This window comes from Malaclemys terrapin, chromosome 3 (assembly GCF_027887155.1).
Source record: "Malaclemys terrapin pileata isolate rMalTer1 chromosome 3, rMalTer1.hap1, whole genome shotgun sequence".
In the NCBI taxonomy this organism is placed as follows: domain Eukaryota; kingdom Metazoa; phylum Chordata; order Testudines; family Emydidae; genus Malaclemys; species Malaclemys terrapin.
Genome location: NC_071507.1, coordinates 93,820,485 through 93,892,573, shown reverse-complemented (window position 1 = coordinate 93,892,573; position 72,089 = coordinate 93,820,485). Strand labels below are relative to the sequence as shown.

Below are 72,089 nucleotides of genomic sequence, written 5' to 3'. Positions count from 1 at the left end.
TAAACAAGAGAGGGTTCATAGGGACTCTCACCTTCTGTGAGAACTAAAGATAATTTCACCCACTGCTCCTCAGCTTAATCCCCTAAACCTAGCCTTGGCCTAGTGTTAAAGTTATACAATAAAAATATATATTCAGTACAGGCATAGTGAATTCTGGTCATAGTTTAGGTGGTAGCTGATCTTGTAGTTGACGTAGCTACTTTTTCTTAGGCAGGGACTCTGTCCATCAACACCATAGGACACTGAAGTTTAGAGGAGACCAGTGTTTTGATTCTCTGGTGCCAACATATCTACAGGGTCTAGCTGAACAGGAAAGTATGGAAAGTTAAAACTGGCAGAGTTTACAACTCTAAAGAAGAAGAGACACTTTTGTTTTCTTGAAAGATAATTTTATTTACCTAAGTGCTGACAATTTTAAACTGTTTCTAGGAGAAGCTTTCTCTGCTTTCTTCCTGCTTCTCACAGGCAGGAGCTTGAGGGCACGGAGAGGGCCGCAGGAAGTAACCCTGGGGGGGGGGGAGTGGCAGAGAAACCGCTCCCCCCCCAGCTCACCTCCACTCCACCTCTGCCTCCTCCCCCGAGCGCGCCTCCACCGCTCTGCTTCTCCCCCCTCCCTCCCAGGCTTGCAGCAAAACAGCTGATTCGCACGGCAAGCCTGGGAGGGAGGGGGGAGAAGCGGAGCGGCGGCGCGCTCGGGGGAGCAGGCGGCAGTGGAGCGGAGGTGAGTTGGGGGGGGATGGTTCCTCTGCCCCCCCCCCCCCCAGGGTTACTTCCTGTGGCCCTCCCCGCACCACTGCAGCTCACCTCCACTCAGGGACGGCTCCCTGCATTTTGCGCCCCAAGCAAAAAAAAAAGGAAAAAAAGGGGATGGAGTGCCGCCCCTTTGAAAGTGCTGCCCCAAGCACATGCTTGGAGCGCTGGTGCCTAGAGCCAGCCCTGGAAGCAGTAGTGAGAGGGATCGGAGCAGCAACAAAGAGACAGAGCTTCTTGGGCACAGAACTCACTAGAGAATTAGGCTTTGGGGATTTCTAAGCAAAGAAACTGGCTGCTATTGTTGATTTCTACCGTGTTCAGGGAAACAGGACTTTGTAAATAAACAGGATTGCACTGAAGAATATACCTGACATTGAGCATCCTGTGTCACATCTAAATAATTAAACTGGAAACCATCAAGAGAACCTGAATTTTAGCACTAGCTATCAGATCCCCTGTACAAGAATGAACTGCTCCATAACCATGACATCCCCATCGCAGACCAGAAGAGCTGTCCCAAGCAGCGGGGAGCACCCCTCTACATTTCTGGGTCCACTGTGCCTGCCTGTTATACCCCCCTAAGCATCAACTAGGGCAGTGAACTTCTACACTGCCTTAGCAAGCATCCCCTATTGCAGGCTATACCTCAGACTGATTTACTCCTTAGACACTAGGATACTGATAGAATCTGCACCTAAAAGTTCAGCTGTTACAGAACAAAACTAATCCATCAAAACTGAAACAGCACTTTAAGAACAAGACAAAACCACATCCCTCAACCTTTATGCCCTCGTTTGATTCAAGCCCACAGACAAAGAAAGATTGAAACAGGAGTGTTGCCCTATTGACTGCAGAGCTCATCTAACACCACTTGGACTACTAGAGGATCAGACTGCTAATATAACAGACTGATAGAAGTAGATTCAAAAGATGTTCCTCCCCTCTCAAAGCTGGATGTCTAGCTCGAGATTTTCTTAGCACTGAAGAATACAGAGGCTGCTACACAGACTGCATCTATGGCCATGACAGTCAGCAGGAGAAAGTGCTTGATGTAATCGTATCCCCCAAAGGAGTTCCTTCCATGCAGTTATTACTTGCTACTTGCAGCTGTCACTTGCAGACAGCTTTTACCCCATATACTTCACCAGAGCTAATATGGACTTTAAGGAATCTGCCATCTAAGACTATGGATCATACATCTGAAACCTAGTTTATGTAGCTATAATATCTATATAGATACATACACATATATCCCACTATGTATCCCTCTGGCTCAACTGCAAACTAAAAGTTACAGATTTCCCAAGCTTCATTTAGCATGATTGTATAGTTTACAAGCTCTGTTGACTTCTCACAGATTTGGATCAATACAAATAATTCCAACATTTACCCACCAAACTTTCACCAAAAAGGGAAACGCATTACTCTTATGAAGACCAACACAACAACACAAATATGGCATTTATAGGATGTAGTGTTGTCACGTTATGAGGTGGCAAAAAAAAATAAGGATTTTTTTCCAAAAGTGAAAATGTATGATTTTGCAAATTGTCTTATATGACTAGTGTTTGGTTTAACCACCCCCACCCCAAGTGCCTACAACTGCCCTCAGATCTCCCCTCCCTTCCCTCTCCCCTCCCCCGCAGTTCTCCTATAAAAAGAGAATGACAGTGGAGCTAATTTCAAGCATATTAAGTTCAGTTTTGGCACAGTAAGAAACAAAATTGGACTTCTGATGGGAAAACTACATGCAACTTTAACTTCCTCTCCAAAGTTATAAATTATGAATGTGAAAATATATCTCCGCCACAAAAACTACTTATTGTGGCATACAGAATAGTATTCTGAAGCAACTGGGATGCTGGGTGTGTTCATTTGTATGTCAGCCAGCATATTCTTCCAGCTAACAGTCCTCTCATTACGGTGCTTGTGTCTGAGTTTTGGGAATAAACCTGAAAGGTTTGAATATGTTTCTAGCTTCTATTCTGTGCATATTTTAATCCTAGACTATACAAAATTATATACATTTATAGTCATAACTTTGTTGTAATTGGATTTTCCATCTGCTGAAAACATTATAATAGATGCTGTTAATCTCACACAAATCAGAGCCAAAATTTTAAAACCAAACCCTGGCTTCTTTCCATGAACATCTATTTAAGTCCAAAGCCGATACTGGAATTAAGAGTGACATTAGATCAATCAGTCATGGGTCAACAAGTAAATATTAAGATTGGTTTTATACAGTGAATGACACCACCGACAAGAAGCCGCAATATTATCTATGGTGAGGGGAAAGAGAGAGGTTTTTGCAAAAGAGCTAAATCTCTGAACACTGTTAAACTCCTGCCTTAATTACACTACCTCCTTATAATAACAGTGTGTGCGAAGAGAAACACTGACTTTGGGAAATACTGTAAGTATAGACAGAGTTTAATGTCTTTCAAACAAGCGATGGCTAAATGCAATATGTACCTGATTAGTTCTACTATCATTTGTGATTGAGGGTGGATTTCTGACAAATCAGAGGAAATAAAATGGGACATGGGTCAAGGCTATTTTCAGACAGGGGAAGAGAGGTTTCACATCCCTAGCTGATTAAAAACCCTACTAAATACAGGATGAAGATGTTGGAAAGAAAAATGAGAAGCACTGGGAAACAGATAAAAGGATACACTTCAATGGCAGCAAGAGCAGATCCATTGTCAGGACTTCATTTCCTATTATAATTTATCATTGCTATTTATTTATTATGCTGTTTTACATGTGAAGCAGCAAGAGTACGCTTGGCTCTCGACAAATCACTATGGCCTTGATCTTTCATAGTGCTGAACTCTCTAGCCCAATCCAGTGCAGCACTTAAGCATGAGCTTAACTTTCAGCTCTTGAATTGTCCCATTGGCTTAGTGGGACTACTTACATGCTCTACTTTAAGCACATGCTTGGATAAGGCTAGCGAAATCAACGCTTTGCAGGCTCCAATTCAGCAGACCGTCCCTACTCAGCAAAGCTCTTAAGAATATATGTGCTTCCCGTGAAGCATGTGCTTAAATACTGTTTCTGAAATGGGGACAAAATGAAGTTATTCTCTGGTCTGAAGGGCTTATGTGCTAAAAGATAGAGGAGACAAGACATTCTGGGAAACCCAAAGGAGGGGGAAACTTGTAATTTTTGTTTATTTGTTTGATTATTGTTGGTTTACTTTTGAGTATAATGGGGAAAGCAATCTTTAAGGTTGGACCTAGATACAGAGAGTGTGGTGAACTGGTATGGAAAAGGCATTCCATGCAGAAGGGCGGTGGGGTAAAAAGCATAATATAGAGTGAGAGAAAGCGACAAACGGGGCATTGAGACAGGTCCCATTGACAGCATGTAACTGGTAAGAGAACATGATTAGATGAGATCAGAGATGTAGGTTGGAGTAGACTCACTTAGAGCCCTAAATCAAAGAAGAGAAATCTAAATTTGATATGGTGGGCTACTAGAAGAGGTAGACAACTCTCACATGCAGAACTGGGGACAGTATATTGAAAGAATAAAGAATTTAGGAAAAGGTTAACAACGTGAGTTCAGGACACGGTGACCAAGACTGATGCAGGTTACTTGAGCTCTAATACAGCCCATAGGGAATCCCCAAACATCATCCCCTAAAACCCACCATCCAATCCCCAACCCCCCTCTAACTCTGCATTTCTCTCAATCTTAAAGCACTGAAAAAATAGAGATCTGCTTCCCTGCCTTCTGCAAACAGAATAGTGCCTGTGCCTGATGGAACACAGCTGCTGGTGGTACTACAACAGGTGTCTGCAGATAGTGTTGAAATTAAATCTACAGTTTCTACCCCACAAATCACCACGACTGAGATTCAGAGTGCACAGTAAGCTCTATCCAGGCAGATGAGTGAAACAGAACTCAGAATTTCTGAAGTAGGAGATAATTTCAAAGAGAACAAATTACAGGTTATGAAGAACTGTAATGATACCATATATTGATGCCTACCTCATTGATATGGCTGACCTTGACTGGCATTCCGTGGAAAGGAATGCCTGAAAAATGCAAAGCAATTTGGGCTGACTTTTTAGAGGTCTAAGATATGTCACTTTCCTTCCCGCCCTTTATTCTAACTCTCTTATTTACTTTATACATTATGATAAATCTGATATATTTGTTGTTTATGGAAAAATTAAGGGAAGGGACCTTGAAAGGTCAAAATATAAATAAACAACAATGAGTTGAATGGTAAACAGTATTAATGTCAGCTACTCATAATTTCATATTGAGGAAATTATGGAAACAGGCAGTATGTCTTTCCAAATGAGAAATAGTTTGCTTTGTTTGTTGGTGTGCTAGGAGAAAAGTACTGATTCTGGCTTGATCCTTCAAAACCTTGCTTGTGCATGTTGTCCCAGGAACTTAAATGTCATGAATGAATCTCAATGGGCTCAATGTCATAATGTAATGAATAACAGCTTGCTTTATCAGGTCCTTTTTTGAGATCTTACAGGGTTAGAAAATTATATTTGAATTTGAATATTAGAAATTATATGTAATGAGGGGAAAAGAGAGAAACTCTGCCTTCAGAAAAATGATTCATTTATATGATCATAGCACCCAGGAGCCCCATCATGGATCAGGACCCCATTATGCAAGGTGCTGTTCAAACAGAACAAAATGAGAGTCACTACCACCAAAGAGTTGCACGTCATTAACAAGAGACCTGGTAGAGAAGGTCCCATGGGATGAAAATCAAAGGGAAAAAGGACTTCAGGAGAGCAGGCATTTTTCCAAAGAGACAATATTAAAGGTTCAACTGCAAACTATCCTGATGAGAAGAAAAGAGAAAAAATAGCAAGAGGCCAATATGACTCCATCAGGAGCTCTTTAATGACCTAAAAATCAGAACATGTTTCTATTTTTGTAGAATTCCTGACAAATTGCTTTGCTAAGGATGTGTGCAAAAGAATAGTACAAACAAGAAGGGACAAAATCAGAAAGGCTAAGCACTAAATAAGTTACACCTAGTGTGGGATATAAAGGCAATAAGAAAAGGTTCTGTAAATACATTAGGAGCAAGAGAAAGATGAAAGAAAGTGTTGGTCCTCTTTCCAGTATCAAATTTAGGGTGACTGGTGTAAAATTCTCTGGGTCCTCTTGGTTCCCCCTTTTAAAGATAGGTACTATGTTGTCCTTCATGAGTTCTCTAGTCCTCTGGGACCTCACCTGTTCTCCATGAGTTATCAAAGATAATTGCTAATGGTTCCAAGATTGCTTCAGCTAGTCGGTTAATTATCATAGGGAGAATTTCATCAGGCCCTACCAACTTGAATACCTCAAAATTATTCAAATATTCTTTAACCTATTCTTTCCTTATTTTGGCTCAAGTTCCTTCTCTCTTGTTGTTAATGTTAATTGTTAAAGTTAACAAAAAGGAGAAAGGAATGTAAGTCAAAATAGGGAAAATCAAGGAAACATAAGGATTTGGGGAATTATAGACCAGTCATTTTTTTTTTTTTAATGGAGATATCCTATCTCCTAGACCTGGAAAGATCATTGAGTCCAGCCCCTTGCCTTCACTAGACAGGACTGAGTGCTGATTTTGCCCCAGATTCTTAAGTGGCCTACTCAAGGATTGAACTCACAACGCTAGGTTTAGCAGGCCAATACTCAAGCCACTGAGCTATCCCTCCCCTGCAACCACTGAATTATCCCTTTCCCTAAATTCTATACCTGGAATGATAATGGAAGAAATTCTTAAGCTATCAATTTGTAAGCACCTAGAGTATAACAGGGTGATAAGTAATGGAAACATGGATTTGTGAAGAACAAATCATGCCAAGCCAGCCTTATTTTCTTCTTTGACAGGGTTACTGGCCTAGTAGATAAAAGGAAAGCTGTCGACATGCTGTATCTTCATTTTAATAAGGATTTTGACATAGTCTCACATGACAGTCTCATAAGCAGACAAAGGAAATGTAGCCTAGATGAAATTACTAGAAGGTGCGTGCAAAACTGGTTGAAAGAACATACCCATAGGAGGACTTATCTAATGGTATCCACAAGAGTCTGTCCTGGGTCTGGTACTATTATGTATTTTCATTAATGACTTGGATAAAGGAGTGGAGAGTATGCTTGTAACATCTTCAGATGATATCAAGCTGGGAGGGGTTGCTACCACTCTGAAGGGCAGGATTAGAATTCAAAATGTCCTTGACAAATTGGAGAATTGGTCTGAATTCAACAAGATGAAATTTAATAAAGTACTACACTTAGAAAGAAAATCATACAAAATGGGGAATAACTGAGTAGGCAGTAGTATGGCTGAAAAAGATCTGGAGGTTATAGTGGATCACAATTTGAATGAGAGTCAATAATGTGATGCAGTTGCGAAAAAGGCTAATGTCATTCTGGTGTGCATTAACAGGAGTGTCATATGTAAGACACTCTATTCAGCATAGGTGAGGCCTCAGCCAGAGTGCCACACTTTAAAAAAGCTGTGGACAAATTGGAGAGAGTCCAGAGGAGGGGAACAAAAATAATATAAGGTTTAGAAAACCTGACCTATAAAAAAAGGTTAAAAAAAAACCTGAGCATGTTTAGTCTTGAGAAAAGATTGAGGGGAACCTGATAAAAGTCTTGAAATATATTAAGGGCTATTATAAAGAAGATGATGATCAATTGTTCTCCATGTCCACTAAAGGGAGGACAAGGAGTAATGGGCTTAATCTGTAGCAAGGGAGATTTAGGTTAAATATTAGGAAAAACTTTCTAACTACACCTCTACCCCGAAATAACGCGACCCGATATAACATGAATTCGGATATAATGTGGTATAGCAGCGCTCCGGGGGGCGGAGCGGGGGCGGGACTGAGCACTCAGGTGGATCAAAGCAAGTTCGATATAACGCGGTTTCACCTATAACGAGGTAAGATTTTTTTGGCTTCTGAGGACAGCGTTATATCGGAGTAGAGGTGTATAAAGAGAGTTGAGCACAAGAATAGGCTTCCAAGGGTGGTTGTGGAATCCCCGTCACTGGAGGTTTTTAACAACTGGTTACACAAACACGTGTCCATGATGATCTAGGACTTGGGCCTTGCTCAGTGCAGGGGGCTGGACAGTATGTTCTCTCAAGGTTCTTTCAGCCCTACAGTTCTATGAAAAAATAATCTTATGTTGGGTGCATCTTTACAGTAAAGATCCTTTTGAACTACACACAAGCCTATACTCTTCTAAAATTAATTTTATGATTTTTTTAATTGATAAACTAAATTCTACTTTTCCAAATAAGTTTCGTGTTATAGCCAGAAGCACACAATTCCCCACCCCCACCTCCCCAATCTGGCTGGAATGCTACAATGCTTCACCGATGGCACAATGAAGCCTCAATCATTCCACTATACAAACATCCGTTTGACAGAAAGATAGATATAATCTTGATGGTTTGAAATAGCAGAAATTAGCTCATTTAAAGAGAAAACTGTTACAAAATCAATAGCTGCTGCTTTGAAAAATAGAAGTGTTTTGTCCTAGCTAGTAGTAGAAGACTATTATCTTCTGACTTTTTCTATCCCATTAATGGTGTTTCATAAATACACAGAAGCAAAAGATCAGGACTATTACAGTAAGTATGTATGACAGGTTTCAGAGTGGTAGCCGTGTTAGTCTGTATCAGCAAAAAGAACAGAAGTACTTGTGGCACCTTAGAGACTAAAAAATGTATTTGGGCATAAGCTTTTGTGGGCTAAAACCCACTTCATCAGATGCATGCAGTGGAAAATACAGTAGGAGAATACATATGTATGTATATATATATTTATCAAACAACATCAGATGAAACAAAATGTATGTTTAACATGTTTATGTTTTCTGGATTTTTCCAGGAAGACATTTTTTAGGAAGAAAAATTATGTAAACATAGAACTAAGTTCTGGCATGTGCTAGGTGTGTGTGCTAGAACAGGCATCAGGTACAACGGTCATTTTATGCTCCATTGATGCAGTGTTAGGCTGGGTTTTTCGTGCATGCTAATATACCTGGCAGTGCTCCTTAGTGCCTAAGGAACATGAGCAGACATGCAGCTTGAGGCATAGTCTAGGGCCTGGGCCCTCTGCACACCTGGCAGTGCCTGGAAGCAGAAACTTAAGTGTAATGCACAATTCTTTTTTTTGGGACATTTCTCAACAAGTGCCACTAAGTGTGCTGCTCCCTGGCAGGCAGAATGACTCATGACGCCTTCACTCAGCTAATCCAGCTCCTCTATATCCCTTTCCCACTCACTGGGCCTCTGGCAACAAAAGCCAGAGTCTAGCCCAGGGGTAGGCAACCTATGGCACACGTGCCAAAGGCGGCACGTGAGCTGATTTTCAGTGACACTCACACTGCCCGGGTCCTGGCCACCGGTCCAGGGGGCTCTGCATTTTAATTTAATTTTAAATGAAGCTTCTTAAACATTTTAAAAACCTTCTTTACTTTACATACAACAATAGTTTAGTTATATATTATAGACATAGAAAGAGACCTTATAAAAACATTAAAATGTATTACTGGCACGCGAAACCTTAAATTAGAGTGAATAAATGAAGACTTGGCACACCACTTCGGAAAGGTTGCCGACCCCTGATCTAGCCCAAAGAAAGAAGAAAAGAAAGTTGTTATACTGTTACAAGACAGAATTATAACGAAGACATGAGTAGTTTATAGAAATAATTAAAGGGAGATGATATCATGGGCCAGATCCCCAACTGCTGTAAAGAAGCACACCTCTACTGACTACAATGGAGCTAGGTCAATTTTCACCCACGGAAGATCTGACGCTATAGATAGTTTACAACACCAAGTGAGATAATCACATGTGGGGAATGAATATGGACGTGTGTGTAAGAAATCCCAGTAGATCATAACTCAAGGTTCATTGCCCCAACAGCAGAAACTCCACCTAGAGGCAACCTGAACTAGCTAGCACAGTGCCAAAAGTGTGCGTGTGTCTGGGGGGGGGGAGGGAGGGAAGGTTTCTGAAAAGAGCTATAGGCAGAGGATAGGGTTGAGTATGTGCTGGTCAAGATGGTATAGTCTAGCGGATAGAGCACTAGGCAAGGAGTAAGGAAACTTAGGCCATGTCTACACTAGAGAGCTTACATCAGCATGGCTGTACCAGTGCAGCTGCACCACTATTAGATCTCTCGTGTAGCTGCTTTATGCCGATGCAAGAGAGCTCTCCCATCGGCATAATTAAACCGCCCCCAACAAGCGGCAATAGCTATGTCGGCAAGAGAAGCTCTCCCACTGACACAGCGCTGTCCACACCAGTGCTTATGTCAGTGTAACTTATGTCGCTAAGGCTAGGTCTACACTACCCGCCTGAATCGGCGGGTAGAAATCGATTTCTCGGGGATCGAATTATCGCGTCTCGTCGGGATGCGACAATCGATCCCTGAATCGACGCGCTTACTGCACCAGCAGAGGTAGGAGTAAGCGCCATCGACAGGGAGCCGCGGAGGTCAATTTTGCCGCTGTCCTCACAGCGGGGTAAGTCGGCTCCGATACGTCGAATTCAGCTACGCTATTCGCGTAGCTGAATTTGCATATCTTAAATCGACCCCCCCCCGTAGTGAAGACCTGCCCTTAAGAGGGTGTTTTTTTCACACCCCTGAGTGACATAAGTTATACCAACAAAAGTGATAGTGTAGACATAGTCTTAGGGCTTGTCTACAAAAACAATTAGTTTGTGGCCAGCTGGGGTGGGAATCTACCCTGTACTAGCCTGCCACAGACCAGCGGTCCATGTGGATTCCACTGACATGCATTAACGGTTTGTTAATGCATTTTGATCTAGTTCTCTTTGAAACAACTAGATTAAAATGTATTAACAGTTTGTTAATGTATATCAGCAGAGTCCACATTAACAGCTGGTCTGCAGCACATTAGCATAGGATAGATTCAGACCCGGCTTGCCATGAACTAAATGTTCATGAAAACATACCTTGAGTGTGTATTCCCAGTTCTTCCATTCAACTGTTGTGTGATCCTAGGCAAATTACTTCGCTTTTCTGTTCCTCTGTTTCCTCGTTGGTGCAGTGGCTGTCTCTCACTGTGTGATTGTACAGTGCCTAGCACAAGGTGGCCCTGATTTTGGATGAGTTTCATTGAAACGAGTTGTAATACGACAACAACAGCAATAGTGTTAATCTCTGTTGGTGACACTTCTATGGTATCTCAACCACAAATGAAAGCTTCCCTCCCACACCAGAACCCACAGGCGAGGGAATGCCATTGTTGTATCAATGTGTTGCAATTTGCTGCTCTCTGCGATAGTGGCGGTAAATTGTGCACCCCACTCCCACTCAATCTGCCTCTAGAAATATCTACCACTGTATCTGAGGAGAGTCCCTGACCTCTGTTGAATCTTCTACTTGTCTGAGCATTTGCTTAGATTTTTATTTTGTGCTTGTGCTCTGCTCATGAATTCTAGTTGATGGTACAATGCTCTGGGAGGGTGCTTGCACTAAGGGAGGTCTATCAAATGAAGTGACTGACTAATTGAATGAGTTATCGATAATAATAGTGAGCCATTGAGTGCTTTTTTCATCTCTCTCAAACTGGCTTCTCCAAACCAGAGAAAACCTTTATATATCAGAGATTGCAACCCTGCTTCAAGATTTCCAACTGCACAAATTAGTCACTAACTCAGCAATGACACTTCAGATTCCCCCCAGTCTGCCCTCCCACAATCAGCCACATCAAAGGGCAAACTTTTGTCTGCTGGTAATGACTTGAGATCTCTAATCCCTTTTCTAATTATTGTGTCTGTTGTTCCTGACCTAAGAAACATTGCAGGGAACTGGCAGACAGATTCTCAAGTCAAGCAGAATCTACAAGTTGGCTGCCAGCTGTTAGAATCACAGTGCCAGTATTTTAGCCTTTGTTTCCTTTGCATTAGAGTTGGTGTTGACCTTTTAGGTTTTTGCAAATTTCAAGACTGAGAATTCTTAACCTGTGTTAGGCATGTGTGAATAAAGTGTATGAATAATGAATATCTCCACCTCAAACTGTGATGGTTTTCAATGAGCAAAAAAATCCTTCACCTCTTCAAATTGGTTTTGAATAGTGCTACTGCACAACTTCACATGGTATTCTAATCAAAGAGAATGCTTTTGCCAAGAGTAACTTGATGAAATGGTATATACGTATGAAAAATTCTGCATATGATATGGAATAATAATGCTGTGCATTTCCACATCAACTGTCATCTGAGGACCACAAAACACTTTACAAATATTAACTAAACTACATAACATCCTTAGAAGGATACAGAATATACAGAGATCCCTAAACCACCATTTAAATACAGCCACCTCCGGGGTGGAACAAGGTGACTGCTTGACAGCACACAACACTACTCCACAACAGCTTTAGTCCATGAAATGAAGAACAACATATCCATTTGAAACCATGTGTGTAGAATATAATTACCTGTTTTGTGGTAGCAGTACTTTGTAGAGGCCTCAAACAGAACACCAGGGTTAACAACCTTATTTTTATATATGAGGCTATGGAATCATTAATGACCACAAGTGCTTCTCAGAAGGCTCCATCCCCAGTAGCAGTGCCTTCTAAAATTGGGATATTGGACTCTGACGGAAGAGGGTCAGCTACTGACACCCCACACCACTTACTGGAGCACCATCACTGTTTCTTGGAGGCATCACGTCTAAATATTGATTCAGCTCCACCCCTCCTGATCTTGTGTGATCTAACAGGATCACAGCCCAAGGTGGCATGGCTACAGATAATACAGTGTAGGGAAAGTGCTTCCTGCTATCATTATTATTTGTTTGTATTGTAGTAGTGCATAGAGGCCCCCAATCAAGGATCATAGCCCTTTGTGCTAGGCACTGTACACATATAACCAAAAGAGAATATCTGTCTAAAAGTTTTACAATCTAAATACATCAGATTACTCACTAGAAGCCTTCCCCAAGATAAGAATAATGCATCTGATGCTGTTCTCACACAGTGTAACTGCATTGCTTTCAACTGAGTTATTCTTTACTTACCCCAGCATAACTGAGCAGAATTAGGCCTTCCTGACTCAACCACATTAAATTCAGTCATGACAAAATGAGTTCTTTCATATTATATATGGTACATAAAGATGATGGCACCCAAGTACTGATTAATTACTGTTAGCCCAAGTCTGCTGCAAGTAGTTGCTTAGCAGAAGCAAGTATTCACTGGAGTAACACAAATGCTGTTAATCTCTCATTTCAATGACCACTCAGAGGCACTGAATTTCATACAAAAAGAATTATAAAAAATAATCATGTGAATATGAGACCAGCCATGCTCTTTATCATTGCATCTCCTCCCCCTGTATTCCCCATACTCACTCTCTTACCCATCAGGCATAAATCCAGACTCTTCATGACTCTCTTAACTCTCTCAAGCAAAGACAAATATCATACTCATGCACCAGAGGCCATAAACCTACAGAAATCCCAGCTCAAAGGAAAACTTTAGACTACAAACATTTCATAACGAGCCGGGGGAGGGGGGGAGACAGAGAAGCCACTTTGGTAATACAGGTAGTTTCCTTCAAATTTGAGTGAATGATTTTTAAAAACAATTAAAAATATTATCATTTCTATGGTTAATATACAAAAATAATGCTTTTCCCCTCCTTAACACGTCAGTAGCCTTTAGAGAGCAAGGAACCTAACTATTTCTAATGGCTGCTAGCACCCAGATTACCTGACCTGTTAAGCAATGATATTCAGCTCCTGCATGGCTTTTCATGTTTTCATAGTCGCTTACAAACATTAATTGATCAAACTTCACCATGATTTGTGATACAGATGTTATTAAGGCTAGTCACATTTTTTTCATTTGAAACTTTTTTCAACTAAATGACTTTTGGGAAACATTTAAAAATGTTCCTGTTTAAAAAAATTAAAAATGGGTTTTTGAAAGCAATGGAATTTCTTTCCCTTCCCATTTTTTCTTAATCCCCCACTACCTTTAAAAAAAAAAAAGTCCCACTTTGCCACTGAATAAAAGGTGGGGAAGGAGAGAAAAGGGGGGAAAACAAAAAAAAATTTAAAATTTCCTGCTTTTTTCTTTGTTGAAAAAATCTGAAAATGTTTTAAATTTTCCAGGAAAAATATGTAATAAGAAAAAAGTTTCACAAAAGATACTTCCAGTTTTTCATCAAGCTTAACAAGTATCATTATCCCCATTACACAGGTGGGAAAACTAGAACATAGAGAGGTTAAATAACTTGCACAGGGGTACAGGGTGAATTGCTACCATCTGCTTATAACACAAACCAGCCTTGTTTGCCCACCGCTGGAAAGTCACCCAAAACTATCAGCTGCTGGCAACAAAATCACCCCCCGGCTGGAATCAACAAGCCCTGCTCTTTCCCTCTGCAGGCTAGCAATTTGTACACCCCAGTCCTTAGGCCCCTAAGTGAGTGCTAGGGACAAAGCAAAGATAACAACCTGTGGCTAAATCTATGGAGATAGTTAGCCCCCAGAGTTCTGCTCCAGCCCTGGGGCACAGGTCCCTCCAACCTGTCAGTTCACCCCACTTTGTTACACTCAAGTGCCAGTCCCTTGACTTCTGGACACCTATAATGCACACAGATTTGTTGCTTTCATGAAAGCCAGTTCACTAACTTGACCTTAGTTTATCCTTAGCACACTTCACTTAGTCGTGTCTATAGTAAAACCAAAGAAAAGTTTATCTGACAAAGCTTAAGATAAAGATTCAAATAGAAGCAAGTATAGGGATTAGAAACATGAAGAAAAAAATGTAACAAGAAAAATATAAAATGCAATCTAGAGCCTATAATTATTAACAAATCCCTTTCCTGTCAATCAGGTATTTCTCACCCAATAGTCAGTCTGAACAGCACTTGTCCAGTAGAGAGAGCTGGGATCCACTTTTCTCTCAGACTCTCAGACTCGCAGAGTGTCACCTCTATAATAGATGCCATCTTGCACCCTTATTTTTTCTATTATACAGTTCCCGACCTTTTGTCTTTTTTCATACCCAGGGCATTTGGTTAACTTCACTTCCGGCTGGTTTCCCTATTCAAGATCTTTTTCCTGGGCTCTTTTGTGCTTTCAAAAGCCTGCAACTTGTCAAGATTGTCAACATTTGGTTGGGTTGGGTCAAAAGATGCCAATTATTCTGACTTTTCCTTGAGTTAGCTCTGAGAACCAGACTGCTCTGGGTCAACCAGCTCAATTTTCAGCCGCATTGGAACACAATATTCTACATGTTACAGAACTCTTAAAGTATTTTATGTACATAAATCCTGCAATAGCCATGGAAACCAGCAAGTACTTAGCTATCATCAGGGGCCCTACATGCCCCCCTTTGGTGAAATATTGTGAAGATGGTGAACCCAGGGGAAACGTGGGCCATGTCTAGGCAAAGTCCCTGGATATAGAGTGTGTATCCCCCATCTGTGACCAATGCTGAATGAGCATCACACATTTTTGTGTTCCATTGAAGTCCCCTGCCATATAGGGCAGGGAGAGATAGTACCTCATGTTCCTAAATTGTACACACTGTGCCAGGGCTCAAGTGCTTCTAGTCCAATAGCTCCCATTAATGATTATGGACCAGACCATTCCTGGCTATAGTATGGGTGAGCAAAGGTGAGGCATCCCTTGCACAAGGGCTAGGGAAAAGAGCACTGGGAAGACCACTCCTCCTGTAGCTCCTGAGGGGTGTCAGTGACCCAAAGATGGATACGTAAGGAGCAGGACCATAATCTCTCTCTCTCACTCACACACACACACACACACCTTTTTTCAGCCCATGGAGCTAGCTGGACATAGAGATGGAAGCACAATTCCAAAGAAGACTAGGTGCACACCGAAGAAGGGAACAGGAGATCTATGTGCCTGTCCTTGGTGCAAGGTAAGGCACAGAGACACATTTCAATGAGTTTGAATAGAGGTTACTATGCAACCCTGAGTGTTCTATAATAATACAGCAGAAATGAATGGAAAAGGACAAGATCTGAAGGGAAAGTGATGTTTTTTTCCCCATAAAATATAAAGCAAAGATCAGGGAAGGGGTGAGCTGAAATACCCACACTTCAATGCCATATCATCTGTGAAAGCATAATTCTACAGGATAGAGGGAATGTGAAATAAAACAGGGTTGGGTGTTTTTTTATAGAAGACTTTAGCAAATGGTAAACATAAACCTTGGGCCAGATTCAGCAGCACACGCCTGTTGTTTTGCATTACTCTAATGATGCCAAAAACCAATAAACCCAGTTTAGCTGGCAGGCTAAGATGGGTTTACAGCTACTTTTTATCAACTGGAATGGCACAAAGCAGTCAAAGCATAGCAGCGAATCTAGGCATTTGTCTTTTAGTGTTGGACTTATTTTTCTAAATGTGCCTGCTCGCTACTATAAAATGAATGAGGTAAGATGTAAGAGAGAAAAAGTAGGGGCGGGGAAGCAAAAACAAAATGACTTTGTGACTGAGAGTGTGGTTTGACCTTTAATTTTTAAATTTAAGATGTACTGAACTGTATTGTGTCCTCAAAACCCATTTGATTGCACTTCTAACAAATGACACAAAATGTAGATGTAATAGTCCTCACTAGGATCCAGATGTGTTGCTTTTGTTTTGATTGTACCTAATCTATACTAGCAGCAAGAGTAGTCCCTCCTACAAGGCCTGGCTTAAACCTCTTCCCTCGTGCTCACTAACCAGAGAGGCTTCTCCCCACTCTTTGCAGGGGTTAGGCCCTGGGTTCTTTATTTCAGCCTGGTGCCTCCATCCAAGGTGACTCCTCTCTGTGCCTGGGACAAAAGAGGTGCTGCCCATTGGGAAAATAACTAATATCACCTCCCTGTTCACCAGGAATATAACCCATCACATGAACAACAAAACACAATACCCCACCAATGAAATGCCACACTCAGATAGAACAATAATAACACTAGATCAACAATATAACAAGTTCCCCATCTCCCTGCATTTCCCACTGCACACATACCCCCATTCCCTGCCTACCACCTTTCCAGGCAGATGGGACACAGAAGATAATTGCTGCAGCACTGTGAATATTGGGCAGCTTGACAAAAAGAAAGGGCTTCCCTTATTATGTCTTCACCCCGGGACAGGTTTCTCACCTGGATCCCTTATCTGGAGTCCTATGGAGGTCTTGGCTGGCTATACGTAGTCAGTAGTGGATTGGTTCTCTGCCTCCCTGATTGCTGGTTTTTGCAGGGCTAGCACAACCTGACCACATACTAAATCCCACAATAATTCAAAGTCTCCTTTTGTGTGAGGAATGGGAGCTGAGAGTTGCTCCTCTCTCCGCTCCATAGATTCATAGATTCCAAGGCCAGAAGGGATCATTGTAATAATCTAGTCTGACCTCCTGCATAACAAAGACAAGAGAATTCCACCAAAATAGAGCAGATATTGTAGAAAAACATACAATCTTGATTTTAAAATTGCCAATAATGGAGAATCCACCATGACCCTTGTTAAAGTGTTCCAATGGTTAATTACTCTCACTGTTAAAAATCTGTGTCTTACTTCCAGTCTGTATTTGTCTAGCTTCAATGAATTTTATTATACAATTTTCTGCTAGATTAAAGAGCCCATTATTAGATATTTGTTCCCCATGTAGACTACAATGAAGTCAACTATTAACCAGCTTTTTGTTATGCTAAATAAATTGAACTCTTTCATGTTTTCTAATCCTTTAATCATTCCTGTGGATTTTCTCTGAACTCTCTCCAATTTATCAACATCCTTCTTGAATTGTAGGCACCAGAACTGGGCACAGTATTCCAGTAGCAGTCACACCAGTGCCAAACAGAGGTAAAATAAGATTCCCATTTATGCATCCCAGGATTGCATTAGCCTCCTAATGGGAGTTCATGTTCTGCTGATTATCCACCACAACCCGCAAATATTTTTCAGAGTCACTTCTTCCCAGGATAGAGTCCTCCATCCTACAACTACTTCTTTGTTCCTAGATGTATACATTTATGCTAGCAGTATTAAAATGCATATTGTTTGCTTGTGCCCAGTTTACCAAGTGATCCATATCATTCTGAATCAGTGACCAATCCTCTTTATTATTTACCACTTCCCCCAAATTTTTATGCCATCTGCTAGTTTTGTCAGTGATGATTTCATGTTTTCTTCCAGATCATTGACAAACATGTTAAATAGTGTATGGTCAAGAACCCTTGAGGTTCAGAGAGGTGACCAGTTCCTCTTTATTTGTTAAGATAAAGTCAAATAAAGAATTCCCCTGTGGTGCCTGCAACACCTTTTGAGTTAGGAAATTGTTTTCTATAATGTTTAGAAATGCTAATGATGTTTTAGTATTCCAAACTCAAACAGCCTGAAAGTGAAATCAAAATGAGTCCCTTTGTCTCTGAGGCAGCCTGAATTCTCCCATCCCCAACCCCTGAGACTAAGCAGCCCTTGCTTCTCATTGGCCTAGCAAACTGTCTATATAAATCACTCCAACCAGAGCTCCCCATTGGCTTTTGTAGGCCTTTCTAGTCTATTTCTGTCCCCACCCAAGATCCTAAGCAGTCTGAGAGATGGTGTTTGGAGGCTATGGGGCCACTGTTGCTGTAGTCCAGAGGGTAGCATCTCAGAGGCTCAGTTCAGTGTTCCAGGAGCTAGAAAATTCCTGTCTACCCTCCAACTACAGTGACACAGCTGCAGCACTGCAGCTATGCCACTTTGGTGTAGACACTAGCTACAGCAACAGAAGGGTTTTTTTCCATTGATGTAGTAATTCCACCACCTGGAGATGCAGTAGCTATTCTTCCATCAACCTAGCTTCAATTACAGGGGGTGGGGAGTGGCTAGGTTGACCTAACTACATTGCACAGGATGCAACATTTTTCACAGCTTTGATCAATATAGCAATGCCCATCTCACTTTCAGGTATAGACCAGGCCTCCAGAGGTGGTTACAGAAGTATGAAATGAGAAAATTCTCTCTGGAAGGCATATTTAAACAGTAGACCACTCCTTGTGTTTTATTTGGTCTTTAGCATTGCCTCCATCTTCTGGCCTCCCTCTGTAAAATGCAAGCAAAATGGACAGGCCCAGAAAATGGGAAGTCTTCCAAATTCATTTTGTCAAAAGCAAGGCACATTGCCTGCAGTAAGGACTCTCTGTCTCTCTCTCTCTCTTTCTCTCTCTCTCTCACACACACTCTACAATGAGACACTGAGTTTGCATTCTGAGTATTTATTGTAATGGCAGGCAATTCAAGTATAAAACAGCAATTGCGGTCAAGAGGTGGTCAAGTCCAATAAAGAACCTTCTCTTGTACTAATTGACCTAAATATTCATCTACTACGATAAAGAAAATTCACCTTGACAACACAGATCACTCTGGAATGATGAGAAACAAGTCCATGCAATGCATATGCTTGATTGCACCCACTTGTCCTTATTGTTACTACCTGCGGCAGCTAGTATTATGGATCACTGCTTTTTCAGTCTATTAGAACTTCTGAAATTATTCCCATAAACTAACACAGGTCCTGATAAATGAGGTGCACTGTACTTCATCTACGTCTGTACCAGATGATTGAAAGATAGCTAATGTAACCCCAAATTTAAAAAAAAAAGCTCCAGAGGTGATCTTGGCAATTATCAAACTGGCAAGTCTAATTTCAGTACCAAGCAAATTAGTTGAAACTGTAGTAAAGAACAGAATTATGAGACACATATGTGAACATAATATTTTGGGAATGAGCCAACACCGTTTTTGTAAAGGGAAATTATTCCTCACCAATCTATTAGAATTCTTTGAAGGTGTCAACAAGCATGTGGACCAGGGTGATCCAATTAATATAGTGTACTTGTCCTTTCAGAAAGCCTTTAACAAGGTCCCTCACCAAAGGCTCTTAAGCAAAGTAAGCAGTCGTGGGATAAGAGAGAAGGTCCTCTCATGGTTCAGTAACTGGTCAAAAGACAGGAAGCAAAGGTTAGTAATAAATGGGCAGTTTTCAGAGTGGAAAGAGGTAAATATCAGGGTCCCCCCAAGGTTCTGTACTGGGACCTGTGCTGTTCAACATATTCATAAATGATCTGGAAAAGGGTAAACAGTGAGGTGGTAAATTTTGCAGATGATACAAAATCATTCAAGATAATTACAAAGGGATCTCACAAAACTGAGTGACTAGGCAAGAAAATGGGAGATGAAATTCAATGTTGATAAATGCAAAGTTATGCACAGTAGAAAATGTAATCCCAACTATACATACAAAATGATAGGGTCCAAACTAGCTCTTACCACTCAAGAAAGGTCTTGGAGTCATCGTGCATAGTTTTCTGAAAACATTTGCTCAAAGTGCATAGGCAGTCAAAAAACTAGCAATGTTAGAAACTATCATAGTGCCACTATATAATACCATAGTACTCCCATCTCTTGAATACTACATACAGTTCTGGTCGCCCCATCTCAAAAAATATATATATTAGAAATGGAAAAAATACAGAGAAGGGCAACAAAAATGATTAGGGGTATGAAACAGCTTCCATATAAAGAGAGATTAAAAAGACTGGGACTGTTCATCTTAGAAAAGAAATAACTAAGTGGGGGATATTATAGAGATCTATAAAATCATGAATGGTGTGAGAAAGTGAATAAAGAAGTATTATTTACCCTTTCACATAAAACAAGAACCATGGGTCACAGACTGAAATTAACAGACATCAGGTATAAAAGAAACAAGGAGAAGTATTCCTTCACACAACACAGTCAACCTGTGGAACTCATTGCCAAGGAATGTTATGAAAGCCAAAAGAATAACTGGGTTCAAAAAAGAATAAGATAAGTTCATGGAGCATAGAACCATCAATGGCTGTTAGCCAAGATGGTCAGGGATGCAACCCCATGCTCTTGGTGTCCCTAAATCTCAGAAGCTGGGACTGGACAACAGGGGATGGATCAGTCAATAATTGTCCTGTTCTGTTCATTCCCTCTGAACCATCTGACACTGATCACTGTTGGACCACAGGATACTGCACTAGATGGACCCCGTATGGCCATGCTTATGTTCTTATGCATATGGAAAAAGGGTGAGTTAAGATTATAAGGGGAGGCATATTGAATTTTTTTACAGGGACATCAGTCTATTGATCCATAACTGAACTTCTTGGGAGTGTCATTTAGCTCTGCCTTTTAGAGTATGTTAACTGCATTGCTTCTAAATCCCCATTTCAGACATTTTATGGATTGAATTCTGACTATAGCTGGATAAATAATGAAAATGTGTTCATAAAAGATTCCTTGATGAAATCCTGCCAATCTTCTCTATGAATATTAACAAGCTCAGGGGGTGACCCAGTGACCTGGGATCAGTCCTAACACATATAAGATAGGTTTCAGAGTAGCAGCCGTGTTAGTCTGTATCCGCAAAAAGAACAGGAGTACTTGTGGCACCTTAGAGAGAACTTTCGAAGAAGTGGGCTGTAGTCCATGAAAGCTTATGCTCTAATAAATTTGTTAGTCTCTAAGGTGCCACAAGTACTCCTGTTCTTTTTACATATAAGATAATGCAAAGCAATAACAGCAACAGGACTTAAATCATGCCTCTTTCTCTGACAGAAACAAACAATCTTCTAAGAGAGTTCTAAAACTACATTAAATAGAGGTCAATGATATTGAAGACTACTTATAGATAATAATAAGGCAATTAGTGTTTATTAAATCTTGCAGCTATACACTGGGTTGGGCATAGTGAGAGTTATAGCACTCAAGTGAGCACAAAAGCTACTGACAGTGTTTGCTTCTCCAAAGGGGACAGGGAGCACTGGTCATGCTCTACCATGCCTTTCTGAAGCACAATCCTTCCCAGGACTCCCCGCTGGAACAATGCAGTTCCACATTGCTCCCAGCAAGGCACTTGTGATGCTTTCTGGGCATACCCAGGATTTGGAGACATCTCACTACCAACCACCTGCCCTTAGCATAAGGAAGCCTTGTCTGTACCTGCTGTAGGTCAGTTCTCCAGCACCACCAGCCTCTGACAATGCTAGCACTGTCCTCCAGGCCAAAGCCCTCACTCTCTCTCTTTACAAGTCAACAATAGGGACACTCCAACCCAGGGATTTCCTAGGTATCCAGCAAACAGAGCTGTGTTGCCCAAATGATAGATTTTGGCTAGGGTTGGGTTACAAATCACTTGAATGTGGGGAGGGTAATGAAATTTTAGTATTCTTATTGTATGAGTAAAGGGCAGTAGAACTGTATTTAGCCTGTGCTGATTGAGGGCATCAAGAGAATGGGTGGGGACAGGTGTTTTGCTTGATGTTCTGCCTGAGTCACAAGTACAATTTGACCTGCCCCTCTCCACTGTTTAAAGACAGAGCTGATAGTCTCTTGTTTTGTTAAGTGACCACTGCAGCTGAAATCACTGATAATCAGGTCTAAGTGCTTAGACCTGCTGTGGGACAGTGTTTCTGTGGAAGAGACAGTCCAGTCTGCACTAGCAGCGAGGTTCCCCCACTGAGAGCTCAGCTGAAATCACTGAGAGCTGGGTAGAACCTCAAGAAATCAATTTGCAGAGGTCACAGTGGCAGGTGGCAGTAGAAGGTGATGGCGCAGGGCCTTTGGCAACAGATCGGTGGAGTGAACGGTGGCACAACGAACAACAGTGGCCAAAGCAAAACGTGAGCAACTGGAGGAACCAGCAAGGTGCCTTCTTGCCCCCCACCTGGGAGGTGAACTCATGTGAAAGCACCTCTGAACTCTGAGTCTCCACTGACCAAGGACAACACCAATGTGTGTTAAAAAGTCTGTTAAGAATGCTGGAGACACAACCCAGTTCATGCGAACACACATGGCTGTGGCATCATACTTTCTATTTAAGCAAGAGATTCCACACTCTACAAACTGGAGGGCAATGTTAAGTGCATTGTCACTTGTTCATCCTGAAGTTGAACACTGGTTCCGAACAACACTAGCAAATGGTCACTATCTTTCTGCAAGAAACTCAACTGACTGGCTAGAAGCATGTGGTGCAACAGTGAAAGACTCAACAGTTGAAGAAGTGAAGAACTCTCTCACCACATTCAAAAAATTTGCCAACATGGATGATGAATGCATGATGCAAATGGGCATCAAGTATTAAGCCACTGTGTACATTATCTTGATGTTAGTGGTAGGCCAGTAGATGCATTTCTAGATGTTAGTTATAGAAGACACATCGGCTGCATCTGTGACAACCCACATCTTAGAAGAGTTAAATGCTTGTTAATTGGACCCCAAACAGATGGCTGCTTGTGCATTTGATGGAGCTGCAAACTCCTCTGGAAGACATGGTGGAGTACAAGCTTTGCTCAGAGAAAAGTGTAACCCTAATCTCTCCTATACACACTGCAGACTCCATCTACTCCAACTAGCGCTAGTACAAGCTGCAGACTCTTCAAAAGACATTTAAAAAGCTACAAATTTAATGTCTTCATTATATTCTTTTTTCAGCAAGAGTCCAAAAAGACTGAATATCTTGGAATATCTTGCATCTGAAGAAGTGAGGTTTTTACCCACGAAAGCTTATGCCCAAATAAATCTGTTAGTCTTTAAGGTGCCACCAGACTCCTTGTTGTTTTTGGAAAATATAGAAGATACACTGGAACTGAAGTTCAAATTAGTCCAACCTGGAAAAACCCTCTGGCTTTCTCATGAGTGATCCTTGGCTGTTGTCTTAAAATTACTCCAGCCATTATTACTGGCTTTGGAAAGTATCTACCAAGATGGGATGGATCTAAATAGAGAGGCTGGTGGATTACTTTTGCTACTACTTTCAGAGAAGACTATTGCCATTCTCTCTCTTGTAAGTCTACTGTTGAAACCAGTTGGTTCATTAAACAATGCCATCCAGGCATCTGCTACAACAGTAGTAGATCTTTGTCCAGCAATAGAAACTACATTTGGATCAGAGAGCTATCCATTGAAAAAGTACTGGAAGAAGCAAAGACTTCAGTCCAGAAGTTGACTAATGAAGGCATTTATATTGAATCCTTAAGTGAAGAGGACAAGAAGTGTTTATTAAGACAACTGAAAAAGTACATAGACTGATTCTTAAAAATCTACAACAGCAACTTCTAAATTCTACTCAACCTCTATGTAGCTTTTACAGATCCCTGTCCTATAAAATGCCTACAGTTGAGTGGAGTGAGGCAGTACCAGCAATGGGGCTGCCATGTGCTCAGGACAGAATAGAGAATTTGAACACAAGAGTGGAATATCATACGACAAATGAATGAAGATTTGACTTCAACTTCTTTTTTATCATCACTAGTGGCTTGACCCGATCTTCATGCTATGTTTCCTGGGATGAAAGAAGTAGGAATTCATCTCTTGCTACTCCCAGTCACAACAGCTACAGTTGAACGTTCTTTTTCATCATTGAATAGAATTTTGTGTTCTGAAAGAAGTCGCCTTCTGCCTGATCATGTGAATGAACTAATGAGCATATCAACTGAAGGAATGGAAGTACTGGACACACGAGAAGCCACCAAAGATGAACGCATTGCATTCAAGAAGTTCATTATCAGAGTTGTGCAAAATTATAACAAACCAAGAAGGATGTAGATATAGTGCTTCATAGGAGGCTTGAGTAGCCAACTTTAATTTGTGTGATGATTTTAAAACATGAGTTAAATCTAATAAAATGGTCATGGAACATTTTTCAGTTTTTACTATGGTGCCATACAGCCCACCTTCACACTCACGGTCTCACCCCTCATCGGCCCTAACCCCCTCCCCCCCGTAAATTCAAACACCCACCCCCCCATTTCAATTCCTGGGGAAAACACTGCTCCAACCCTTGAGCACCTGAGCATCCCCATGTCTTCCCACTTAGTGACCAGCAATATGGCTCTTCTCTAATCTACAAACCAGGACAGGCCTGCCTTCCTTCCCAGTGATCAAGCAGGCCACAGCCCTCTTACAGTCCCTAGTGCAAGTCAGGCTCCTTGTTCTACACAGGAGCAGCCTGCCTGCTCTCCTTCACTGACAGTCCTCAATTGCTTGGCATTCCTCCTCTTAAATCTGACACCCAGAGCCTAAGTGTAGTGGGATGGGGCAAACTGAGCCAAGGGCTGCTTTTTAACCCCTTCCTATCTGGTGCAGGATTTGTCTACCCTGTCATAGATGATGTATTTAAAGTTCCTATATCCAAGCACATAAAATATTCCTTTAAAAATACCTTTTGATTAGAAATGCATCATGCTTGTTCTGAGTCTAGGTGAAGATTTTGGAGAGAAAGTCTGAAAAAAAATCTGTTTGGCCATTTCTGTATCATAAACAAATACGTATTTTTCAGCATTCCCTCTGCACTCTGACAATTCAGAATGGCTCTTTTTTCTAAACTGAAAACTTTGCTTGTGTGTAATCATCCCTGCAATTTGAAGAAAATTGATCTAGGTACACGGAGATTATAAACTGTGACTCTCCAGGCCCACACTACCCTTAACTTTCAAAGGCAAGTCAAAGTGCAGTCTTCCAGATAAATGCACGCATCTATGTTTGTAGTGCTGCACATTTATTTCCAGGCATCAACATTTCCTTTAGTGTTTGATCATTTCATCAATTCATACAAAATGTTAAAATATATGCCATGAACGTATGGAACTTGGCTTTCACATAAACGCCCTATGGATCAAATGCTGCTTTTTCCAGAAATTATGCTCTGACTTGAACCAAATGAACAGAAACAAACACCACAGGAGAGACACTGAGGACACTGCCAGTATTCAAGGTGACTTATTCCTTGAAATAACTCAAGGACTCTTTTAAAGGTCATCCCAACTCATTCCTGCAAGAAATGCCTTAGGTGCCTAAGCCATCTGACTGCAGGTGGTGAGTTCCCATTTATGGATCGCTAAACAGACATAGGCATCTGCCTGCAGCCTGGATTTAGGCACTGGTATCTGAGAGGGGGCAGAGCTTATGGCCCCACACTCTGTTTGGTGTCTCCCAGTGGCTAAGTTAGATGACTTCCCCACCTAGCATGCTGATTTTTGTGGGTAGCATTCTTAGGCACCTCTCTGTCCCCATTCAATATAGAGGGATCTTGGGTGCTTAACTCACCCTCGTGTATCGCAGTATTGTTCCTGGATTTTCTAGGTGCTGTGACATTCAACATTGCAATGTCTAAGTACCTTTGTGTATCCCACCCCCGTGCCTCAGTTCCTCATCCTATGGCTAGTGTTATGCTGGAGATCACATCATAATGGTCCCTTCTCAGCTTATAATCTATTAAATCAATTAACCTATTTATTTGTAAATTCTTAGGAATATTCATTCTGTACATTTGGGGTGCATACACTATATTATTTGTACATAATAAAGAGATACGGGGACCTCATTGTCCACCCCCTTTGACTTTATATAGTTGTTTACACCTGTGTATTTCGTTCTGGTAGCATTTTACACCGACTTTGAACCGGTGTAAATTACAATGTGCAAAGCATTGGAGATTCCAACACACTGGTGAAACCCTGGTCCATTTGAGTAGTGGGGCCAGGAGTTCACCTACTATCCCTGTTTTAAGTGGAAATATCAGAAGTACCCCCAAAATTTGAGTGGTTCGGAATGACATTGTCCATAGGTTCTCAGGGCTGTACAAGCTAAAATCGATGTCTCTACCTCCTGTGTGTGCCAGTTATCCCTTCTCACCTGACTCAGCAACTTTGCAAGTGTATACTCAGCAGAACTTTGATTATCCAGGCCTCAATTATCCTAAATCCCCTGTTATCAAAAAGAGGGTCACATGCATTAATCATGTTAAAAATCCACTTAATTACCTGAAACCTTGATTATTCAGATTTATTCAGTGTTTCACATGCCACTTGAGTAATAAAGTTTGTACTGTCTTTGTAAAATGCTATGTTTAACCAATTTTCTTTTTCTTTCACTTACCTCTGAAATTTTGCTTAATGAGCCTTATTCTTAATGGGACTAACCCCGGGGGCTTCTTGCCAGTCCTCAGTGCACTCAAGGTTTTCACCTGTCAGAAGGTCAATTTCATTTAATGTGTTATTTTTTCTGTGTCATGTAACAGAGATTATTATGTACTACCACTTTTATCTAGGCATCATTAATTCATTTTTAAGATGTCAAAGGTCCCCCTAATGACCAGTCTGATGAGACATTGATCTTCATTAAAATCAAAGACCAAAACAAGCAACAGGTGGTTGTGATAATTAAGGGGCGAGAAGGGATGTGAACAGGCTCTCCTAGCTGCATTAGCTTCTGCCCTACACTTTATTCCTAGAAAGGGGCTAGGCACAGGCACATCAGAAGGATTAATGACCACTTGGTTCCAGTCCTGAGTTAAGCTGTCAAATGGGCTGAGGGAGCAAAAGGAGGAGCTGCTCCACTGCACGCATGCTCCAAGATCCATTGCATTGGTTTCAAGGCCAGAGATCGGCAACCTTTGGCGTGCAGCACGCCAGGGTAAGCCCCCTGGTGGGCCGGGCCAGTTTGTTTACCTGCCACGTCCAGAGGTTCGGCCGATCACGGCTCCCACTGGCCACGGTTCGCCGCGCCAGACCAATGGGGGAGGCAGGAAGCAGCAGGAAGCAGCGGCCAGCACATCCCTCGGCCCGCGCTGCTTCCCGCCGCCCCCATTGGCCTGGGACAACGAACTGCAGCCAGTGGGAGCTGCGATCGGCCGAACCTGCGGACGCGGAAGGTAAATAAACTGGCACGGCCTGCCAGGGGTCTTACCCTGACGAGCCACGTGCCAAAGGTCGCCAATCCCTCTTCAAGGCCTTCTTGCCTACTAATTCTGCATGCCATCCTCTTCTCATTAGGGACAATAAGGCATCAACTCTGAAAGGATAAAATCTCTGAGTTGTTGCTATACTTTTCCCCCTCCTGTAGATTTTCACACTGAAGAGGAATGTTCCTATTCTAAAGCACCATTTAAAAATACTATTCTAACTGGCTATGCCCAATCCACACAGGCCATAGGGCTTTTGAAAATAATCACCTGGGTGTAGAAAAGTGCATGCTGATAATCACCAGTTTGCACACACAGCAGGTTCTTTGACCTTTCTCCTCCATTTCCCTTACAACTCCAATGCCCCCTGATGATATGTCACTTTAGAAAAAGGAAGAATATTCCCCATTATCCAGACTTATATACCTCAAATAATTATTTTCCAACTGTGAAGTCCTATAGCATCTTTTCCCCTCCTCCTCCCAGTGCTAATGAACTGAGGTACTTCATCAGAATTTGCTGCTCCCTCTTCTATGGTAGCCGCTTTAACCTCCACTAGGAATGCAAATATAGCACCTGTGTGAGGCACATTGTTCTTGGTATGGAGTCAAAATAACTCCCAACCCCCAAAATGGATGCTACTCAGCCATCTTGCCTTTCCTGGATGTACAGTGACTAGACTTTAGAGCTTTACACAAGGGGCATCATTTCAGATTCGGGGGGAGGCAAGTTTAACCATGATTCCAGGGGCTACTTAGGCACCTGAAAACTGTAGGTTTTTTTAAAATAATAACTTAGAAACTGGCTCATAGGAGCACTGTATCAAATTCCTATACAAAAAAAAGATAATTAAATAAATATTAGACCCACTCAACTCTAATATTAACATGTTCTTATATCTTGTGTCAAGTCACTTAAGGGACCCTGCTTAGGTTTAAAATTTTAATTTATATTCTTACTTTGTTGCTAATTCTTGAATACAACAATTGAAACAATTGTAGAAAAAAAACTGGATTACTTTCTATCAGCTTGGAATAGATCATTTAACTTTGGAAACATCCTACCAGGGCAAGGTCCCGTGAGTTTATACTGCACCTGCCTGGGGCTGTAGGGGTGTTACCCCACTACAGATAATAGACTAGAAATTGACCTCCAACAGGAGCGAAACTGATACTTTCGAGTCACTTTCACAGTATTGCCAACCCCAAATATTCAAAAATCATGAATCAGGCACACCAAAAATCATGAGATTGGCTTTAAATCACGAGATTATGTAAAAATGACAGATTTAGTGTTCTTTTTATTTGCCTTCTGCTTTTTGAGCCTTTAGGGTGCACTGGGGTCACATTTTGAAGCTTTCTCCACAGCCATGAGGACAAGAAACTTCATTTTTCTTTAAGAATGAAGTCTGAAATCATCACATATCCACTTGACTTCAGGAGCTGGGGTTTTAAGGAAAACAATAATTATCATGAGGAGTCCTTGTGGCACCTTAGAGACCAAGGCCTGGTCTACACTATGAGTTTATCTCGAATTTAGCAGCATTAAACCAAATTAACCCTGCACCCGTCCACACAACGAAGCCCTTTACTTCGATATAAAGGGCTCTTAATATCAATATCTGTACTCCTCCCCAACGAGGGGAATAGCACTGAAATCGGTATTGCCATTTCAAATTAGGATTAGTGTGGCCGCAATTCGACGGTATTGGCCTCCGGGAGCTATCCCACAGTGCACCATTGTGACCGCTCTGGACAGCAATCTGAACTCTGATGCACTGGCCAGGTAGACAGGAAAAGCCCCATGAACTTTTGAATTTCATTTCCTGTTTGCCCAGCATGGAGAGCGCAGGTGACCATGCAGAGCTCATCAGCACAGGTAACCATGCAGTCTGAGAATTGAAAAAGAGCACCAGCATGGACCATACGGGAAGTACTAGATCTGATCGCTATATGGGGAGAGGATTCTGTGCTAGCAAAACTACATTCCAAAAGACGAAATGCCAAAACATTTGAAAAAATCTCCAAGGGCATGATGGAGAGAGGCTACAATAGGGATTCACTACAGTACCGCGTGAAAGTTAAGGAGCTCAGACAAGCCTACCAGAAAACCAAAGAAGCAAATGGAAGGCCCGGGGCAGAGCCGCAGACATGCTGCTTCTACGCTGAGCTGCATGCAATTCTCGGAAGGGGGGCACCACCACTACCCCACCTCTGACTGTGAATTCCGAGAAGGGGGTAATCTCAGCCATGCCTGAGGATTCTGCGGACAGGGAAGAGGAGGAGGAGGAGGATGACAACGAGCTTGTGAAGAATACACAGCACTCCGTTCTCCCCAACATCCAGAATCTTTTTCTCAGCCTGACTGAAGTACCCTCCCAACCCCCAGACAATGAGGCCATGGAAGGGACCTCCGGTGAGTGTACCTTTGTAAATATAAAACATGGTTTAAAAACAAGCGTTTTTTAATGATTAATTTGCCCTGAGGACTTGGGATGCATTCACGGCCAGTACAGCTACTGGAAAAGTCTGTTAACGTGTCTGGGGATGGAGCAGAAATCCTCCAGGGACATCTCCATGAAGCTCTCCTGGAGTACTCCAAAAGCCTTTCCTCAAGGTTTCTGGGCAGTGCAGCCTTATTCCGTCCTCCATGGTAGGACACTTGACCACGCCATGCTAGTAGCAAGTAATCTGGTATCATTGCATGACAAAGCCTGACAGCGTATGGTCCTGGTGTTTGCTGGCATTCAAGCAACATCCGTTCTTTATCTCGCTGTGTTATCCTCAGGAGAGTGATATCGTTCATGGTAACCTGGTTGAAATATGGGAATTTAATTAAGGGGACAGAGGTGGCCATTCCTACTGGGCTGTTTGCCTCTGGCTGAAAAGAAATCCTTTCCTGCAGTTAGCCAAGCGGGGGGGGGGGGGAGAGGAGAGAATCATTGGCGCTGAGCTTTTCGCATTTGGCTAGCAGGGATCTTCCCTGATACCAGCCACGCGGTAGGGGGGAGGGATAAAGCGATCAACCCAGAGAATTGGATGAGGGGGGTTAGTTTGGTTTCTGCTGCTGCACATTAACAGGAAAACCACAGCACTCAACGGGCTTTGGTTGGTATGTGGGAAAGCAGGGCGCTGCTTTTCTGAAGGCTACAGAAGCCGAAAGAATGGCTTACCATGGCCATATGCAAGCCGAATTCTGTTGCCCGGACCTGCGTCTGTGCTCTCTAACACCAAAGCCGCAGGCACTCAATATTAAGATGCAAAATGTGACCTTGTACCGAAATCACATGTGCTATGTAATGTGAATAGTGTTGTTCACTGTGAAAGAGTATAAGCATTGTTCTGTAAAATTTATCTTTTTAAATACTTCTCTCCCTTTTTTCCCTCCCTCCCGCAGCTGCAAATTTTTCAAGCCTCCCTCCCCCTCCCGAAGGCTATCTCAGATAAGGCGGCGAAAAAAAAGGACGTGAGATGAAATGTTCTCTGAAATCATGGAATCCACCCGCAATGAAAGAGCTCATCTGAATGAGTGGAAGGACACGGTATCAAAGTACAGAAAAGATGCCAGTGAACGTGAGGCCATGAGGGACGCTCGAGATGAGAGGTGGCAGGCTGCAACGCTGGGGCTGCTACCTGATCAAACGGACATGCTCTGGTGAATGGTGGAGCTTCAGGAATGGCAGCAGGATCACAGAGTGCCGCTGCAGCCGCTGTATAACCTCCCTCTCCCCTCACCATGTTCCATAGCCTCCTCACCCAGACGTGTATGAACACGGGAGGGGAGGCTCCGTGCACCCTCCCACTCTACCCCAGTGGACAGCCCAAGCAAAAGGCTGTCATTACTTTGAACTTTTTTAGTAGCCTTTTCCTTCCCTCCTATTCTCCTCCCAAACCCCACCCGGGCTACCTTATCAGTTCTCTCCATATGTTTATAATCATTTAATAAAGAATACATGATTTTTAAACAATAGTGACTTTATTTCCTTTGAAAGCAAGCTGTGATCGAAGGGGGGAGGGTGGTTTCCTTACAGGGAATGAGTCAATCAAGGGGGCGGGTTTTCAACAAACAGAACTTTCACACGGTAGCCTAGCCAGTCATGAAACTGGTTTTCAAAGCTTCTCTGATGCGCAGCACTTCCTGGTGTGCTCTTCTAATCGCCCTGGTGTCTGGCTGTGCCTAATCAGCGGCCAGGCGATTTGCATCAGCCTCCCACCCCGCCATAAAGGTCTCCCCCTTACTCTCACAGAGATTGTGGAGCACACTGCAAGCAGCAATAACAATGGGAATATTGGTTTGACTGAGGTCTGAGCGAGTCAGTGACGTGTGCCAGCGACCAAATGCACATTCTACCACCATTCTGCACTTGCTCAGCCTGTAGTTGAACAGGTTCTGACTACTGTCCAGGCTGCCTGTGTATGGCTTCATGAGCCATGGCATTAAGGGGTAGGCTGGGTCCTCAAGGATAAACTATAAGCATTTCAACATCCCCAACGGTTATTTTCTGATCTGGGAAGTAAATCCCTTGCTGCAGCCATTTAATCAGATTAGTGTTCCTGAAGACATGAGCGTCATGAACCCTTCCCGGCCAGCCCACGTTGATGTTGGTGAAACGTCCCTTGTGATCCACCAGTCCTTGCAGCACCATTGAAAAGTACCCCTTGTGGTTTATGTACTGGCTACCCTGGTGCTCTGGTGCCAAGATAGGGATATGGGTTCCATCTATCGCCCCACAACAGTTAGGGAATCCCATGGCAGCAAAGCCATCCACTATGATCTGCACATTTCCCATAGTCACTACCTTTGGTAGCTGCAGCTCAGTGATTGTTTTGGCTACTTGCATCACAGCAGCCTCCACAGTAGATTTGCCCACTCCAAATTGATTCCCGACTGACCGGTAGTTGTCTGGCGTTGCAAGCTTCCACACGGCTATCGCCACTCGCTTCTCAACTGTGAGGGCTGCTCTCATCTTGGTATTCTGGCGCTTCAGGTCGGGGAAAGCAAGTCACAAAGTTCCATGAAAGTGCCCTTACGCATGCGAAAGTTTCGCAGCCACTGGGAATCGTCCCACACCTGCAACACTATGTGGTCCCACCAGTCTGTGCTTGTTTCCTGGACCCAGAATCGGCATTCCACAGCTATAACCTGCCCCATTAACAGCATGATCTCCAAAGCACCGGGGCCCGCGGTTTGATAGAATTCCATGTCCATGTCCTCATCACACTCGCTGCCATAGCCTACTCCTCCTCGCCTGGTTTTGCAGGTTCTGGTTCAGCATAAACTGCACGATAACGCGCGAGGTGTTTACAATGTTCATGACTGCTGTCTTGAGCTGAGCGGGCTCCATGCTTGCCATGGTATGGTGTCTGCACTGTTCACCCAGGAAAAAGGCGCAAAAAGGTTGTCTGCTGTTGCTTTCCTGGAGGGAGGGTGAGGATGTACCCAGAACCACCCGCGACAATATTTTTGGCCCCATCATGCATTGGGATGTCAACCCAGAATTCCAATGGGCGGAGGAGACTGCCAGAACTATGGGATAGCTATGGGGTAGCTACCCACAGTGCAACGCTCCGGAAGTCGATGCTAGCCTCAGTACATGGACACACACCACCGAATTAAGGTGCTTAGTGTGGCCGAATACACTCGACTTCAGACAATCAGTTGTCAAAAATCGAGTTCTGTAAATTTGGATTAATCCTGTAGTGTAGACATACCCTAACAAATTAATTTGGGCATAAGCTTTTGTGAGATATAACCCACTTCATCAGATGCATAGAGTGGAAAATACAGGAAGCAGGTATAAATATACAGCACATGAAAAGATGGGAGTTGCTTACCAAGTGGGGAGTTAGTGCAAAAGACCAATTCAATTAGGGTGGATGAGGCCCATTCCCAACAGTTGACAAGAAGTGGTAATATCAACAGAGGGAAAATTATTTTTTGAAGTGACTCAGCCTGTAGCGTAGTGTAGCTAGGCCTGAATAAAGACTTGGAGTGGTTGGATCACTACAAAAAATAATTTTCCCTCTGTTGATATTACCACTTCTTGTCAACTGTTGGGAATGGACAACATACACCCTAATTGAATTGTCCTCGTTAGCACTGACCCCCCACTTGGCAAAGTAACTCCCATCTTTTCATGTGCTGTATATTTATACCTGCTTCCTGTATTTTCCACTCCATGCATGTAATGAAGTGAGTTATATCCCATGAAACCTTATGCCCTAATGAATCTGTTAGTCTCTAAGGTGCCACAAGGACTCCTCATTGTTTTTACTGATACATACTAACATGGCTACCCTTCTGAAATAATTATCATGAGACTCATGACAAAATCATGAAAGTTGGCAACAACACTGCTTTCACTTCTGTTTAAAGGCTAGTTACTTTCCAGAGGGCTCTTAAACACAACACTACAGTGATTGAGTTGCAGTTCTCACTGGAGAATATTTAAAATCAAAAACCAAGAGAATTCCATATTTTAAAGTTGAGAAAAAAATTGAGACTTTTGAAGTATATCAGGGCCACTGCAGGCAGGAAAGGAAAATAAACAGGCACAGAAGCTCTGGGCAGCTCTTCCATTTGAAAGAAAGTTGGAGGGTCAAATCTTCTAGTCCTTAATCCAGTAAAACTTCTATTGCCATCAGTGCCTCCACTCACATATATTAACATGTGCTTAATAACTATACCTTTCATACTTAAATATCTGAGCCACATTTAAAATGTGGAATTCTCTTGGTTTTGGCCCCTTTTCAGGCTACACTCCCAAATCTCCCCCTTTTCTCAATGTAACCTTGGCTCAGAGTTGCCTGGCTGTATTTTTTCTGAGTCCCTTGTGTTCCCTCTAAAAGAACCCCCCCCTTTCCCTCCCCCTCCACCTCCACAGAGGGATTCCTGTTTTACAGACTAAACTTCCAGATCCTTAATTTAATCACCATCCCTTTCTTATCTTAATCACCCTGCTTCTGTTTGTAAACAAAATACTGACTCCCTGCCCCAGGGGCACATCTCCTCCACAGAATTCACATTTCACACTAATGCTGTGCTGTAGTTAAAACCTCCATCTGGGAGCTCGCACACTTCCTGTACGGAAACTCAGGGGGAAGTATTCCTCCCCCTTCCCCAATGGTACCACAGCCTTACACACGCCTATGCAACTCTGACACATCTAGGATGACCAGATGTACCAATATTAGGGGCTTTGTTCTTATATAGGACCCTATTACTCCCACACAGTCCCCCATCCTGATTTTTCACAATTGCTATCTGGTCACCATAGACACACTCACTTTTCCCTGCTCTGCAGGCAGGAAGTGCATTGATGCTGAGCAGTGGCTGAGCTAGGCCTGAGCAATGTTTAATGCAGAATATGGAGCAGTCACACTGCTAGCTATGTTTCCTGCTTCCTGTTCACTGGGAGTTAACTTTTTTCTCTCACTTGCAGTGGAGCCCCTTTGACTTCAGGAATGTGACAGCAAAAGAATTTGGTCCAAGAAATCCTGAGCGGGCAGGCTGCTTCTGGAAATGCACAGGAGGATCTCAGTGCAGCTTTGGAATGAATGTTCCACTTAAAAATGCCAACCTGTCCAAACAAGCAGTGTGTAAATAAAATACATGCCCACAGCCTTCGAATGTGGTGTCTTTGGGTCCCTTCCTTGTAATGTTAGCAAATCTTGTAAAATCTCCACACCTTGATAAAATTATCATTAAATTGATCAAGCAGAAGTTTCTCTGGTCACAATTCTTAGGCTTCGTGAAAAGCAGATCACAAGTCTGTTTGCCTATCATTTCACAACCTGTTGCCATATGGTAAATCACATTTTACTAGATAAAGCAAACTCCCACTGAAACTATCTAATAAGAGGGTAATCCCGCATTAACCTTCCCTGACTCATTATGTTAATCAATTGCATTTTACACACCTTATAAACTCAGCCTGTTGAATCCCTAGCTTCAGGTCACATTTTCTCTATTGATGCTGGTGCTTTCTTGTGCTCCAAGACAGGAGCAGGTACCAGCTCCTGGGGAAGGACAGATTGGAAATGACTTTATCGTAAGTGCCATTGCTGCTAGTGGCTGGATCCAAAAGAATATACTGCATTTGGGAAAGATAGCTGTGTGGTTTGTCCTAGTAGCTGCCCTTCTGTCTCTCCTTCCCCTCGGTGAGGAAGAAGGAGTGAGCAGAACAAAGCTGGAGGTAACGAAGGCAAAGGGGATTTGTAAGACGGGAGTTCAGCCTCCCCCTCCTCGTCCCCCGTTTCCTCTGCCCGTGGGCTGTACAAGAGGGGTGGGGAGAGTTGATAGTCACCCAATCTTGGGAGGCTGGGACACAGCAGCCGGGTCACATGTCCTCCTTGTACAAGTTCGTTAAAAAGAACAAACGCCAAGAGAGAAAAGGCGATTCGCGTCCCTCTCCCTTTTCCTTCCCCCACCCCCCAGCCGCAGGCTCCGCCTCTCTGCTCGTGTCCAGCCAGCACACACGCGTGCCGCCCATCCAGCTGTGGGAGCGCACGTGCGGGCGCGCGCATCTGGCGGGCAGGCGAGCGAGCGAGCGAAGCTTTGGCGTTTCTTTTGCGCAAGAACCCGCTCTCCCTCGCCAGCCAGCCAGCCAGCCGCCTGCTCCCCGGCGCCCCCTCCCCGCAGCTCCCGGGTGCTCCTCGGGGGGGCTGAGGTGGCAGCTTCCAGCCGAAGACAATCGCGTGTCAGGCTCTGCGAGGCGCGCTGTGCATGTGTCAGTTCGCCGCTCCCCGCCGCCCGGTGCGCCTCGCTGGCTGCAGGCTGGGGTCGCTCCCTCTCCCCCTGGAGGCGGCCTGCGAGGGACGCCGCTGAGCCCGCCCGCTGCCCGCCCAGCGGTTTACCTGCTGCTCGGGAGCGCGTCCTGCGCTCTCCTCCGCCCAGCACCATGGACAGCTCCTTCCCCGCCAACTCCAGCGCCTGCGGCCCCTTCGCGCCTCCCTCCGCCGGCTGCCCTCCCCTGCCGCCGGGCGTCTGGGGCAACCTGTCCGGGCGCCCGGAGGTGCCCGGCTGGAACCAGTCCGACCCGTGCAGTGGCACCAACAGCAGCCAGGGGGGAGGCAGCGGCAGCCCGTGCCCGGCGAGCGGGGTCAGCCCCTCCATGATCACAGCCATCACCATCATGGTTCTCTACTCCGTCGTGTGCGTGGTGGGGCTCTTTGGAAACTTCTTGGTCATGTATGTCATCATCAGGTAAGGGGCTGGGCAGGAGGCAGAAGGAGGCTGCCCCGGGGCCAGGGGGAGCTGGGTTCACGCACGGAGGCTGGGGGCCGGAGGGAGAGAGACCAGGGAGGGTATAAAGCACCAAACTCTTTTTCTTATTCGTCACTTTCCTCGGCACCGCTCGCAACCCGGGAGCAGCTACATGGCGCCGGACAGTGCGATTGCTTGACACCGGGGTGGGGAGAGAGGGGACAGGATGTCTTTGCCTTGATGAGGCTGGCTGGAAGGGGGGCGGGGGAATCACCCTTGAATTGGCTCGGCTGAAAGTAGGGTCCTGCTTGGAGATACTTTCCACACCCAAGCTCTGTCTCTCCCGCCCCGGTTGTGCTGGCCACCTGGAGAGGGTCTGAGATTCTTGCAAGTTAAGTTGCCTCTTCCTGCTTCAGAGACACGGGACTGGGGGATCTTTTAGACAGACCTCTCCGTTTTCCTCTTTCTGCTTTGTGACTAATCGCAGACGATATTAATGTATTGCTAAAATACCCTATGGGAGGCATGTTGCCTCTGCTAGGGGTAAACTGAAGAGGTGCTGGGGAAAAATTGCACGCTAGATCTGGTAGTGAAAGAAAAATATTTCACAAAGATCGGATCAAAGGAAGGCAACGGATCTTTCTGCCTGATGAAGGAAATTTCAGCAAGGGTCAGAGGTGAGCTGACTAAACGAATAATAAATTAGAGAGAAAGAAACTAACACAACGCGCCACAGAGGCAAAAGTGAGGTCTACTTGTTTAGGTGACAATTTATAATCTTCATGGCTGTGTTATTTATAATCTGATAATCACTACCTGAGAGTCCAGAACAAATGCTCACAAATAAGTGGAGATAAATGCATTTGCTCAGAACATTTGTGATGTGCTTTCACACGGAACTCTAGCATACTAGCTAAGGAGACAGAAGGATTAAAACTATGATTCTTTAACACTACACACACGTGAATATTATAACACCTAACCTTTTACACACACACACACACACACCCCTACCTTTCTTCCTGGGGCTCTGTAGTCTCCCCCTTAAAATTAATGGCAAAATTCCCACTAACCTCTACTAAGGAAAGGATCGGGCCCATTAAAACTAATTCCTTCTTTTTCGGTGTTGTTGCAATCTTTCTTAGCTTTCTCACAGATATTCCAAATTCCAGATAAATATATTTACAAGTGGGACAACTGTTATTCAAAGGAGCCATTTAAGATTTAAAGGGTTTTTTTAAATAAGTTGCAGTTGCTTCATGACTGAGTCCTCTACACTTGCAAATCAGATTTCTTAATACCATGAAAGTAAGAGAGGAATGAAATTTGCTCCTTACATTTGTCTAACATTTGGGAGAAATCAGATTACAATAACTTTTTCTTTGAAAACAGCACCATCTATTGAAAGCAATGATTGCAATAGATGGAATTGCTGTAGGAAACTGGGGTTTCATTTAGAATACATATTCTTGTGAGAAACAACACCTTTCTTGCATTAATTTTAATGTAATTTTTAAAGGTTTTCATAATGTGATGAGAAGAGGAAATAGAAATAATTCTATATATTAAAGCAAGGTGATATGTTGTTATCCTGAGTGGTCCTGAAGTTATAAACTGTTAGTGTTTTAAATAAATAAAAATAATATGATGCCTTACCAAAGGCAAAACCAGATTTGTAGTTATTTTCTAAAATTGTTGTTTTTCACTAGTTTAATCTTGTTGTTTTAAAATATATTGTATTTTCCAGGGAATACAAGCAGAAGGGAACTTTTTAATGTCTGAGTCAATCTGGGACTAATTTGACAGATTGGTGCAGCAGGGCACAATTAGCAGGAATAGCATGGAAAGTAGTTGCTAGTGACGAGTGCCATATTGTAACAGAAAGGGCAGAATGGAGACAGTCCCACAGCAACTGCTTGCATTATAGCAGCAATCACTGAAACTTCACAATGGACATATTTCCCAATACTGAAAATCTTAACTGCAAAAGTACAGGATTTGAGATATTGATGAGAGTAGAAATTTGTCTCACCCACAGTATATATTTAAGAGCAGTAGTATCATGCTAGTGAATTTATGGCACACCAATTAATAAGCCAACTTGGTAGACAGGGTTAATGTAAATGGAGATTCAGTAATATGCATCATTGGTTCCAGTTGGAGTTGTCCTATCCCAGGCCAGTGAGCTGTTGTTTCAAATTACCCTTTAGGAACTGGATTTTAAATTGAAATAGCTGGAAAGATTCGATACCACTCTGTGATTTTATCCAATCAGCAAAACATGCCATTTCCTGGCAACTTTCCAGCTGTACAAATACTTCTAAATGGCATGATGACCATATTTGTTTGATACATGTATTGAATGTATTCCACTGGGGAAAATCAGATGCATAATATAACAGAGTAAGGATGCTTGTAAATAAGTACTGGTTTGAGGTGGTTTAGTTATGCCAGCTGTACCTGCTAAATATCCAATAACTGATAGTACCATTTTAACAATTTTTGCCTTTATTATTATTTGTATTACAGCATCACCAAGAAGCCTCAGTGTCCTAGACATAATACATAGTCATTTTAAGGGACAGTCTCAGTCCCAAAGAACTTACAATCTAAATAGACAAGACAAAGAGTGGGAGAAAGGAAGTATTATTCCTTTCATTTTACAGATGGGGATATGAGGCACAAAGAGGTTAAGGGTGGGATCCATAAAGGTACTTAGGCACCTAAGTCCCCGTTTTTGGCACCAATTGAGATTCACCAAACTCCTGCTTGGCTGCCACATAACCTTATAAGTGGCTAAAGTCACACAGCACCTATGTTTTTGCAGTAAAAGTTCCCTATGCGCCTGTGTTCCTGCCTGTGGACATGTGCACTGCTGCCTCATTCTAGGTATCTGGGTACTGTGACAGACCCAGACCAGTGGGGTACAGGAGTCTGGTAGAGGGCAAATATACTGGTCACTGGATGAGTAGTTTTCTATTCCCTGAGTGACCAGAGGCTGTACTAGAGTAATCAGGAACCTGCTAGAACCAGTTAAGGCAGGCAGGCTAATTAGGACACCTGGAGCCAATTAAGAAAAAGCTGCTAGAATCAATTAAGGTAGGTTAATCAGGGCACCTGGGTTTTAAAAGGAGCTCACTTCAGTTTGTGGTGTGAATGTGAGGAGCTACGAGCAAGAGGTGCAAGGAGCTGAGAGGGTGTGCTACTGGAGGACTGAGGAGCACAAGTGTTATCAGACACCAGGAGGAAGGTCCTCTGGTGAGAATAAGGAAGGTGTTTGGAGGAGGCCATGAGGAAGTAGCCCAGGGAGTTGTAGCTGTCATGCAGCTGTTACAGGAGGCACTATAGACAGCTGTAGTCCACAGGGCCCTGGGCTGGAACCCGGAGTAGAGGGTGGGCCTGGGTTCCCCCCAAACCTCCCAATTGACTTGGACTGTGGGTTTTTCCCGAGGGGAAGGTCTCTGGGCTGTTCCCCAACCCACATAGTGAATCTCTGAGGCAAGAAAATCCATCAATAAGTGCAGGACCCACCAAGATAGAGGAGGAACTTTGTCACAGTACCTACCTCCTGCCTAAGCCCCAGAGTGATTCACAAACCAGAGGAAGATACATGTTTGGCTGCTTAAGTTTGGAGCAGGGCTGGGATTTGATGCAGTGGGCATGCTCAAAAGCTGCCTACCAGATTGGGCTCCTCAGGTGAGTTCACACAAAACAAGGGATGAAGGGGATGAGACTACTAGCCCAGTGGTTAGGGTATGCAGGTGGAATAGGAGAGACTCCTGGTTTTAGTCCCCCCTCTACCCAATATGTAAAAGGGATTTGAATGGGGATCTGCCACCTTGCAGTTCAGTGCTTTAACCACTAAGAAGTAGAGTCATTCTAACTATCTGTGACTCAATTAATATTTAATTAAAATGGAACAACTTCAAGTGGAGAGATTGAGGGAGATCTGCACCAGAATATTCTATTATTTCAATGGGAGTTAGGCACCTAAATACCTTTGAGGAACTGGTCCTGGGTACCTTGGAGGATCAAGCCCAACAACAACAGTAATGAGTTGATCTTCAGAGGTGTTGAGCTTCAATAACTCCCAATAAACCTAGCTCCTTTGGAAATGTGATCGAAAGCACATGGAGTTGCCCCATAGTTAAGGTGAAAGCTCCATTAACAGTAGTCCAATATCTAGCTCCTCCAAAAAGAAAAGTTCTTTCTGAAATTTTGCACACCACATCTCATCCCTGGGTACATCATCTTTTCAGGAAGATTGATAAGGTTAAGAAAAGGGGTTTTAAAATTATGAGTTTTGGGCCTTGATCATTCAAAGTCCTGAACATTATGCAAGGACAACTATAATCCTCCATGCTACTACTCAAGCCACTTGTGCATCTGGTCCCTTACTCTCCTGAGCAATGGGTTAAAAAAGGACAAGTCAAAGAGTGGAATACATAGGCCTAAACATGAATCTCAGTTTGCAAATTAGGCTTTGCTTATCTGTTTGCTCTTTTCCTTGACCAAATTTTTGCCACTACGGAGGAGTGACTTGACAGCTATTCAGCAGCATTCTCATTGATGCAGGATCAGATTCTCCAGAACTTTTTAACTTTAATTTATATGTACACCATTCTGTACCTGCATCCTGTCCAATCAGGGCCGGCTCCTGGGTTTTTGCCGCCCCAAGCAGCCCAAAAAAAAAAAAAAAAAAAAAGCCGTGATCGCAATCTGCGGCACTTCCGCTGTGACTCTGCCGCCGCCGCTTCTTCGGCGGCAGTTCGGCAACAGGTCCTTCCCGCCGAGAGGGAGTGAGGGACCCGGAGCCAAAGAGCTGGACGTGCCGTCCCCTTCCGTGTGCCGCCCCAAGCACCAGCTTGCTACACTGGTGCCTGGAGCCGGCCCTGTGTCCAATCAAGTCCTGTGTAGCCAACTCTGAGTTGTTTCTGTCAGTGACGATCAAGCAGCTCCTCTGCTATGTTTCTGAGTGATACAATAGAACTCAGGTTTTATCACCCTCCATTGATTCCTTGACTATTGTGGCACTATATTAGCTATTTTCTTTATGGATTCCATCTGAATATTAATTCCAAAATGAATAGGGTGCAGTAATGCTTTTCAAAAGACATGCTCAGAGCTTATGAAGGCGAATTATAATATTCTTCTTAAATTAACATTTTAGTCGGCAAACATTGTTAAGCAACAACAAATGTGACTTCTAGCTATTGAGTGGCACATAGATACAGTGTGCTATTAGTAACACAGTGAATTCAGTTACCAAAGCAATCTATGGGTGCTGTCCTGCTCCCATTCGTGTCAGTGGGAGATTTGTCATGGACGTGCATGGGAGGAGGATTGTGGTCTAAGGGTCAGATCTTCAAAGCTCTTTAGGCACCTAACTTCCACTGATTTCAATGGGAGGTAGCTGCCTAAATACCTTTGAGGATCTGAGGCTAAGACTTTAGCACTTCCAGAAAGATAATACAAATGTTGTCAACCATCCTTGACACTACACGGATGTCCGGAAAGATGGAATATTTACCTCAGAGCTCAATCCTGCAAGGTGCTGAGAGGAGCTTAGTGCCCACAACACCCAGTAAAGTCAATGGGAACTGAAGGCACTGCACACTTCTCAGAATTGGAGCCTTAACTGCATTTCTCATAAATTAAGACTGAAGTACCCTTGGTCTTGATGGTAAATGCCTTGTATCTTGATGGTAAATGATTTGCCTAGTACCATGAATGTGAAATTACAATGCAAGAATGGCCATACTGGGTCAGACCAACGGTCCATCTCGCCCAGTATCCTGTCTTCAGACAGCAGCCAATGCCAGGTGCTTCAGAGGGAATGAACAGGAGTGGGCAATTATCAAGTGATCCATCCCCTGTCATCAGGAGTGCCGCCAGCTTTTCTGCCACGCTAGGCGGTGGAAGGTCCCACCCCGAAATGCCACCCCCACAGAGGCAGTGGAAGGTCCGGCTGCCAAAATACCGCTGCGGTCACCGCCCCCCAAATTGTAGTGCCCTAGGTGACCGCCTCGGTCGCCTAATGGGTTGCACCCGCCCTGCCTGTCATCCACTCCCAGCTTCTGGCACCTAGAAGCTTAGGACACCTAGATGAAAGGAGTCTTTGCCGAATGATAGAAAACAAAATTCCTCCCTTCGGATTTCTCAGGACACTTTTTTTACTAATGATTTAAAGGGAAGAGAAGCTGTGATTCAGCCCAGTGAAATCAATGAAGTCTTTCAGTTGGCTTCAGTGGGTTTTGGATCAGGCTCTGTAGGAACAAAAAATAACATTACTTTTACTTTTTATCACAAAATATGCTTTATATATTCAAACAATTGAAAATTGTATTGTTCTTTCAGTCCATACATGGTGGTTAGAGCCCAGCCTATTACCAGGGCATATTTCAGAGTCATCCATTTGTGATCAGATGGAGAAGGGGAGCAGCAGGCAACAGCCAGTCCAGACTGCACCTGGCTGATCTGCGTGTGTTAGTTACAGCTAAAACAGGTCAATTTTTTTTTTTAAAAGTTATGGTTGAAAAATGGCCCTTTTTAAAACCAAATATTTCAAACACAACCCTTAACTTTCTCTAAGAATTTTGCTTGCCATGGCATTTTTCACATTTATCCCACTTTTTTATCAAAACTATTACCAATATTTTCCATGTGAAAGCTGGGAATTGTGATTCAGCATGGGTTGGCATCTAGTAATGTAAGTAACCATGACCCCTCGCTAGGTCATCCTGTGTTAGCATGGGGCAGGAGAAGAGGAGGAAGAAGAGTCCTCAAGGATCAGAAGCAGGAGGCAGAAGAAAGATTGTTCAGGATTTGGATGAGGGGCAGTAAAGTAGGAAAATGGGTTTAGCAGGACAGTGAGGGGCAGTGGAGGAGGAGAAAGGGCCCTCGGAGCTTATGATGGGAGGCAGAGAGAAGGTCTAGGGTCAAATTAAGCATATCCAGGGCACTAAGCACACCACACCATTAGAAATCGACCTAATGCTAAGATCATCTCTCTCATCTGAAGAGGTAGGGTGGCAGCATTGGGGTTCCCCCCAGTACTTAGCTCAGTAATTGAGGTGCATCTGCTTGGGTGAGTTGGTTGGACACACTGCACTCTTCTGCTCCTGCCACCCATACTGTGATTTGCTGGACCGGTGTTGGTAGGGTGCCTCAGAGCAGGGACCTGGAAGTTAACACCTCCTTGAGATGCTCTGTGAGGTTCACCCCTCTCAGAGTGTAATTTTAGGGTCTCTGCATCAGCTGCACTGTAGGTGCATTTTCAAATTTTTCTTCACAAGCAAGAAGACTAGAAACTTTTTTTTTTTTAACTGAAAGACAACTGAAAGACATGTAATCGCAGGACTCCAGGAGCTGGGGCCAAAGTGCCTATGCCTCAATCCAGGCTCAGAGTGGGGTACAGAAGGGATGGAAAATCTTGATGCTGATGTGTAATTTTTTATAGGAAAGCTTTTAGAAGGGGACTCAATGTTTCTTTTTCTTGTGTTATGTGTCAATGTTGGGTGAGGGTAATTTTTTCTTTGCTTATTTTGTGGAGAATATTGCTGATTTCTTCAGACTTTCTGCTTTTGACATGTGGTGTGTGTGTTTTTCTTTGCTAATGGCAACAGTGGGTTTATCTTGCTTGGTTTTCTTAATTGCTTTTTTGAGTGGTGAAACAGTGTTTTGGGGAGTGTTTACAAGTTTTGTGGGATGGGAGGGATTAGAATTTAATGTGGTGTTTGGAATGCTGTACATTAGAATCCCATTAATTTATTAATGACTAAGAGACCCACTGCTGAACTATTGGAATTGGCAAACGGCCTGATCCAAAGCCCAGAGAATTCAGTGGAAGTCTTTCAGTTGATGTCAGTGGGGTTTGGATCAGGCCCGATAGGAGCAAACAGTAAAAAAGAAAAGGTGATGAATCACAAAACATGCTTTATATATTCAAATACTTAAACTGTATGTTGTTGTTAATTACTGGATAATGTTCCAGGATATACTACTATAGCAGAATTTGTAAAATGAATGAATTCTGGGCAGTATGTGACCTCACTGTAACTATTTGATAATAGCATTTGCAGAGTAATGGAAAGAAACTGCATTTTTGTACAAATTATAGAGTGTGGATTAGCACATTCTACTGTGGGTTTTTGTATGCTATGTGCATGTTTCTGCAGTGTAGAGGCCCTGATCTAATAATGGTGTTATCAACAATGGAATTCTGTCAAATCTATTTGGACAACCCACCTCATGAAATTATACCTAACAATCACTCCAAGTGTAGAGCACTAAAACCAAATCCCACCATGAATGTTTTGGGGGAGGAGGGGTTGAAATAGTGCTGCAGTTTTAACTATGTGCAGTGTCTGGGACACTAACATCCCTTTTTCTATTTATAGTAGTATTATTTGTAGGGCTGTCAATTAATCACAGTTAACTCAAGTGATTATCCTGAAACAAATTAATTCAATCTAAAAAATTAATTGCAATTAATCGCAGTTTCAATCGCACTGTTAAATTTAAATTGGTATTCTATTATTATTTATTATAAATATTTTGGATGTTCTATATTTTCAAATCTATTGATTTCAGTTACATCACAGAATACAAAGTGTACAGTGCTCACTTTATATTTTTATTACAAATATTTGCATTGTAAAAAATCTAAACAAAAGAAATAGTATTTTTCAATTCACCTCAGACAAGTACTGTAGTGCAATCTCTTTATCGTCAGTGTGCAACATATAAATGTAGAACTATTTTTTTTACATAACTGCACTCAAAAACAAAACAATTTAAAACTTTAGATCCTACAATTTCACTCAGTCCTACTTCTTGTTCAGCCAATCACTAAGACAAACAAGTTTGTTTACATTCACAGGCGATAATGTTGCCCACTTCTTATTTACAATGTCACCTGAAAGTGAGAACAGGCATTTGCATGGCACTATTGTAGCTGGCGTTGCAAGGTATTTACATGCCCGATGTGCTAAACATACGTCTGCCCCTTAATGCTTTGACTTGTAGATTGCACTATTGTGTTTCTTTTTTACAGTACAAATATTTGTAATAAAAAATAATATAAAGTGAACACTCTACACTTTGTGTTCTGCATTGTAATTGAAATCAATATGTTTGAAAATGTAGAAAAACATCTAAAATATTTATAATACATTTAAATTGGTATTCTATTATTGTTTAACTGTGCAATTAAAACTGCAATTAATCACGATTAATTTTTTAATGGTTTGACAGCCCTAGTTATTCGTTTGTTTTTAGTAGTCATACCAGGGTACTGACTTTCTTAAGCTTTTCCTTTAAGGCTATAATAGTATTTTATCAGAGCCGTCTGGAGGACAACAATTCTGGTTTGTGGCAGCTTTCAAAATTTTTGTACCGCACTAGCACAAAACCAAAACCTTTTGAATGTTTTCATGAAAAATAGAATTGTGTTGAAATGTCTGTTTTCAGATTGAAACATGAGGTTTTCTGGTCAGGAAGGTGTTTTGAGTCCGGGACTCACTGGTTACTTCAGACCAGGACCAGCTCCAGGGTTTTTGCTGCCCCAAGCAGCAAGGAAAAAAAAAAGCCGCTTTCTTCTTTGGCAGGAATTCGACGGCAGGTGCTTCCCTCCAAGAGGGACCCGCTGCCTAATTGCCGCGGAACAGCCCGACGTGCTGCCTCTTCCCCTTGGCCACCCCAAGCACCTGCTTGCTGGGCTGGTGCCTGGAGCCAGCCCTGCTTCAGACCACAGAGAGCAACTCTCATGCTCTATAGCTTGGTGGGTAGAGCACTGGCGGGGCTGTGGGAGATCCTGCTTCAAGTCCCTTGACTCAGTGATCTGGCATGGCAAACTCTGCAGTGAATCAAGGACTTGAACCTGGGTCTCTCTCAAGCCAGTGCAAACCAGTGATCAGCAGGCTATAGAGTATGAGAGTTTTTCTCAAGTATTTCAGCTTTGACAAAATGACACTTTGTCAAAAATGTTTCTTCCAGCACTAATTTTTACTTGCTCACTGTCTTGAAGCGGCACAAGAATTGAGTGCTGTTGGCATTGCATCGTGCAGGGATAGCATGCCAGTGCTGCTAATTTGGTATGAATTACCCTTTGTTTCATACCACTTTATACCTTTTCATTCCTTTGTATGCTTTGCACAAGGAGGTGGGATGACTGGGCCCAAGAAAGGTAGTTTTGGACTGAATTCTGATATAGATAGGTCAATGAAGGTGACGGAGAATGCTGTGCATGTGATGGAAGAAGACTCGACAACTCTTTCTCTGACAAGACGTAAAGCTTTAGTCATTATTCAGAGGGAAGAATAGGGGCCAAAAATGACAGATAGCAAGTGATTATGAATTAAGGCATTCATAGACAAAGACTTTGTCAACACCAGCACTTTTGTTGGCAAAAGTTTTGCCAGTCAGTGAAAAAACATACCTCTGATCAACATAAGTTTTACTGACAAAAGTGCCGGTGTGGACAAAGTCTCCTGCCGACATAGCTACTGCCACTCATTGGGGTTGGTTTAATTATGCCGGAGGAGAGCTCTTCCACCGAGATAGAGTGGCTATATACTATGCTGCTGTAAGATCCGTAGTGTAGCCATAGCTTAAGATGGGCACAGTTTGGACCAGGCATAGGTTGAATAACCAGACAAAAATTATTGTAAAGGAAATTTTATCAATATTCATGGGCTGGTTAGAAATATTTTAGATCCAAACTTTTTTTTTTAAACTTTGTATACACATTGGGGAGTAAGAGGCCAGCATAACATGGTGTGTACCACACGTTCTTACTTTTGTAGTAGTATTCTCCCTAACCTCTAACTTCCCCCTCTTAAGTTTGTCACTAACTCTGTTCGTAACCCTTCTTTATTTAGGTCCAGAGACAGCTACACTTGTTTACATTATCCCCAAGGTACTCAAAATAAGGAAGGACAGTAGAATGTAAGTCCTTAGATTGTAAACTCTTTGGGTCAGGGATCCTGACACTTCTGTGTTCTTAGAGAAGCTGAGCACACTTTGGAAGTTAGATAAATGGTAAACAGTAATTTGATTATGGGTTGGGTGTGGGGGGGTTGGAAGGTCATTTTTGTTTCTATCAAAAATATCTTAACTGAGAAGAAAATAGTGCATGTTTTGAGTACTCAAACCATCACAGTTCCTGATTAGTAGTTAGCCCAGTGGTGATATGAAAAATGCACCCCAGTTATATGTTGCATTAAAGTCCATATGGCTAGCATTATTACTATGAAGTTATTGAACAGTTATGAGAAAATACCACCTGGTATTTCACATTAAATAACCTAAACACCATCGTAGCTATCAGTGTATTGATCCATGTCTTTTACATTTACAGAAAGACAGGTGTCTGTGTTTGCATACCATCTGTGGTTGAAATTTAGCCTGTGTAATCTCTACAGCTTGGTAAATGTTTGACTATAAAGCCATTTTTTCCCCTAGAGATCAAGGGAACCAAATTGATGAAAAGCATTTATACCTTAGTATTTATTTATTAGAATTTGAACAAAGGATGAACATGACTCAAATGCTCTTTTCTCTGCCTTTATTCAGCCTCATTAACAAAATCTATATTAACATTTTTTACATTGAAATATCACATTTAGGATAAATTGGGTGCCTTGGGGGATTGGTAATGGGCCACATAAGATTTCGTCTCATTTAAGTCTAGTCCAGACTGCCACTGACCAAAAGTTGATGTTACCATTTAGAGATTAATCCTGTGAGGTTATCCGATACCTCTGCTATACCCTTGGATGATTTGGTGCAACACATGTTACGATATCATATCTGGAAGCAAATACTGGGTGTAGAGAATGTTGTGTTTCATAAAAGGAATGTTATACAAATTACCACCACCATGCAACACAGGAACTCTGGGAAGAACTGTGCTTCTGAGGAATGTCCCTGAAGCACAATGCCTCTCAGACCAACCTCAGGGCAATACAGCTGTACCCCATGTTTTACTTTGCCTAATTAGCTTTATTTAGCTTGGTCATTAGATGCAACTGTGTAACAATCCTGCAACTCAGTTAATTATAACAATTGTGGTCATGAGATCAACATTATCATCTAAAGTTATTTGTCTTGCAAATGTCATACTAAGTGATTTAAGGCATTTGTAATCACTTCACATACAACTCAGTGATGAGTTTGCTGATTTTCCTTAAAAGCTAAGGACCAAATTATATCCAAGAAGCTGCATGCACATCTGATGACTAGTTTTGACCCATATATTACAAAGCTAAAGTCACTCCACTTTGCTACTTGTTGTTCTCAACAAATAAATTAGTTATTATTGAACCAAATTCTGCCCTTACCTCCACTAATGGAAATTTGTAGTAAATTAATTTGCTCCAGAAGGATTACTCAGAACTTACCCTGGTGAGCCTAAGGACAGGATTTAGCCCAGGACTCGAAGTAATTTGCTGTTAAATGCAGAATGATTCTATTTTTATTGACTATGATTCATATGGAAATTTCCATCAGCGTTCAAACCAATAATTCATCTAGTCCAGTGTGCTGTCTGATCGTGGCTGTGACAATCAGGGTTCACACAGCACAGGGGGAGAACTGCCCCCAAATTGAGCATTTGAACCAACTGATTGCATACTTTATTATTGTACTACAAAAGTATCTCGAGTAAGGCCTTTTATGAAAGCTTGTGATGTTCTGAACTTGATGGTCATTCTGAGGTACGTTATATACTATGATTATGAATCTGTAGAAAATTGCTCCTAACTAGTACAACTTCAGCTACACCTCACAGCAGGGGGGGCACCTCCCAAGCCAGGTGTTTACAGGAAACCAGCTTCAACAAGTACCCATCCCTCACCCAGCCCAGGAAAAGGCAATGCTGGCCCATTAAAGTTAATGGGAAGACACTGAGACATCCGAAGAAGTGGGCTGTAGCCCACAAAAGCTTATGCTCTAATAAATTTTAGTCTCTAAGGTGCCACAAGTACTCCTGTTCTTTTTGAGACATCAAATTCAGCTATCAAGTCCAGAGGGAATTACGCCCCCTCTCTGAATAACCGTGAGTCACTATGCTAGGGGAGAAAAGCGGGGGGGGGAGAGTTTTTCATCCAGAAACTAGGGGGGCAGCCTCTAAGCGGGAAGCTGTCTGTGAAATGCTGGATCCTTGCTCGGGGTAGGGGGCTTGCTGAAAAACTGTTTAAAGGCAATAGGTGACTTGTGTTAGAGAAGGGAATGTATCTAGTATGGAAGCGCAAAGCCTGAAGTTGCACTTTTATGTTTGTTTTCTGTGTAACTTGTATGCGTTTGCTCTCCCTTACTAGTTCCTCTTTGAATCTGTGGCTATTCTATGACATAATCTTACTTATTTTTACCCCAAGCAGGTCTCTGTTGTACACACTGAAGTGTGCATGTACTGAAGTGAGCTGATAAGTGGGGGCAGTTTCATGCCTTCAGGGTTACAAATCAGAAAAGACAATTCAGTTGTTAGGAATACTGGATTTCAGGAGATTGTGGGCTGGAATACTGCTGGTGTCACCCTGCAAGGAGTAACCAGGGTGGTGGAAGCCAGGATGAGACCTGGTGCTTGTGTGCAGTATACTAGTATCAGGGATCTGAGCCGTAGCAGCACAGCATTCAGGCATCCCAACGCTACAGGGAAGCCAGTGACAGAACCCCTTGGGGGTCTGGGTGATCCCCAAAATGTCAGTGGCTGATACTAGAGGGTTTAGTGGAAAAGGCAAGAAACGCTGGAGTTAATTATGGAATAAGTAGAGCTGGGCAAAAAATGAATTGTTTTGGTTTGATGGCCATTCCAAAAATAGATAGATATAATTTTGGCTCAAACTGATTTTTTTTTAAATTGTTGGCAAATTGACAAGTCAAAAAATTGAATTGTTTTAGGGCAAACAAAAGGGTTCTTTTAGACAAAAGGGAAGTGTTTTGTCTGGAACCATGTTTGATTGGTGTTTAAAATATTATTAAATAAATTTGGAATTAAAAAATTCCCAGCAGCCATGAAGCACTGCTTGTGTGCACACAGGTCCTGTGGAGTATTCCTGTGAATGTTGTATTTGTTACCATGGATGCACCCACTGATTTTTCTCAAAAATATGTTTCACTGGAAGCATGGGGGAGGGAGGGAAGGTGAGTAGTTGAAGTTGAGTGGTTTTCTGGCAAAGCAAGTATACCCTAGAAAGACCCACTGCTAGATAATGAGGATATACTGTATGTATTAGCAACATTCATCTCTTCTCATAGTGTATTACACAGCTCATATGGGAGCAACAGCTACTACTGGAGACCCATCTTGTGTCATACTACCTAGTTATAATGGGACTGAGTTAAAGGTGGTTTGACAGTCTTACCTCCTTTTGACTGCAGGGAAGTTCGACAGTCTAAACACTTAAACTGCAGGGAAGTTTCACCCATTGACACTACAGCTGATATGGCTCCAAATGTTCTTACTGTGTATTAGTTTGTGTATCAGAGCATTCACTTTACAGTAATTTCTTTTTTAAATGAAATTGCTCTTCACTGCAAGTCTGGGAAAAGAGGAGGATTAAGACAATAAGAATATTTTTGCACTGAAACATAGAAAACCAAAGAATTTTTTCCCCTGGCAGTTCTTTCTCTTTTACAGCTGTATTGTAAGAAAGAGAGAACACATTATCAAATTGTTTTTATTTAGTGCAGGCTCCTGCCATGGCTCTTTCCATACATATATGTGCAATAAAAAAGAGGAAATAAAATCAGGAGATAAAAACAGTGGTAAAATAATTACATTATATAAACTCTGCAGCAATTACACATTCTAGCTAAAATAAATTCCTTACTCTCTGACTGCTAGATTCTTTGCAGTCAAAGCAAAAAATGTTGCCTCAACTGGCAGATAAGATGTCCTCTCTGAATGGAGATAAACTGCCATTCTTTGGGGGAGGACTAATACCAGTAAATAATTCATAATAAATCATGGACAAAATGTGAGCTGTCCCCCCGTTGGGAGAAAGTGATGGGAGCCAGGGGGAGAAGTGCCATTTAAAAAAAGCAACAAGTGAATTAATGGGTAGCTTGAGCCCAAGGCCCAACACATTAAAACAATTAATTAAAAAACTGAATGTCAGACACCCTCAGTGAGATGTGCAAGTGGGTGTCACATTATTCCCTACAAGAGCAGTGGCAGGTGGCTAAAATTAACTGGGACCAACAATTACCTCAGCTTTCATGCCCTTCTTTCCAGAAGCTGGGTCACTGCTGAAGCTGCTAATTGGCCCTGAATGCACAAGAAAGGGCAATGAACACAGAGGGTTCTCCAAAGGAATTTTTAGTCTTTTGAAGCTACTTCCTTCTCCTACCCTGCAGGTGTTCTGAACACAGGGTGGGGATTAGCATTGCTCTCATCTTCTGGAGATGCTTCTCCTCCTCTCACTGCACCCACTAGTGTGGGAGGAGAGTAGCTTGGAGAAAAGAAAATTTAGGGGAAGACACACCTTGGGGAAGGAGAATAGAGTCTAGGGGAAAGAAAGAGGTGAAGAAAGGATATGGGGAGGGGAATCCACAGAATAAAAAAACAAAGAAATGGGAGGGAGGAGTTGGGTAGACAAAGACTGGTCTAACCTAACCAGTTGACTTACACCAATATAGTAGCTATGCTCTGGTCCAGTACATTCTACATTCAGATCAACTGTATATCTTTTCAAATGCCTCTGCAGAAATTCCTTTGAGAAGCTGCACATCATCTAGCAGTTATGGGGGAAGAGAAGGAGGTTGTCTCCTGCAGTAATGCCAGAACTTGGATTATTTGCTGGCATTACTGCATTCCATGCTGACCACAGCAAGAACTATAACTGTTCAGTGTGATCTCAGTTCAGGTATGCCCTCCCCTCACTCTGCTGCACGCTATGCCTTGGCAACTCTTTCCTTTCTGTGATGTTCCATGGCTCATTGCTGAATTACAGAGCAGGTAGTGGAAAGCAAATAAGTTCCACATTTCCAAAGAAGCCATTTGGACTGTTTTATACATATTGTGAAGTTATCTAAGAATTAGTCCAGTTTTCCTGGCTTCCATACAGCATTTATCACTTTTGTAAGTATTAAGTAGAAACAAAGTATTGTCCTTGCATTTACAGGTGCCTCCTAGACTGTGGCTAGCAAAAGTCCATGGACAACAAACAGAGGTCTTGTCAACTTGGTCTGGATCAAAAGGATTGCATGGTCCATGTTGTTGGCACAGGGGTTTGGCCCAACATCCTATTCAAAATGTGTCCTTCTCCTAACCGATGCGATCCAGAAAATTGCCTCCTTCCATCCCAGAAGTGGTTGCATATCTATTAAACTTTTGCAGAACAAACATTTAAGTCTCTCTTTTGAAATTTGTCCTGACCCACCACCGCACTGTTGTCCCAGCATGCCCCCTCGTGGCCAGATGTGGCATTGCAGCAGTGCTACCTCAGCTCCCACACTTCTTTGGATTCCTCTGGAGGAGCTGCAGCCATGCCTAATGCCCACGCAAATAAATCTTACTCGCCAACTATATGTTGGATATCATGGCTTTATTGCAGATAATACTGTGCCATAGCATATAACTGCAGCTAGGATTGAGACAAAATGATATACCTGAGTTGAGTATATACTGTACTAGTGAACACAGGTCTTCTATTCTGGCAAAAAGCAACAGAGGGTCCTGTGGCACCTTTGAGATTAACAGAAGTATTGGGAGCATAAGCTTTCGTGGGTAAGAACCTCACTTCTTCAGATGCAAGGCAAGTGGTATATATGCAAAGAAAGGGGAAAGAGCTATACCTATAATGCTGTGGTGTGGTCACCACTTGATTGTATACCTCAGAGATCATATGGTTCTCCACACACACACACACACACACACACACAGGAAAGTAAGGAACACACAGTTTTGACTCCAAACATGCAAATTTTTTCTTCTATCATGGCACAAAGATGAAATACTTATGGGGATGCTCAGGTCAGTAATTACCAGCTCTAGGCACCAGCAAAGCAAGCACGTGCTTGAGGCGGCACAATTCCAGGGCAGCATTCCGGCCATTCTTTTTTTTGCTTGGGCAGTTGTGCTCTCGGAGCTTGGGGCGGCAAAAAACCTAGAGCCGGCCCTGAGGTCAGTACTAAATGCAAAGTGGACTTTGCTCTGAGAATTAAAAGCCCAGTAAGAATTGAAAGTATTTGGTACTCAAAGACTCACTAAGAACAGTGCAGAACTGGGCCCTGAGCCCACTGTAGGCCACAAGTATTGTGCTTATTGTATAGTTTGGCGACCTGTAGCACATATCCTCATGCCATCAGGTACAAAACTAGGCTGCTAGACAAGGCTGGCCTGGAAAAGTGTCTATTTCCTAATCCAGCTCTTTAACAGTATAACACAGAGCACTGCTGCTGCTACACCATTGTGCTGCAAGGTTTGCTGTACGTGTCAATATAAAAAGCATATCTCACTAACACTCATCTCATACCTCTGAACAGAATGATTCCTTGCAGTTCCTTTCAGTAAGGAAAGGAACAGCAACTTCAGTAAGTTGTACCACTTGTGTTAAAGTGCCATGAATTAACAATGGTAAAAGCCCCAAAAGAAAACATGTCCTTGCTAATTATTGCTTTATTTGGGGGAATACATTATCAAGGCATGTATACAAGATTAATCAGAGCAGCCATGAAAATAAATGCTAATTGAAATTAGTTCAGCTTGGCATATTTCATGCATTTTAATCGTCTGAAGCCCACTCAAGGAGACCTCAACTACATAAACTAGTTTAATGCATGCATCCATCTGAATGTAATAAGTCTTCATTTGTTTTAACAGGTCATTTTTGCACAGAGGGTGTTAGTTTGGGGAGATAATTTAATGTCCCCAAGCACAGCAGAGAGAGATTTGTAGGAATTATGTCTGTTATTTGTATACAGGTCTTTCCTGCACATTTCCTAATGGCTGGTTTGTCTGTGCTCTTGTTTCAGTGAGCACAACAGCAGCCTAACTGTTTCATAAGAGCCTTCTTCCTGCAAAGAAACTCCCAAAATCACATCACAGCCAATTTCTCATTTATTTTCCACTTCCTGTGCTCTCACCAGACCAGATCTTGGCCCCTGCTCTGTACCAATCTAGTGGCCCTAAGGCCAGAAAGTTGCTCTAATAGGACAGTTGAGGATTCCTCTAGCTTGGAGTTCCACCAGCTCCACCTCCCTCTGATGTGACAAGCACACCCAGGGAACATTGGGAACAAAGTTGGGTGGGGCAGGAGCAGTATTCAAAACGCATGGGTCAAGCCTGGAAAAGTCATATGATCATGATATTTAAGCTACTTTTTAGTTGCCTTCTGGCTTTAAGTTTTGAATCTTTCTAGGGTTTATCTTTTCAAGCATTTCTCTGCAACCTTGAGGATGAGAAACCTAATGTGTATTTTAATGAAAGCTGCAATTCTCACACTGCTGTGTCTTGCCTCCATTTGTGTTGAGATGATATATAGGGCAGCTTAGGCTATGGCCCATTTTTGGACAGATATAAACAACTAAAGATGCAAGGCATTGGATAAGCAAACCTGTTACAAATAAGAAACTTAAACACCTGCAACCCATAGTTTCAATTTAAAAAAATGAATGCATTTCTGTCCTATAGAAATTTGAATCCATTTCCTAAGGGTACCCAGGAGAATAGTAGTTTGGTTCCCATTTTTCATTGAAAAAGGAGACAACATTGCTGGTAGAACAAAGTTTTTACATAAGCAGTAAGAGAGAGAGTGTCAGCTATGCAGGAGAAGGGAATGCAACTTAAAGTATGACAAATAGAGTTGAAGGCCTACTGTGAAGATAAAAGTGGTTTAAAGTAATAGTCATGCATTAAATTGCCAAGGAAGATTGACAAACGATGACTCACGTCTCATCAATATTACAACAAGTTTTAAAATTCGTGTTTATTTTGTTCCAAAATACCAATGTATTCCCATTGTTGTTGCACTGAGACCACATGGGCCATGCCATCTGCTTTAGTCAAATAATTTACAGTTGTCTGGACTTTTATGCATGGTGAGCTGGGATGTCTGTGTCCGTTAATATTCTTCTCCTGCAGCATGGCAGTTATCCAGCAAAGCACATGCTTAACTTAAGTACAGGAAGTCCCATGGAAGTCATTGGAGCAGCTGACGTGCTCAAAGCTAAACAAGTATTTTAAATACCCTGCTGAACTGAAGCCTAAATGAGGGCAGAATTTACCTTGCAGCCCCTTCAGAAAGGTACACCACCTTTTCTTGTGCTAAGTCTGGCCACAATGCTCTCAACATTAAATAAAGATGAGATTTTTTTAAAAATAAAAGTCTTATTAATGGATGCTGATATTGTAATTTGCACGTGGTCTATTTGATTGGTAAGTATTAAAACCAGCACTGGGATAAAATATTCACAACCTCAAATTTTTTGAAGTATTGCAATTCTGTGAAAATATAAGTAATGTTTTGCAAAGTCAAATCCTGCCCTTGCTTACAAACAGGTCTATTCCAATATAAACTCCTCAGCATTTTCAGAATTTCAGTTGTTGAAATTTAATATGCCAAATGTTGACATTTAAATTTTCACAGGTTTGATGCAAAGCTTTTTTTAAAAAAAAATGCAAAAGCTAATAAAAAGGTAGTTTTCAGGCTTCAAAGTTGCCTTAAATAAAATTCCAACTTTTTAAATTCTTAATAATTTACACCCCCTATCATATTACTTTACAAATGTTACTACATATATTTTAACTTATGTAGATGTCCTACAATTATACACACACACACACACTCTTCAAGGTACTGTAACTCATCATAGCTGCCCATAGGGCTGGATAACAGAAGAGTCTATGCACAATACTCACACAAGCAGGTTGATACCTAAACAGAAAACATACATAATAGCTATGATGTCTTTGGAGATCTATATTTTAGGGAATGATTGTTATATTTGTATGATGTTAAAAGTCTTTTAAACCAGTTACTTCAGTAATCTGTTTGCACACCGACATGATGCTGGACGTATGAATAATCCCCTTATTTGGACAAATAATCACTTTTAATGTAGTGCATCTTTTAGAAAAAAGCCATTTATATAATCCAAGGGTCGGCAACCTTCAGCACGCGGCCCATCAGGGTAATCTGCTGGTGGGCCGCAAGACATTTTGTTTACATTGACCATCCACAGGCACGGCCCCTCGCAGCTCCCAGTGGCCATGGTTCGCAAGGGTATTGCCCTGATGGGCTATGTGCTGAAGGTTGCCGACCTCTGATATAGTCTTTAAAATGTACAATAGAGACAGATATTTAAGACCTGATCAGGCCCTTGAGAGCCAAATACTTTCAGTAACCATGAAGGCTCTGCTTCCTTTATATTTAAGAACAGATCAGTTAGATATTTGAAGATTACATAGTGCATCATGCAAGATCCTCCATCAATGGTTTATATAGTCCATGAAATGAAATAATTCACAGTCTATGAACTTCTAAGGCCCTACTGACAATGAATAATGCAAAGACAACAAAAATGAAAAGTATCTGAGCCTGGTCTGCCCTAGGAAATTAGATCAGTATAACTACATTGCTCAGGGGTGTGAAAAATCTCATTGACCCATCTTCCACCGCTCAGGGAGATGGATTACCTACACTGATAGGAGAATCCATCCCGTTGGCACAGGTAGTTTCTTCACTGAAGCACTACAGCAGTAGCATTTAAAGTGTAGAAAAGCCCTTTTATGTGGGGTGTCATGTTGTTGTCCCAGCATGCCCCCTCATGGCCAGATATGGCATTGCAGCATTGCTACCTCAGTTCCCACCCCCCATCCTTTGGGGTACCTTGGCCCTTAGCCAAACCACTTTGTAGGGCCCCACCCCTGTCAGGGATGCAGCTTCCTTTACCAAAGTCCAACAAAAAATAAATAGAAAACCAAACCTTCAGCTCAGTTGGGCTCAGCCAGCCACCTCTTCGTCACAAATAGCTTTCATCTGCTATAGTTTGTCCCTACTCCAAGCCTCAGGCTCCTGTTCCCTCAACAACCCCACTGTTCAGGGGCTGGCACACTCTTCCCCTCACTCAGGGGTCATGGAGACTACAGTTTCTCAAGACCCTTGTCACCCCTGGAGTACCGGTAGCTCATCTGCTCTCCTTCCTCCATCTCAGCCTTCTTTCAGGCTGCTTGAGAGAGAGAGAGCACAAGCACGTACATACACAAGTGAGTACACGTGCACACTTCCCACCTCCATTCCTGTGGGTCTTCTTCCTTCAGCTGGGTTCACCCACCTCTTCATGGCAACAAGCTCTATTCCCCCCCAGCTGAGATTTATTTCCAGTTAGGCCTGGCCCACCCTCTGGTGCAAGCAAGCTGGCTAACTGGCTCTCAGGCACATATTAACCCTTTCCTTCCAGCAAACCATCACCTACCAGCCATTTTTTTTCTCCGTCCTTCCTATCGGTTGTTTTGATAGCTCTGGCTTTTTCTGAATCTTTCCCACATGGAATCTCCCACAACAGCGTCCGTATCACTTAGGATCCCAGCAGCTTCTTCTAAGTACCTCTCCACAGGAAAGAAGTATGGGTACTCTGAGAATCTCGCACAGAACCTACGTCTCTCTCTGATCACATTTATGTCTGTTGAGTAACATAAGTACTCACCATTCTGTCCTGGCAGAGTGGGGAGTGGAAGTAGAATGAGCAGCCTGGCTACTTTTTTGTTTCAGAATGCATTCTGTGCTTAGGTTTATAATTTAGATACATAATTATGTATCATAATTTCCCAAAAGAGCAATATGAGCTTCCTGTTTTAGTTTTGAACTCTTAGAAAACTATTAAAAAAACAAAAACATTAAATGTAGGTTTCTTATGACTGTAGATACATAGTGCTATAAAATGAGAAAATTAGGAGATTAGTAGCTGCTGCCGATATTCTGCTGGATCAGAAGTTTTCAACGAAGTTCTTGAGACCATATTCAGGTTGTGCAAGTCTGCCGCCACTAGTTAATGGTGGCTGCCAATTCCTTACAACCAGCTGCTGTTCAGTAAAATTTCTAAACAGAGCAAGGCAAGAGAAAGAAACACAGAATATCTTCCTTTACACCTTTTACGTCTTTCCCCAGAGGGCATCCTAAAAAGAACTTTAGTAATTTGTTTTTTACAAATCAGTCCTTAAAATGTTAAGACATTTTCTGTTTGGTAAGGCACTTTACATGTTATTTTGTGGGACCACAAAGGAGTTTAATTTAAAAAAAAAATCATATGACCCACTGAGAACAGGACAAACAATGGGCTTGGCAACCTAGGAAGCAATCAGAATTCCAGAGCAGAATGGCCTGAAACTTACTTTGAGAGAGAAAGTTTCATTTTACCACTGCAAACCTTTTAGACTCAATGACCTCATGCAGTATCAAATGGCTTAGTGAATACTAAACTATAGGATGTTCACAAAGGTTAATGAAACAAAGGGGAAGTTAATGCACCACTCAGAGCAATATTAAGGGTCTATCTATACTACAAGCACTACAGGAGCACAGTTGTAGCACTGCAGCGATGCTGCTGGGGAGTTATAGCATAGACACTTGCTACAGCAAAGGAAGGGGTTTTACCATCCCTGTAAATCCACCCACTAGAGAGACTGGAGCTAGGTGGAAGCTTCTTTCTGTCCATCGGCCTATCTGTGTCTATGGGATTAGGTTAGCCTACTTATGTCATATAGGGCACAACATTTGTCACAGCCCTAAGCAACATAGCTAGGTCAACCTAAGTTTGAGGTGCAGACCAGGCCTAACTCAAATTAAAATACAAAAAAAGATACCAAAAAACCCTACCTGTTCAGCTGTGAATGAAAGGTACTTGGTAGATTTAAAACTAACTGATTGATTTTTAGAGCTGGTTATTAAGTGTATACTTCTAAAGAGTACTATATAGTACTTATATTAACAGCAGCTCTCTTCTCATTCAATTTTTCCTAATGACGTAAGTCACTCAGACCAACATACCAGCTCAGGATATGAGATCGTCTTACATTTTCCACTGTTGTAATGTAATTATAGTAAATGTGTTATTTAATATTGTAAGTGTTAAATATAACTTTCCTAAAATTACTAGCAAGCCAAAAACTCTTAAAATAAAATTGGATTTTTAGACATATTGGACATTTCTCTTTGTTTACTTCTTCACCAAGAATCAGGTCCATTGCAATGCCACAATATATATGATTTAGGTCTCCATTTTTATATACCGCAATTCCAATACTTAGTAGATACAGCAGTTCTTTTCATCTAGTGTGGTGCCCAGTGGATACTACAAATATTTATTGAATCAGTTTTTGTCTCAATTCTGCTTCAGCCATAATGGTTCTTCTGCAAATTTTCTCCTAGATTGCATTGTCACTTATTAGAGCAATGCTTCATTTTGTTTTACAAACATTCATGGAGGTGTGTAAAAATATTTCATTTGAAGCCTGTGCATTAGACAATTGCTTGATTAAATAAAATGAATTATAAAAAGTGTCTCTGAAAATCTCAAAGCCAATACTGTTGTTTCACAGATGCTTCCTACAGGTAAGTCACTGGTATTGATTTTATTTAATACTGATAGCTGTGTTCATTCACCTACTTTGCTGATTTTTCTAGGTACACCAAAATGAAGACTGCCACCAATATCTATATTTTCAACCTTGCCCTGGCAGATGCCCTAGCAACAAGTACTCTGCCATTCCAGAGTGTGAATTACTTGATGGGAACATGGCCATTTGGTACAATCCTTTGTAAGATCGTTATGTCCATAGACTACTACAATATGTTCACAAGTATCTTTACGCTCTGCACCATGAGTGTGGATCGCTACATAGCTGTTTGCCACCCAGTCAAGGCTCTTGATTTTCGCACTCCCAGAAATGCCAAAATTGTCAATGTCTGCAACTGGATTCTTTCTTCAACCATAGGTCTGCCAGTTATGTTCATGGCAACCACAAAATACAGGCACGGTGAGTCTGACTTTCATAACCGGGGTTGAGTTAAACTGAATGTTTAAATGCTCACTCTCTTTCTTAAGACCTAAGCACTGTCTCTCTTTATTTTAGAGGGTTGGGCCTCAATTCTGACCTCGCAGCTGTATAAATCAGGAGAAATCATTGGTATGAAATCAGTGGAAATGAAAGCAGCATCAGGCCCCTTCAACATGTTTAAAATAATACCTGTCACAAATTCAGTAATGTTATAGAAAGGCTTTCTATATGAAGGATAGTTTGGTATTCTAGACCTATGATGATTGTCATATCGGGGGAAAACAAAATGAGATCTGTGGTTTGGCTGACAAAAGAGAGGGTATATGTAAGCAGCAGTGTATTCACTAAAGCTGATGCAGGAAATAAGATGGGAACTGTGAATTTGGGGGGGGGGGGTAATAGTTTCAAAATTCAAAATCTTTTCAATTTCAAATTGTATTTTCAACCAACACTATAGTTTGGTCAAAAATGGTGTGGTGGGGAGGCAGGGGAATTTCTTGAAAATTCTCTAAATTTTTCCTGTTTATTTTTTGAATTTCAAATTTTTGATATTTTGTCACAATTCAGAAAAATGTTGGCCAGCTTTAGCATTCACTGTAACCTATCAACGTTGAGGCACTCCATTATAGTCAAGCAAGTCCTTTGGAGCCAGTGGGGTTCTGTAAGGACAATACTTGATTCTGTGGTATAAAGTCTTATCCTCCACATCTACTCTGCCCCTCCAAAAACCAAAAATCTATCTATACAAACTATACACCAAGTACTGCAGATAACCACGTATGTAGATGAAGTCTGTCATGCCATAAGATGTCCACAAACTATAGTTGACAAGTAAGGAACATACTTTCAAGGGCTTTTGTTTCTTAAAATATGCTTCCAGTTTTCATGTAAGAAAAATTATTATTGACCTATTAAGAGCCTCATCCAAAGCCCAAGGAAATCAGTGGAAAGACTCTCATTGACCTAGGATCTGATCCTGAACCAACTGAAGCTAATAACAAAGTTCCCACTGATTTCAAAGATGCAGGATAGAGCCTTAATGCACTGGATCAAGTCTTAACTATCAAAAAGTGTGCAGGGCACCACTAGTACAAACAAAAGCATTTATAGTCTAATCCTGCAAACAGATTTGCCCGTACTGACTATTTTGGAACTCCTCATGGGGTTCAGGAGTCCCATATAGCAGATCAAGTCTAAGTAAAAATATGACAAGGGGGGGAAAACAGAGGAAGGATGATAGAAAGAATAGGATTATAGAGACAAGAGCATGAGTTACCTTAGTGATACTGCATACAATCTGAAGATATGGTTTAAGAACATAAGAATGGCCCTACTGGGTCAGACAAATGTCCATCTAGCCCAGTATCCTGTCTTCCGACAGTGGCCAGTGACAGGTGCCCCAGAGGGAATGAACAGAACAGGTAATCATTAAGTGATCCATCCCCTATTGCTCATTCCCAGCTTCTGGCAAACAGGGGCTAGGGACACCATTCCTGCCCATCCTGACTAATAGCCATTGATGGACCTATCCTCCATGAATTTATCTAGTTCTTTTTTGAACCCTGTTATGGTCTTGGCCTTCACAACATCCTCTGGCAAGGACTTCCACAGGTTGACTGTGTGTTGTGTGAAGAAATGCTTCCTTTTATTTGTTTTAAACCTGCTGCCTATTAATTTCATTTGGTGACCCCTAGTTCTTGTGTTATGAGAAGTATAAACAACACTTCCTTATCTACTTTCTCTACACCAGTCATGATTTTATAGACCTCAATCATATCTCCCCTTAGCCGTCTCTTTTCCAAGCTAAAAAGTCCCAGTCTTATTAATCTCTCTTCATACGGAAACCGTAAGGTGTTATGTTAACTTGTATTATGGTAATAGCTGTGTGCACAACTTGTTTGTGTATATTATATATGGAAGGGGTTGTATGTCACTTCCTATCTTTAAATATTTGAGAACTTTTGCTTAGATCACTAAAGAGCTTTGTTCTCGCTGTATGTATGCACACACACACACACACACACACATTAGATGCACAGAAATGCTGTAAATAAAGTTCTCCCATGACATATAAAGCACCTACAATGCAACCCAGTCTTTGCCTACTCTTCTTCTATAAGAATATTCAGTTTTTATTACAGAACCTATTTTTGTAACCAAGCACACCCACCTAGTAATTTACATTCACCATAATATAAAACATTATATTTCCCTCGTATGCCAGAATATAATAGCATATTAGCACTTCAGAATTTCTTTTTAACGAGCACATTAACAGGAAATATTATCCAGAACAACACCAGTGCCATGCAGAAAACTCATCTGCATAATAATTCTAGCAAATGCAGAAGTAGATCCAAAGCAAACAAAGGAAAGGAACATCACATTGGAACAAACGTAGCCACCATTATTGTCACAATTTAGAGTTACACATGAGTTGGCGTGGTTAAGATAATTTAAACACACATGTAGAAACACAGATTAAGAACTCCATGTGCAGCAATAACACAAATGAGAGAGAAATCTGAAAAATCCACAGGTGTGGAGAGACCCATTTTATGGTTTGAAAGCAGTGTGGAAAATCTTGCATTGCAACTGCTGTCTTTATATGGATAACAGAAGAAGAGCTGCCTAGCCGATACATTTCATGTGTGTTAAATACATTAAATTGCAAAGAAAACACTATCAAAAATATTTATGGGAACTCCTGAGTTCTACCATTTTGGATTTCATATAAACACACAAAATCACCTTCACTCCCAACATACAGTGGAGATATTTATCACATTTGATCTGATTGATGACATCTTACCTGATCATTTCAGCCAGTGAGTTATGTTTTTGAATGTGTATATTATTATCCATGTTTAATAAGACTGGTATAACCCCCTTCTCTCCAGTCTCCTGGGCTCTTGCCTGTGTACTCTAACAATCAGCAGCTAAATTAATCTTCCTTTCCCTCCCTCAGGCATCCATGCACTTCTTTAAGGCCTCAAACCTTCAAGGTGCTGATCTTTCTGACCCTGATTCAACACAGCTCTTACGCACAAATTTAAACGCTGTAGTAACTAGGGATGGACTTAAACACATGCTTCCTGTGAGCATGTAGGTGATTGTGACAGACTGCTGGGAGCTAGCAGCTGACCCAGCACTCTGATCACTTAGCATACTTTTACACAGGGGTAAAAAAAACAGTGCCTGGCCTGAGCCAACTGACTTGGGTTCGGGCTCTGGGCTGAAAAATTGCTGTGTAGCTGCTCGGGCTCAGGCTGCAGAGTCCCAGAGCTCAGGCTCCAGCCCGAGCCCAGCGTCTCCACAGCAATTTTTCAGCTGTGAGCCTGAGCCCTGTGAGCCTGAGTCAGTTGACCTGCGCCAGTCACAGTTTTTTTTTTATCCCTGCATAGACATACCCTTAGGGCTTCTGTGGGGAAAGTATTTAGTGCCCGACTGGGGGGCAGAAGACCATGGGCTGATGAGCTATGAGACTAACTATCCCATCTGCTAAAAATATAGTTAAAAACCAAAAGAAGGAAGTGCAAAGGGAGGAGAGAGGGCTAGCAGGGCCCTAAGGGAGCCAGGTTGCTGGCTGGTGAGATTGCTTTGTCTTCTTCTCCTCACTGGAGACAGGGCTGAGGATTGAAGGACACTGTAGGTGGAAGTGCTGCACAGGAATGTTGATGATGGCTTGATGGAGGAAACAAATGAAAACAGAGGTGTTGACAATAAAGAGGCGTCCAAGATGGTTTGCAAACCTGCCCTGTTACAGTGGTCCAATTGATTTCAGTGTGCGTAAGCATGTGTCTGTGTGTTTTGCTGGATCAGGTCAGCATCTTTCACGACTGAGCCCCAAATTCCTCCAAAGCCGTCTTGTCTCATTTTGCATAAAATTCAAACTTCTCCTGACTTTTGAGGTCCCCTGCCTGCAACTCATCTCCTGTCACTCCCTCTGCTTCACCCACTCATCTTGTTGCTCTCTTTGGTCTTCTCCTCCCATTCTTGCTTTTGTGTCTTTTTCATGCTGCCTTCTACAGCTGGAAAATCATCCTTCTTCCTCATTGTCCTTTTAACCCCCAAACCCTCAAAACAAAACACTGTTTAAACTATTTCAACAGATTTCATGCTGAAATTGAAAATTGGCCAAAGTTTGTTTGTTTGTTTGTTTGCAAACCCTAAGTGAACTTTTTGACAAACAAAAACAAAGCAAGAATCCTTTGGTTTTGGCTTTCTAACAAAAACGTCACAAATCTCTAGCAATAACACTGCATTCTTCAGAAGTTGTACAGGCCTGCGGTAAAGTATCTGCATGGCTGTAAACAAACATGCATCAACCAATCAAAGCTGTTTTGTTTCAGTTACACATTTTATAAAATTGCATCAAAGTGCTGTACAATGTTGTGGGGCAGGGGGATGGGGGGAGGAAGAGACTAAAGCAAAGCAAGTTAAACACTGAACTGTTCACTCTTCTCTGTAATTTTGTTTTACTTTAGGTTCCATTGACTGCACACTTACGTTCTCGCACCCAGCTTGGTACTGGGAGAATCTACTGAAAATCTGTGTATTCATCTTTGCCTTCATCATGCCAGTCCTGATCATTACCGTGTGCTATGGCTTGATGATTTTACGCCTGAAGAGTGTCCGCATGCTGTCTGGCTCCAAAGAGAAGGATAGGAACCTGAGGAGAATCACGAGAATGGTCCTTGTAGTGGTGGCGGTGTTCATTGTCTGCTGGACTCCCATCCACATTTATGTCATCATTAAAGCCTTGATCAATATTCCAGAAACTACGTTCCAAACAGTCTCCTGGCACTTCTGTATCGCTTTAGGATACACAAATAGCTGCCTTAATCCAGTCCTTTATGCATTTCTAGATGAAAACTTCAAAAGATGTTTCAGAGAATTCTGCATTCCCACTTCCTCCACTATTGAGCAACAAAACTCCACCCGCATCCGACAAAACACTCGTGATCATGCCTCCACTGCCAATACTGTGGATAGGACTAACCATCAGGTATGACTAGCAGTGGAGATGTCATCTCTGGATTCAGGCCTCCCTCCTGGAGATGACATGTGTTCTGAAGTTACAGTCTTTACTGATTTATAGCTATCAGGAGGTAGCTTGGTTTATCTTTACAGCTGGTGTACACGTACATACAACCCAATCCAGTGAGAAGCTAAGCGCTTGCAATACCCAATGAAGTTTGGAAGTAGGGGGCTCTCAAAAGTACCTTGCATGATCAGGCCTAGTGTGTGTGTGTGGCTGTGTGTGGCTATGCGCGCGCACACACACACTACACCAGAGAAAGAAACCGAATGGTCTTACTTTACAGAATGTTTGCAACTTCTGAACATTTTGTGACTGACTGATGAAGGATCATAGACTTTTCTATTCACATCACTAGTGCATGGTGGTAAGCCAAATAGATATCCCTATCCTCCCATTTTAAAGGTGACTGTCAAAGGCAGAAAATATATTTGCGCAATCTTTTTGCTTCTTTATGGTCTATGAAGAAGTTCTGAAAGGTCCTGTTTTTCCTGGAAGTCTATGCAAGCCTGGGCCCAGTCATCACACAGTTTTTGTACCAGTACAACTATGTTGGTTGGAGGTGTAATATTTTTAACCAATATAGTTATACTAGTGCAACCCCCAGGGTGGGCACAGTTCTGCCAGTATAAAGAAGCTTAGTAACCCCTTCCCATAAAGAATAAGTTATTAGAATGCAAGCCAAGTTTATGACAGTATAACCGTGTCCAGACTTGTTGGGGGGAGGTGTCTGTGCCACTTCAGCTATACTGGTTTAATTAAAGCAGTACAACTTGTGTGTGAAGTCTGGCCTTAAAGAACTAGTAGGTTTATGGCATCACAGATACCAAGGAAATCAAACCTGATTTACTGAGCGGGGAAGAGATTTTTATTTCAAGCAGTTTAAAACACTGGGGTTTGTTTTGGGTTTTTTTTATTGACACCTATTTAATTCAATTGTCAAACTGCTGGACGAGAAGCTCTTCTGTTAGTGATTCAACACCCATGTCCCTTTAATTAGGTCTGAGAGCTTCTATTTCACATCTGAGTCTTCCTAGGGAAACATCAAGCTAAACAGGGAAAGAAAAACATTAAACGTTCCTGTGATCAAAGAAATGAAGCAGAAAAATAAACCTTTATCAAGATCTTCTGAGTCTTCTTTACAAGTCACATAAAAAAGAAAAAGGGCACAAAACCTGCTAGTGCTGAATAGATTCACAGCCCAACTTGCTGCAAACCTAAGTGTTTGTGTAGACTGGCCCTTAATCAGCAAAAGCACTCTGTTTCCAGTGTCAGCTGCATCTACAGTACACTAGGAGGTTTGACAGAACAACTATCACTGTAGCTATACCAACAAACCTTTCTAGTGTAGACAAGGCTTTAGACTAATTCCTTAGACTGCTCAGCACAATTCATATCATTTTCAGTGGAACAGACAAAGGCCCCTAACAAAGTGCTGACTGAATGCTCTTAACTCCCACTAAATGAGAACTGAAGGCACTCAGAACTCCAGCAAGATTAAGCCCAAACACTAGAGCTGCTTGGGAATTTGACAAAGAATTGTGTGTCAGAAAGTGACAATTCATTGAATTGTTCTGAAAAGATGGCAGTATCTCACTTGCGTTCATTGAAGTAGGTGCTCTGATACTGTGATGATGACTTAATCAATTAGCTAGAAATGAATCCATCAAAATGAATTGGACTTTTCAGAATTCAGCAATCATCAACACAATTCATTAACAGCTGATCTTTGTTAAGATAATCAGCAGCTGGCAAAAAAGAACAATAAAAAGGTATTTTTCAGTAACAAGAGGATCATTAGCATCCCCGGTGCAGAAAAATATTCAAGCAGATTTTAACCTAGGAAACAGAATCTTTCAGATAGTGTTCAACTGACTGGGGTAAGAACTGGTTTTATTAAAATCTTTGGACCAGATTCTTAGCTAATATTAACCAGAATAGTCCCATCAAATTCAACAAAAAGCCAGTATGCCATTTACACCAGCTGAGTGTCTGATCTTTCCTTTATACTCCAAACCTATGTTGGGTCACTCATAGAAGAGTCCAAAGTACTTTAACATTAAGCAGTTTTATTTAGGGACAGGGATTTCCTCAGGATCCCTTCATTCCTTCTTCATTTTTTATTCCTTCCTTACTTACACATCACTGTAAATGCATTTATGCTTTTATATACAGCCCCACAGTCAAATAACATCAAAGTGTGCCAAGCTTAGCATGACCAGACAGCAAATGTGAAAAATCGGGACAGGGGGTGGGGGGAAATAGGAGCCTATATAAGAAAAAGATCCCAAAATCGGGACTGTCCCTATAAAATTGGGACATCTGGTCACCCTAAGCTTCCCTTAACCAAGGAGGTTTAAACAAGTACTCACTTCAGAACCCATCAGCTCCATCGCTTCAGTCATCCAGGGAGAGTCACCGAAGAGTGACACAAGTTGCTTCATCTCCCAGGAGCTGAGCATGCTACCCTTGCATTATGCCCAGTGTTAGCAAGGGAGAGTAGCCACATTTTTCCCATTGAATTATTTTGCACCATCTCAGAAGTATTCTGTGGATCAAATTCTGCTGTGTATATCTTAAGGGAGAACTGAGCCTTATATTAATTATTAAAGAGTGGGCATAGCCACACTATAAATAATAGCATACTTCGATTACTATAAAGCATTGTGGGGTTTTTTCTAATGGAATACTCCTAAATAACCTTGTGGGCAGAAAAGCGTCATTTTGTGTATGTTTATTGCTAAATTCAGCAGATCTTTAGTACTGGCCCCTATTCTGTAGCTCGATAGCTGTTGTACATGGAGTGGCTCTAGAAACGAGCCCATTGCTTTTTCTGTAATACATGCGATTCTCAAATCTGTTTGGCTTGCTACTCATGAAGAAAATCAAGAATAAATGACACTAGGCGGTCTGGAACTAACTGATTATCTTATAAAAACACATGCAATTGCTGAAGTTATTTTTTAAAAGTATGAAATGAACTAAATGATCAGGAACATACATGTTCATTAGTATATGAAAAATGGAAAGCTTTATCTGATCTATAAAACTTAGAGATGGGCCTAAGCCACAACATTCATTTTTGGATGCACATTTCCCCAAAGCATAGGGATATTCAGATTTGAGGATTATAATCCATTTCTAACTAAGTAGCTGCTAGTGGAATTTCCACCGCAGAGTTGCAGACAGAGCTGAAATAAAGCTTGTGAAATTTTGACACTGCTAAATCTGAACTTGAGCTTGGATTTGACCTCAGATCATATCTTATTTTAAACCAGGAGTTAAAGAAAACACCTCCTTGCTGAAAGACAAGTAGGAGGCTCCTCTCCTGTATTTCGTTTGGGTGAGCAGGGCTGCCCTGAAGCACCTCCTCTTCTGTGACTGGTGCAGGGAGAGCTTCTCCTTTCCTGTTTCAATCCGCTTTAGCCAGTGGTCTAAATCTGATCAGGAGCTCTACTTTTTGAGCAAAAAACACTTCACTTGCAAGGTGTTTTGCCTTGATTTCAACTTGCTACAACACTGAAAAATACAGCCCATTGTCAGAGCATAGAAATGATCAATGGCTTTCAAGGAGAGAAAAACTGGCAGGTTTTGCTGTTGAAATTGTTAGTAGTGCACTTCTGCGCAGGTGAAGCATTGATGACAAAAAACTGTATCTATCTACCATATGTATATGCTATTGGGGGCTTTGTGGGCAGGGGATTTAGTTCCTGTCTTTTCAATCTCAAACTAAACTTTTAGACTATTACAGAGGAACTTTAAAAAAGTTAAAACTCTTAACTTAGCAGAGTGACAATTGATTGTATTTGGCACAATAGGAAGCAAAAATCTTAGAAGATGTTCATGTATCACAGAGAACACTAACTTTTCAGCAATGGCTGCAAAAAGTGCATTGAAAGGACCAAAGTTGTTCTGTACTAATGAAATTCACATAGGATTCTCCGTATAGAAAGAAAACCGCCACCATTATGTGCTTGGCATGTAATGTATTCTAGTTTAAACATAGTGTATGACATAGTGTATGACATGGAGTAGACGTTTCTCTATTTTAATTCCTCTGTTGTAAACATATTGGGCCGGATCCTCAGCTGGTGTGAATCAACATAACTCAGTGGAATTCAATGGCACTATTTGATTCACACCAGCTGAGGATCTAGCCCATTCAAATATGTGGGTAAAAAAATAAACACAATTGTTGTCACCTTATGTTACTGAGAACCAGCAAGAGGTTTTAAGTGGAAGAACTACGCTTCTTTTGAAATCAGAGTCAGATCAACTAGGAATGTGCATATTTCTCTTTAAAGATCTTTTCCGGTATAGTCCCGAAGCTAAAACCACTATTTTTGTGGTAGTTTCCTCTGCCTTCATGATATAAACTGAAAGAAAATTCTTGCCTTCAGCTTTGCACAGTGAGATAGTAGGAGCAAATGCTGGGTAAATTCACCCAAAAAAACATTTGCAAGAAACACATGGGAGGGAAAGTCAATGAAGTACTCATGGTATTTACAATTTCTTTCCTTTCAGTTGGAACTTCTGGAAGCTGAAGCTACACCACTGCCATGAGAGGGTCTCCTGCTGCATAGCCCTCAAAGCAATCACAACACCAGTGCCAAGGTGTGTTTGTGGGGAATGTGTAGGAGACACTTTTTCCCCCCTGGAGGAAAGTGCTTGCTTTAAGATACATCAAAGTGATTTGCCACTATGGCAACTCTGCATTGCAGTTACAGGAGCATGAAACCTAATAGCAGGCAGAGTCAGATGAAATGGAGGCTTACCATGCTCCAGTGTACAAAAATATACATAGTCATCCAGAATATATACATTTATCTAAAAGGGGGCTACTGGACATTACTGGGATCAGATGGCCCAAGTTTTCCTCTGAATGGTTACGGTAGCATTAGGTTGGAAGCAAAAACTCAAGGGATGGGCAAATATAGGCTGCTTAATGGAGGTGATTTTCTAATAAATGGAAGCAGAATTGCATACAAAACACCTAGGGAAATTTTGGAACAGTTTCAGCTAGAAATGTGCTTTATACTGGTGGTTTCTTGTATCGGTTACAATACATATGTTTTTTATATGAAAAATCATCACTAAGTCAGCTACAGTAACAAAGGAGATCAAAGCTACCTGTGTGACACAGATAACATTCTCAAAAAAAGTATGACCCTTTGTAGCATTTTAATGGAAAATGACTCACTTTTTTCAATGCTCACTTCAAAAACCCAAACCTTAACCTCCTCTTCCACTTTTAACATACAAAAGTATTTTAATAATAAAAATAACGCATTCTCATTTGTTCAGGAAGAAGCAAGTGGGAATACCAGTTGGGAAGGTTTGATGGTCCTCTGGGTTGTTGTTGCTTGTAAAATAGATCAATAAAGGGACTGCAGCTTTTCTGTAAATTCCATTGTGACTATATGTAGATTGTTAATCCTTTCAGAGCTAGCACAGTGTATTTATACATTCTCTTTGAACTAGTTTCTCCAGTTTCAACTGTGCAATCAGCAACATCTCAGACTCATCCAAATATTCATTTTTTGTATAGCACTCTGGGATCCTTCAGGATGAAAGGAGCTATATAAAATGTAAATCACTATTATTAAATCTGTGAAGAGCTTAAGCAAATACAGAACACACTTTAGGCCTTTTTAAAAAAGAAAAACAATAAAGTTACATTTTGAAAGTAAATTATTTTTTTAAAACCAAGCCCATAACATTTATGCTTTTCTAACCAATGTAATAAAATTGTAGTCTGTATTTCCATTTTCTATTGGCTGCTAAAGCACTTTAAAATGTACAAAAGAAACACTGTACAGAAGCAATTGCCATGTAACCTGCTCTCTGGTATCAAAGACAACTATCCATGTAGATAATTTGTGGTAATATGGTATTTTGTAGCCACTGTTTGGTATTTGCTGTATATAATTAAATGGTCAAGTTATCCATGAGACAAAAAAGTACTTACATGAATTTACGTGCATTGTAAAATAAAACCTTATCTTTCTCTTGTAATTAAAGTGCATCTAAAATTCTAATATTTTAGTGTGAACATGTTTGTTTCTGTCATGAATAGTGTAATACAGATTGACAGCCAGCCCCCCATCTGGTATAAATCAGGGTAGCACTACTGAAGTCAATGAAGGTATATCAATTTCTCCCAGCTGAGAATGCATCTGCATCAGTAGAATACATAAAATGTAACCCATTTTTTTCTCTTTGTGTTGAAAGCTGCCTCATGCTGCCATAGGATTTAATCCAGGGAAGCCACCTCTTGCAGTAACACAAAACTATGAACCTCTCACATGGGTCATCATTACAACACAGATTTCAAGGAGTAAG

At 41.9% G+C, this 72,089-nt stretch overlaps 1 protein-coding gene across 1 annotated transcript; it reads left to right on the top strand.

The window, feature by feature from the left end:
* Positions 1-36,101: 36,101 nt before the first annotated feature.
* Positions 36,102-71,772, top strand: OPRM1 (opioid receptor mu 1). Its single transcript, XM_054021393.1, has 4 exons — positions 36,102-36,708; positions 60,333-60,685; positions 65,194-65,714; positions 70,272-71,772. The coding sequence occupies exons 1-4, from the start codon at positions 36,404-36,406 to the stop codon at positions 70,308-70,310; spliced, it is 1,218 nt and encodes a 405-aa protein (XP_053877368.1). The 5' UTR covers positions 36,102-36,403; the 3' UTR covers positions 70,311-71,772.
* The last annotated feature ends 317 nt before the right edge of the window (positions 71,773-72,089 follow it).

What these genes read in the sequence shown, in the direction of transcription:
- OPRM1 (XM_054021393.1), top strand. Translation starts at nt 36,404, where the DNA reads ATGGACAGCTCCTTCCCCGCCAACTCCAGCGCCTGCGGCCCCTTCGCG. An exon ending in GTCATGTATGTCATCATCAG is followed by an intron (nt 36,709 to 60,332) that starts GTAAGGGGCTGG and finishes TGATTTTTCTAG; the next exon opens with GTACACCAAAATGAAGACTG. An exon ending in TGGATAGGACTAACCATCAG is followed by an intron (nt 65,715 to 70,271) that starts GTATGACTAGCA and finishes CTTTCCTTTCAG; the next exon opens with TTGGAACTTCTGGAAGCTGA.